At 37.0% G+C, this 72,089-nt stretch overlaps 2 long non-coding RNA genes and 1 other non-coding gene across 5 annotated transcripts; 2 read left to right on the forward strand and 1 right to left on the reverse strand.

Moving 5' to 3' along the window:
- Window positions 1–12,330: 12,330 nt before the first annotated feature.
- Window positions 12,331–53,103, forward strand: LOC138830040 (uncharacterized). Of its 3 annotated transcripts, none has more exons than XR_011372837.1 (3): window positions 12,331–12,610; window positions 49,985–50,136; window positions 52,831–53,103. It is a non-coding gene; the product is annotated as an uncharacterized lncRNA (long non-coding RNA). The 3 variants fall into 3 exon arrangements; XR_011372839.1 differs by having other exon boundaries at window positions 12,358–12,402; XR_011372838.1 differs by lacking the exon at window positions 12,331–12,610 and adding an exon at window positions 41,196–41,268.
- Window positions 29,869–29,970, reverse strand: LOC138830060 (U6 spliceosomal RNA). Its single transcript, XR_011372848.1, has one exon. It is a non-coding gene; the product is annotated as a U6 spliceosomal RNA (small nuclear RNA).
- Window positions 53,104–68,705: 15,602 nt separating the features above from the next.
- LOC138830041 (uncharacterized) lies at window positions 68,706–70,081 on the forward strand. Its single transcript, XR_011372840.1, has 3 exons — window positions 68,706–68,780; window positions 69,791–69,846; window positions 70,006–70,081. It is a non-coding gene; the product is annotated as an uncharacterized lncRNA (long non-coding RNA).
- The last annotated feature ends 2,008 nt before the right edge of the window (window positions 70,082–72,089 follow it).

Below are 72,089 nucleotides of genomic sequence, written 5' to 3' on the forward strand. Positions count from 1 at the left end.
CCTCTAACCTATGAGTGAAATCCCTGAGGCTGATGACTCTCCCCCACAAAACATCCCTCTAAACCATTAGATGTGAACTAGTGCCGTTTGTGATGTGTATCTGAAAGAATGGTGATAGCGATTCTAATGACAGTTTGTGGGATATAGCTATGTGATGAGTCCTTCCTGGGGTGCTGGGTGTTGAGTATTTCTGGGTTGTCCATGGGGTACTGAGTGCTGAGTCCTTCACAGGGTGCTATGTGCTAAGTCCTTCACGAGTTGTATTCTTTCATCTGGTCCTTATAAGAGCTACAAAAGTAAGATGAATGTGCAGATGAGAAAGTTGAGTCTCAGATATGTCCGCAAGGCAGGGCCAAATTTACATATGTACTAAACTCTAGTGATTTGTCTCCTGCAGACAATTGTTTTGATTTAGGTTACTCCATCATGAACCTTGAACTCAGAGCATAGATGCTGACATTCTTCTTGGGCTCATGGCTAATGTTCTACCATGCTGAGTTAAGGACCCACTTGCAGCAAAGTGTCATGGCTTAGATGTCTTTAGCTGAGGTCATCATTCTGCCTGCTCAGGAAGCTGAAGATCTCATTTCAAAACTATCCAAGATCACGGTGCAAAGTCAGCCTTGGCAGGAAATTCCTTGAGATGGTTATATCCAATAAACCACCAGAAAGCCTGAAGGGTCATTGTAGCTCAAGTGGTAGTGTGCTAGACTGAGATGAAGAGCTCAGAGACAGCATCCAGGCCCATACTTCAACTCCTCCAACTTACAGGAAAAGAAAGAAAGAAACCTGAATTGGAGTACTGGGAATGTTTCTTAGGGGTAGACTGCTTTGTGTGTGTGAAACCCTGGGTTTGAATCCTCAGTACCACATCCCTACAAAAAAATCCTGAAGTGGCTGTGTGGTAAGAGTACTGTCCTTATACAGGAGAAACTCAGGTACAGTGGTTAGGTCCATAGTTCAATCACCAGGATGGTGTATGCGCGCGCGCGCACACACACACACACACACACACACACACACACACACACACACAAACGGAGGCACCGTTGCCAATAATGAATCATTTCATTCTGTTCAGCTCCCTAATTGTCTATGAGAAGGACTGCTGAATTAATGGTAGCAGTTTGTTTCAACACTGAAACATAGTCTAACAAAGACAGGATGAGTGTAGGGAACTTGGTCTGCCATGGCAGGTGGCACAAATGAAAGCTTCCAGTCAAAACAGAGCACAGGGGAGAGAGATTGCTTGGGGTTCAAAGAGGCCTTTTTCTCCTAACCTTAACAGCATGGGCACACACATCCTCACTAATTGGCTTGGATGAATTGTTTGTTACCCAGATGCACAGGAGTGAGGCTTATTGTCTGCCTGTTCCAACAATGAGGCAGATTTCCTCCAGCAGCCTGGGGTATGGAGACCCCCTCAGGTTAACTGGGAACAGTGTGGGGAGCCCCAGAACATGCACTGTCTTGAATGCACACTCTGTGCTAAGTAATCATTCTATTCAAAGCAAATTTCCTAGCTAGGTGCCATTCTTCATAGCAACTCTGGATCTTCACCAATTCAAATACATGCATATATACACAGACACATGGAGTTACTGGCTCTTTTTTGTGGCAGGACCTGAGGCTGGAACTGTGAGTCTAGACATTTTCCCTGATCTCCTTTTGCTCAAGGAAGCATTTTATTGTGTCTTAAACCATGATTACCCTAGGTTGGGATGCAGCTTTTACACCCACCCAGGGATACTAGGACCCGAGTTCAATTCCCAGCACTGGCAAAAATACAGCAAACCAACGAAAATTGATGATGAAAAACCAGGTAATTTTACACAACAGGTTTGCTTTTGTTTACTTAGCACTGTGACACTCCTGGGGCTCAATGACTTGGCTTGAAAATTGTATGTGACCTTGCATGGATGAAGGCTGGGGGGCTGTCAGTGAAGCATCAGTCCAACCCAGATACCTAGGCCCTGAGATCAATCCTCGGCCTGCCACCTACACATGGCTGAAGATCTTAGGAAACTTGTTCCTATCTATAGGAACACTAATAAAATGTTTGAAATGTGCTAACTGAATTAATAATTAGATAGTCATTCCAGTATAAGATTGTATGCAATAAATATAGATCATTAATTAATTCTTTATTAAGTATCCTACCATGATTAATTAATGGAGGCATAATTTTAGACCAAATAATTGGTAGTAATAGAATATGTGAAAATAAGATATAGACATCACTCTTTATATAGGGTTATACAGTAGAATCTACATAAATGTCTGTCTCTCTCTGTATACCTTTGTAGATGCATATACATATGTTAGTACACACACACACATGCACACTCACACACACACAAACACACACACACACACACACACACACACACACACTGCAATCTAAACATCTATCTGTTTATATATTGGCCATTCCTTGTCTTGATCTCAGGTCCTCAAATGGGCCCACCAACTTCACTTGCATCAGACTGGTGTGCTAACATTTACCCTTTCATGAAGTGGGCCTGTCAGACCCTGAGTTCAAGGCACAGAACTGGCAAAAACTTAATCTTGTGGGAAAACCCAATTGTCCCACTGTTTTCCTTATCGATGAAAGTCCTAGGCCTCAGGAATGATGTAGAATACATAAGCAAATCTATGTCTTATGTAATAGGATGCAAAAAATGTTATATGTGTAAATGAAAAGACCCCAGACCCCAGAATACGTTCATCCATTGAGCTCTTTAAGAAAAACCACTGCCCCTTCCCCTACATAGCTAAGAGAGCAAAGCAGGACGCAGGCAAGTCATTAACCACTGAGTCACCGCCTGCAGACCTCAGCATGACTCTAACACATGCCCTAAAACCAGGCATTCCTGAAAAATAGCCGACCCTCCCGTCCCTTCCTGTAAAACTTAGCTATAATGGCAGGGTAGGTCAGGAGGTAATAAATCACTTGTCAAAATTAGGGAACGAACAGTTTCGGTGCGTGACGACCAGCACAGACCTGCCGGGGCAAGTACCGACACGTCAGCTTTCCCCCAACCCCACCTGCCCCATCTGGCCAGCTTAACCTGACCAATCCCCACCCTGAGCATAATTTGAAATTAACCAATCAATACTCTGTAACCAAGCATCTCGCTTCTGTAACCTTGCTTCTGCTGTCCATAAAAAGAGGGTGCTTTCAAGCACTCGGCACGCAAGTCTCCCGATAGACTTTGTCGCCCCGGGTACCCATGTAACCGGTTCCCAGACACTTGACCCGAACCTTGTGGATCTCGTGGTTAAGTGCACCTGGGAGCCGAGGCATGCCCGAATAAACCTCGTGCTGTTTGCATCCGTACAAGTGGTCTCGTTGTTCCTTGGGGAAGGGTCTCTTTAGATCGAAGGACACCCCACGCTGGGGGTCTTTCATCTTGGGGGCTCGTCCGGGATAGAGACCCTCACCCAGGGACCACCGACCCATTTTCGGGAGGTAAGCTGGCCAGCGTCTGTGTATTGTCTGTGTATTGTCTGTGTGCTGTTTAAAGTCAATCTGTGTGTCCAATTACTGCGCGCTTGCGATTCTGTGAGTTCGGCCGTACTCGTCTGTATCTGGCGGACCCGTGGAGGAGCTGACGAGCTCGTACTCCCGACCGCAGCCCCCAGGAGACGTCTTGGGGGTGTCCGGAGCCTGAAAAAGTGGCTCATCCGGGGTCTGAAAGTTCTGGGTGAGCGTGGCAGGCTCACTCAGCAGACTTAAAAGTGACCCGTCCGGAGCCTGAAACAGTGGCTCGTCCGGGGCCTGAAACAGTGGCCCGTCCGGAGCCTGAAACAGTGGCTCGTCCGGGGCCTGAAACAGTGGCCCACCTGTTTCTCTGAAACTCAATCCTTTTAGACGCGGGATTTCACTGGGAGACGAGAGGCTTGGACTCTCAAAACAGTCTCCGTCTGGTTCTTGCCTTCGGTTGGTTGCCGAAACAGCGCAGCGGAAAAGTAGTGTGACTGTGACTGATTTGTGATGTTGTTTGCTGTAGAGTTTTGGCTGCTTGCATTGCTTCTACCCTTATGGTTTGTTTCTCTGCTAGTTTGCTGCTCTTGCCTTCACTGTGGTGAATCTGGGAGAGTGTGTGACTGCTAATAGTATTGTGTCACTCCTTCAGTTAAACCTAAAGTAAGCCTCCGTCAGGTTTCACTTTCAGTTTGAACAACAGAGCGCGGCGAAGTTAAGTGTTGTCTGTTTTGTGGACTGTTTTGTGTCTGTGTTCGTTAAAAATTTTACCATGGGACAAACTGTCACGACCCCTCTCTCCCTCACTCTACACCATTGGAAAGAGGTGCGAATGTCAGCTCACAATCTCTCAGTAGAGGTAAAGAAAAGAAAATGGGTAACTTTTTGTTCATCAGAATGGCCCACTTTCAACTGTGGATGGCCACGGGAAGGAACCTTTAACCTAACCATTGCCTTACAGGTTAAAGCTAGGATAATGGACCCAGGACCTCACGGGCATCCAGACCAGGTTCCCTATATTGTCACCTGGGAAGTGCTTATCTCAGATCCACCCCCGTGGATAAGACCCTTCATACCAACCCCGGACCCCCCAATCCCTACCCCCTTAACCCTTCCATCTGCCCCTCAGCTCTCTCCCCCACTCCTTCCCTCTCCAATTTCCCAACCTCAGCTCTCTCTCCTTCCCGGGGAGTTTAGCCATGGTCGGCCACTCCCATCTGAAGTCGCTTTTTCTGTTTGGCGCCTGTCTGTTTTTGTGTTTCTGTTTAGTGTTAATTGTTTCTGTTGTCTGTTTTGTTGTCCTTAAAGGGATGGGGCAGCAACTAACAACCCCCTTAAGTCTGACTATAGATCACTGGAAGTCACAGCCTGAGCCGAGATTGTCAGGTTTTGGGAACTTGCTTGTTTGTCAATTATGAAATTGCCACTGACCATCTGCAGGTGGCCTCAGTTAGATCTCAGCCTCGGGCCTTGGCTCGGGGGTCTGAGCGTGGGGGAGAACCTGTCAGTCTGAGGGAACGGCCGCTAGGGACCTCCTTCCCTTGCCCCAAGATGACTGGGAATTCGCCTCTGCCTTGGAAGACCCCCGGGTCAACGTCTGCAGGACTCTAAGAGAAAAATCCTCCGGAGGTGAGTAGGGGGGTTGAGTCCCCTGGTAAGTGAATGGTGGTGAGATGTCGCCCTATTCACTGAGACTTGATTCTGTCTTTGTGGCCACATGTTTGTCTTGTTAACTTTAGTGTGTTTGTTTTATGGGGTAGGAAAGTTCTGGGTGAGTGTGGCAGACTCACCCAGCAGACTCTGGATTCAGCTTGCTGAGTGGGAACAGCACAGAGTTCCGGTAGGGATAAACTGGGGCCCATTAGTCCCCAACTCAGCCTTCAGTTCTTGTCTAGTTCTGTTTTTAGAATTGGTACCAGTTTTAAATGTGGATCCTTGGTTTTTGTGTTTATCTGTGTTTTTGTTATTTATTTATTTAAATATCTCTGAGGGAATAAAAGTTCCAGCTGGGCCTAGTCACAGAACTGCTATGCCCACCCTCCCCGCGAGGCATGAAGGGTTACTGGGCTAGTTTGGTTCCCTTCAAGCCTCAGGCTGCACCTTCTCCCAGTGGAGGCTGCTGGAGGACAGGTGAGGGCGTAGAAGGCTGTGTACCTGGATTGGACTTTTCAGCTAGTTCTGTCTAAAATTGGGTTAAAAAAAAAAAATCAGGCCAGTTTAGTCTTAGGTGACTCCCTCCCTCAGCCCTCCTCCAACTCAGAAGAGATTCATAAGCCTCGCTAACAAGCAAGCTCTGTGAAAATGAAGCACAACAAAGGTACCTAGTTCTAAAAGAAATACTGTCTTAAATTTTTTTGTTTAAAACCTTTAGAAAGTGTACGTACAACTGATTTTGATTTTTGCGCGCTTTAAGATCTGTGTGTTTTGTGTGTGTCTGTGAACGTGTTCAAAGAAAAAAAATTGTCAGCATGCTGTAACAATTGGGTGATTTAAATTTAAATTTCAAAAGGTTATGAGGTTTGGACATTACCAAAAATTTTTAAAAATCTTCACATTGTTTTAAATGGCTTTTTAAAAGGTTCTTTAACTTGCAAATTAGAAAATCTGGTATTTTAAAAACTAATATTTTAAAATGCATAAGTCTGTTTATACTGTAATCAAGTTATCTGGCTTAACAAAAATGCATTGGCTGTTTGGGGTCTAATTCCCTTGGCTAAAATTTGGGGATAAAAATTAGAAATTTAAATGTAAAGGTTAGTTTAACACTGTCAAAGATGTTACCTGTTCTATCTAAAACTGTATTTCATTTGAGAACCAAGAGAAGAGACGGGGAAAAACTTAGAAACCAACAGAAGACCTATCTTTAGGGGTGAAGGGTGAACAAGCAGAAGTGCAGTTCAGCTGGTCATGCAGTGGGACAGGCCCTGGGAGGAGTCCAAGCATGATGAGGCAAACTGGCACAAACGCAGTTCATCTAACCCTAAAGAGTCAGATTGGGTGTGTGCCTGCCTATTCCATAGGAGGGGCCAAGTGGCCCATCGTTGTTCTGTCTCTTTTCCCTGCAGATAGGCACTGAAAACATGATGGTTAAAATGAATGATGTGATGATCTGATTAGTATTGCTAAAACTTTCCCTTGGATGTGTTAACATTAAAATTAGGAAGGCCTTAAAAAGAGGGTAAAAAGTTATTTGTATAATGTGGCTTACTTTCAATTATGTTTTACAATTAGGATGTTTTTAAAAGTTATAAAGATGTTAAATCTAGCTTTGTGGTATAGTAAAGATGACTGTAATTCTTGCATTAAGGAAAATTGTCATTTGAGTTTAAAAATCTTAATGTGTGTCTGTTTTAAAACAAGCAGCCAAGAGGCAATGAGTAACACTTGGCCTCAAGATTTCAAGGGATCTTTTCAAAACGCAAATAATAACCAAAGTATAAAATATTAAAGGTGATTAATAAGAGGTTAAAAAAAATATAGGGAATGAATTTTTGGATATAAAATTTAAATGTAAAATTGTTCTTGACATTGGCCTCAATGTGCACAAAGGAAAAATTAGGATTACCAAAATAATTGCTATTCTAGTTTGCTCTTATAGGTTTTTCGAGTTTCCAGCAAGCCCAAAGCAAAGCACAGAGAATTCTTACAAGTTGTCAGATGTAACTTTGACTCTTAATGAGTTTCAGGTAAGAGCATGCTTAAAAGCTACTTCTATGTTGACCACCTTGTTGCTTTTAATTGGAGTAAAATGGCCTTTTGTAAGACTCATTGATCTGCAAACTGGTTCAAAGCCAGCCCGGGCACAAAAAGGTCCCTGTGAGACTGTCACCTCTACTCAGCCAGCAGAGTGCTGAAAAAGCAAGCAGAAATGCTTTGGGACTCACAGTGGCAGAGTACTAGCCCTGGACTGAAGAGTTAAGGGACAGCATTCAAGCCCCGAGTCTGGGACTCAAAGTGGCAGAGTGCTAGCCTTGAGCTGTAGAGCTGAGGGACAGTGCTCAGGCCCTGAGTTCAAGTCCAGCAACCAGCTAAGGAAAATGCCAATGAGGCATTTATCCCAATGTAGAGAAGACACTCCTGGGACAAAAGCAATGGTGGAGCATCCAGAGGCAGTAAGCCACTGCTTGGATGGCAGAAATGTCAGATCCTAGAGTCATTTGTGTGTGGCCCTTCAAAACTGGTCAGAGCCGGGAGGTCATAGGAAGATAGTTTGGAAGCATGCCTAATGTTCATGACTACCTTGTAAGGGACAGGAACTTGCCAGTCCTCTGTGATAGTAAAAAGCTAATGTTATAAAATGTGGGGGGTAGTTTAAATCTTAACCCCTTTATGTGCCAAAAGCTCTAATTGGCGGTAATATTGAGCTGACACCAGTTACATGAAATTCATCTTCTCAGGAAAAAGTTTGTAAACCTGAGAGTGTGTTTCTATTGATATCTGTCTAAAGGCCTGCTTGTCTTAGGCACTTCAGTGCATAGTAACTGGAAATCCACTCTATGTTCACAGCCTAGTTTGACTCTGATATGGTAATAACCTGAGTGTGTTATCAATAGAGGTAATACTCTTAGCCTTAAAATCTAGCAAGCTTCTGCATCACGGTGGTGCCTTAAGGCTGTTCTAAGATAAAGGTTCCGCAAGCCAAAGGAAAAATTGGGCAGTTTTAAACTACAGCCACAAAGATGGTCAAGAAATTGTAAAAAAAGAGGGTGGTAATGAAAGCCTTGGGAAAGAAATTGTAAAGAAAGAAGTAAAGAAAGCCTTGAAAAGGGAATTGGGGAAATTTAAAAAGTAAGGATTGTCTTTAAGACAAACCTCAGAAAGTTTAAGTATGTCGCAAATGGTATGAGTATGTCTTAAAATTGGAGCTTACAAGTACAGCTGGTATATCAGGCGACCAGCTGGTGACCATCCAAGAACGAAGCCTTGCAGCAAGACTGTATAACCTTTTGCTGATAAAAGTTTGTTTTCCTCTACATTAGTCTGTCTGGGCGCTGACAAACTCCGTAAAATCGCACTCAGCATTCCAAAATCGAAGGGGGTTAGACTTGCTTTTTCTAAAGGAAGGGGGCCTATGTGCAGCCTTAAAGAAAGAATGTTGTTTTTATGCTAACAAAACAGGAGTGGTAATCGGGACCCTAGACAAACTGGAAGAAAGATTAAACAATAGACAGCGAGAATTTGAGTCTCAACAAACTTGGTATGAAGGGTTGTGGACTCCATGGTTTACTACCCTAATATCATCCTTAATGGGACCCCTAATACTCCTCATGTTAATCCTTACTGTGGGCCCCTGCATCGTAAATCGCCTAATACAATTTGTAAGGACCGCCTATCGGTCGTGCAGGCCCTAGTATTAACCCAACAATATCATCAACTTAAATTAACGGAGGAATCTCCAGTTGAATGAAGGATTTCATTCAGGCAAAAAGAAAATGGGGGAATGAAAAGACCCCAGACCCCAGAATACGTTCATCCATTGAGCTCTTTAAGAAAAACCACTGCCCCTTCCCCTACATAGCTAAGAGAGCAAAGCAGGACGCAGGCAAGTCATTAACCACTGAGTCACCGCCTGCAGACCTCAGCATGACTCTAACACATGCCCTAAAACCAGGCATTCCTGAAAAATAGCCGACCCTCCCGTCCCTTCCTGTAAAACTTAGCTATAATGGCAGGGTAGGTCAGGAGGTAATAAATCACTTGTCAAAATTAGGGAACGAACAGTTTTGGTGCGTGACGACCAGCACAGACCTGCCGGGGCAAGTACCGACACGTCAGCTTTCCCCCAACCCCACCTGCCCCATCTGGCCAGCTTAACCTGACCAATCCCCACCCTGAGCATAATTTGAAATTAACCAATCAATACTCTGTAACCAAGCATCTCGCTTCTGTAACCTTGCTTCTGCTGTCCATAAAAAGAGGGTGCTTTCAAGCACTCGGCGCGCAAGTCTCCCGATAGACTTTGTCGCCCCGGGTACCCATGTAACCGGTTCCCAGACACTTGACCCGAACCTTGTGGATCTCGTGGTTAAGTGCACCTGGGAGCCGAGGCATGCCCGAATAAACCTTGTGCTGTTTGCATCCGTACAAGTGGTCTCGTTGTTCCTTGGGGAAGGGTCTCTTTAGATCGAAGGACACCCCACGCCGGGGGTCTTTCATAATCATACTTACTCAAATGCATAAGAAATAAATAAAACATAAAGCATACACTAATCACAACATACAATAAACATTTGCATGTAAATATAAATCATGTTTTTAAAATGTATACAAATATTATTTTTGAATTCAGGCCCTAGGAACAGGCCTTTATTGTCTTCCAGGATGGTGATCTTCCCATCCCCCAATGTGCTCCAGATTTCCCTCGACCCTGAGTTCCAATCCCAGGCCTGGCAGAAAAAAATGGCAAGAATTACAAGCCACGGATCCTCATAATATTTTAAATATTTTTAATGTATGTATGTATGTATGTATGTAAGTATGTATGTATATATGTATGCATGTATGCATGTTTGTATGGTTTTATTTATTTTGTCAAGCACAGGGCTTGAACTCAGGTAGTGGCAATTCTACCTCAGCTTTGATCACTCTAGGCTGGGATGTAGCCACTGGACCCACAGCTGCTAATGGGATCAGGCCTTTCAGGGAAAACAATGCACAGAAAAAATGTGGCCTTTTTACGTTTTCTTCCTTTGCACGGTAACCCTCCTAGGTCTGAATGACACTGTTGCAAAGGGTACTTCACCTTGCATTGCTGAAGGTTGGCGGACTATTAGGGAAGCCATAGGCCCACGTGGCAACATAGGACCTGACCAACCAATGGCAGAAACTGGTTCCCATCCATAGGAATAACAATGGAATTTTGTCAATTTCACAGTTGAAAGAGTTAATCATGATGCTCCTATAAAATTAAAGAGTGTTTTCAGGAGTCTGATTGATTTTATTTAATATTTATGAAGCATTAAAAGAATGTTATTATTTACAGGAACACAATAATTACAGGACACTGATTGATTTAATTAATAGTGTAACGATGAAAACAATAACATTAATTACATGGACACATAATACATACCCAAGAATTGGTAGGAATGTAGTCTTATAACAATAACATATAGACATCTCTGGCACTCTATAAAGATATATATTTATTAGTATACTGTCATCTGCATCTCAATCTGTTCATATTTTGTTAACTCCTGGGCTCGATCTCAGGTCCTGGGAACAGCCTGTCAGCTCAGTTTGCCCCAGGAAGGCGTGTTCACACTCAACCATTCATGAATTTGGCCCTGTAGGCCATGAGTTCAGATACCAGCACTCCCAATGAATCGTTGAGTAAGAAGCTGATGCTGACACGTTTTCCTTTTCTGTGAATGTCCTGGTGTCAGATATGAAGTGGAATACATATGCAGGCCTATATCCTATGTAATCAATGTAACCAATGTTCTATGTGTCATAATAATCAGTAAAATAAATGGTCAATACATAAATAAAACAAAAAAATACAATAACTACACTGAATGCAATATGGAGTCAACATATGTATATAAATATAAATATAAGTCATATATTTAAATTGTACATGAATAGGTGGGAATCGATTTCAGGCCTAAGGAACAGACTTGAATTTCTTGACTTCAAGGAGGCCAGATTCCCCTTCCTACACAGTACAACAGTGTTACCCAGACCACGAGTTCAAATCCCAGTCCTGGCAGAAAAATGGCACCTTTATAGTATGTGAGGCCCAATGTGTAACCAATGTTCTATGTGTCATAATAATCAGTAAAATAAATGGTCAATACATAAATAAAACAAAAAAATACAATAACTACACTGAATGCAATATGGAGTCAACGTATGTATATAAATATAAATCAAATATTTAAATTGTACATGAATAGTGGGGATCGATTTCAGGCCTAAGGAACAGACTTGAATTTCTTGACTTCAAGGAGGCCAGATTCCCCTTCCTACACAGTACAACAGTGTTAACCAGACCATGAATTCAAATCCCAGTCCTGGCAGAAAAATGGCACCTTTATAGTATGTGAGGCCCAATTCTTAGGTATTTCATTATTCCTCCATTTTATGAATGTGATTGTTTAAATGCTTAATAAAGTATTAAATAAAATCGATTAGTGTCCTATAATTATGTATAATTTTATCCTAGAATCATTCAAGAACTGCCCATTCAATCATGACATACATCCCATCCCATTTGTATTCATATGGATATGAATGAGTGTCTTAGGATCTCCTGCCATTTGGAGGTGGCAGCCCCAGGATTTGAACTTTGGGTTCTAGCTCCCCCCGCTTAAACCCGAGAACAGGGAACTCACTGTTCTGTCCAAGAACATCAGCAAGACCAATGATTAGGCAGGCACCAGTGGCTATCAACATTCCTCCTTGACGTTTACAAGGCTGTGATGGGAGGATCATGGTCAAGATCACCCTGAGGAGGAAAGTCCTTGAGACCCTGTCCAATTTCAGTGCCAACAAAGCCAGAAGCCCTGTACCTCCAGTGGTAGAGGGCCAGCCTTGAGCAAAAGCAGCTCAGAGACTGTGCCCAGATCCTGAGTTCAAGGTTCGGGACTGGCAACAAACAGACATAAATAACAATCTGTGTAGCCATCCAGCTAAAGTGGTCTCCCTCTTGTCCCCAACTGAATGGGACAGAGTTCCCTGGGAAAAGGGCTGGGAGAGCCCCTGTCAACTTGACTCTGCCCATGCTGATTGCATCACAGGATTCTAGCCACACCCCCATTATTTCATGTTTCTTTGTGACCAATGGGATACAAGAATGGTGTCAACGCCCACATTCCATGATGCCTGGTAGCACCTAGATTCCCTCTTTTAGTACACCACTACCAGCAGTTAAGGAAGGTAGAGGTGGCTGAGTGGTGAGCAAGATACTCAAGGTAACTTTAGAGAATAGTAGGAAATTGACATGTCCCACCCTCCTCCCCCACTTCCTGTGGTGCTGGATTTCAAATCTCAGCGGGCCTAAGGCCCTGACCTGGTCCCTGCCCCTGGTCCTCTGCTCTGGGTCCATGTGTCTGCCATGCCATCGCCATCCCTGCTTGCTCTACCTGGATCAGCTGCCAAAAGCGTCTCCCAGCAGCACAGGTGAGTGGCCGCCCCAACACCATTCCCAACTCGGGTCAGAAACCCCTCTGAGAGCACAATGACCCCCTGCTTGTTTCCTCTCCCTGGCTCTGAGGAGCCACCTTTCTGTCTTGTGCATTTCTGAGAAACAAACAATATATACTTAGGCTGGGCTAAGCTCAGGCGGTCCTCCTATCTGTGACATGTATGCTCCACCAGTCCTGGTCCTCTGTAGTTGGGATGGTAGACATGTAGAGCCATGCTTAGTCATCAGTTTGGATGGATATCACAAAATCTTAGGCCATGGCAGCCGATTCTTGACCACAGATAAAGCTCTGGGTAGGACCACAACCATTGGAACTCAGTCTCTTCACAGGATAGTTGTGAGGAAACAAGGGATTTATATATAGAGATCTCTGAAACATGGCTAGGCACAGAGGGAGTGGCCTTCAGGTAATGTTCTCGCCAATTCTGTGAGCATATGACAGGAAGATACCTGGAAAGGGTTCAGGTGGCCCCTGTTATGAATGGGGCAACCGGTGTGGGATTATGAAACAAAACATGGCTCTCTTTCATCATTACCCTATCCCCATGAGGAAGGGTATCCTTCACTGTGTTGAGTTTTGCAACTGGGGAAAACAAAGCATGGAGAAGCTGGGTGACCTACTTATGACCTCAAGTTCACAGGAAGCTAGGCCTGACTTCTCTACCACGCTCCCTAGTTAAATGGGTGCTGTTCAGTCCACTTTTTGTAGTGGGAAGTCCACTTCTTGCCAGTCATGGGGCTTGAACTCTAGGTCTGGGTGCTGTTCAGGAGCTCCTCAGCTCAAGACTATCACTCTACCACTTAAGCCCACAGCACCACTTTCAGATTTCTGGTGGATCTTTGGAGATTAGAGTCTCACAGACTTTCCTTCCTGGGCTGTCTATGAACCATGATCCTCATTTCTCAGACTCCTGTGTAGTTGGGATTAGAGTTCTGAGCCACCGGCACAGGGCTTAAGTGTACTTCTCACTTTCTTTCTCCCTCTCTCTCACATGAACTGGTTGAATGTATGCTGGAGGAGGTGGCCCATTGTCTCCATGTGGCTAGACCCCATGGTGGCCCTCTCATTCTGGAGATGGGCTGTGGGTCAGGAGCTGTCTCACTCAGCCTGTTGAAACAGCTCCATGAAATAAGCTCCTCTGTACCCTGGCTAGACCATGACGGTTATTCATTTCCATCCAGCTTTACTGGACTTCTCATATTGAATTGTTTTCTACATCATTTTCTAGCACCTGGCCAAAATTATGATACATAGTTACAGAATCAAAATGTCATGCTTTCTTAAGAAATTCATTTAAGATTCTGGGAATGTGGTTTCATGGTACGGTGATTGTCTAGCATGCATGAAACCCTGGGTTCAATTCCCTAGTACCACATAAACAGAAAAACACTGGAATTGGTGCTGTGCCTGAAGTGGTAGAGTGCTAGCCTTGAGAAAAAAAAACAAGCTCAGCAATAATTCCCTAGCCCTGAGTTTAAGCCCCTGGACTGGCAATAAAAAAAAGTATTCAAATATTTTTTCATTCATGTGACTGTTTCTAATATATTTATAAGATGATTTCTTTGTTGCTTTGTATGTCCCACACACACACGTTATAACCCCTGCTTTCACTGTATTTAATGTTGGTATAATTTGTGGAGGGGAATGGAAAAAAAACACAAATCGTTTAAATAGGGATACAGGTGGACCCATTGTAATAATGAGAAGTACAAGTCGTTATGTGGAAAAACGAACTTTACAATTTTGGAGGGGGGTGCAGTAGAGATGGGAGGGATGGTAAGGGATAGGAAGGGGAAACAAAGGAGGAGCCAACAATACTTGATAAGAAATGTACTCATTATCTTGCACACATGTAATTGTAACTCCTCTGTACAGTATTTTCACAATTAAAAAAAACCATTTAGTTAGCAAATGCAAAATAAAGAAACCATACTTTGAACATATAATTGCTCCTTCCATACTGACACCTGACAATAGTCCCTTATTCATGTACTTTACTTATAATAGCATACTCTGTTGATAAAAAAGTTTTGATCATTAGGTCAAAGCAACTGATGCCAGGATTTTGTGTGGTCACTGCTAATCACAGAGAGAAGGGTAGTCTAAGTGACATTTGGAAATCTTTTTGGTCAATCATGGTACCAAAAACGCAGAGGCTAATTAACAGTTGTGACAGAATAGAAGGAATAACTCGATGGAAGGAATAAATGATAGTAATTAAGGTGTACCAGAAAATGTTCTTGAGAACCATTTTTGGTTATTGAAGAACTAGTTATCAACTAAGCTTATTCCTCATTGCATTTAGCAGTCTAAATGACTTAGGCTAGTTCTTAATATCTGTGTGATAAATGTATCTCCTTCTGTGCTGTCCTTTCCTACTCAATCTCCTTTGCTTTCTAAAAATCTCAGTCTTTCTATTTTTCTCTATGAACATTTCCTGATACTAAATACACCTATACAGATGGCAGAGGATGTTAATGTAAGGGTCTCATGAGTCATTAATGTAACAACATGGAAAAGGAGGACATATTTATTGCTATCTCAATTTTTCTGAAAAGCTGCAATGTCATCATTTGGTTCAAATTTCCATACTTTGTCTACATAGTGTCATTAAGTGCACATAAATGAAAATATGAGCCAGGTGCTGATGGTTCACGCCTGTAATGCTAGCTACTCAGGAGATTGAGACTAGAGGATTGTGGTTGAAAACCAGCCTGGTCAGGAAAGTCAATGAGACCTTTTTCTTCAATTAACCACCAGAATCCCAGAAGTGGTGCTGGAGCTAAAGTGGTAGAGTGCTCAACTTGAGTTGAAGAGCTGAGGAATAATGCCCAGGATCAGAGTTCAATCCCCATGACCAACAAAAAAAGTGAAATGTGACTTTAAGTTTCCACAAAAGGAACGACAAGTTCAATAATCTTTCCAAGCAGAAAAAATAATTCCAAAATGATTCAGTGTACCTATTTTTGCTGAATTATTTAAGTTATGGCTTTTTTGCTGGACATAATCTCTTCTTTTAAAAATTGTCAAATATTAGCTTTACAATAAACTTCATCTAATATTTCTTATTTCAAAAGAGAAGTCTATACAGTTGATATCACATAGCTTTCTTACTAGCTTAGTTTAAAGTCAACCCAGGCAGGAGAGTCTGTCAAACTCTTATCTCTAATTAAACACCCGAAATCCAGAAGTGGAGTTTTGGCTCAACAGTAGAGTATTGGCTTTGGGGGCAGGTGGGCAGGAAAGGCAACTGTTCAAGAACAGGGTCCAGCCTCTGGGTTCAAGCCCCACAACCAGCACAAACTAAACAAACAAGCAAACAATAGCAACAGAGATATTTCTTTGGGACCCTCCTTAAAAGAATACTCTTTTAAGAGAAGGGGCTCCTTTTGTTGATCATTCTCACTGGATTCTGCGTTTTGGAATCCTTATTGCTAAGGAGAACTCAGGACCATACTAAGTAATTGATAACTGACTCCTGCAACAAAAGGATCATCACAGGAACGAAATATCCACGCATAAGACATTTTAAAATTTTCATGTCTTTGTTTCTTTGCAGGAGAACACTTTTAAAACAATGTTATTTCTTTTTGTTCTATGCTGGCCTTCAAATAACACATTATTTCTTTTTGTAATATTCAACTAAAAGTTTACAGAAAAGTTTAATATGAGTAAATAACACACTCGAAAAAGTCAGGGACAGAGTTTCCTTCAAGCCTTGGGATTGTTTTCTTGTACAGTAAAAAGGAAAGCACATATTAACTTGAACTTTGTCATTCCTCTATGTTCCATTCCTCTCCTGGGATCAGTTTCCACATCCAGTAACCGTTACTTCCAGTAACAACCAATGGTGCTGCTTGAGGTATAATGAACAGGATTCATCGTAGGGTACAATTGGATTCAACATACTTGTCAATAAATGTAACACACAACATCAGCAGAAGCAGGGACAAGAACCACATGATCTTTATATGGATTTTGAAATCTTTTAATAAGCTCCAATACTCCTTTATGATTAAAAGGTCTGAGAAGCTAGGAATGCATGCAACTTTCCTCAATATTATACAGATTATGCATATGACAAAGAATGTACCTAACAGTGGACACATGAAGACATTAAAATCTGGAATGAATTCTAGACTAAAACTCTTCTACACAGCTCTTTAAAAACCACTTGACCCACAACTATTTTTCTAATAACACAATTGCTAATACCAGAAAAGTCTTATTAATTTTTCTAGCATCTGTTTCTTGAAGATTTGTGATAAGCTGGGCTTCTCAATAAATTCTAAAGCAGAAATGTTTGTCTTGGAGTCTGTGGATGCTTTAAACCTGTGTTTTAATTCACAATGTTACATTAAATAATTTAAGGGTTTTGTATCATTTCAAACATTTGTGGTGTAATGAATGATCTTTGTTAAACATGTATTCTGTAAAGTGCCATAGTCTTTTTATGTGTAGTGTATTTAAATATATATTATATAAAATACATGCACAGATTTGTGTGAAAGATGTGCAATAACAAAGGTGTATATATATATATATATATATATATATATATATATATATATATATAATTTGGAAACTGGACAGGAGTCGAAATGGGGTGTTTCTGTTTTAGCAGTGGAGAATCACACATTTTTTTACCTGCATGGCCTCATCATTAGCGTTAAACAATTTTAATGCTACACAAATCTTATGTGAAGAAATGACTGCTATGAACTCATTTTCTCTTAGGTCTAAAATAAAAGAATCACTCTACGTGAGTGAAGCCAGACCCAGTTAATGCTCATCTTTCATGTGAAATGTGAAGCTCCCATGTTGCCTTTTTCTGTTGGTGTGACAACTAGTAATTAGTACATTCTCACTACGGAGCTATTTCTTAACATAGACCAGGTTAATGCTACACCACTGTTTAAAGGGCTAATCTCACACCTTCTTAGCCATGAGTCTGGCTTACAATGGAGTTCTCTGTGCAATAACTTTTGGCCACTGGAAATCCCTGGCCTCCAGTTGTGTTTGGATACCAATGATTCCATTGGCCCCAAGAGTTGAAGGGATGACTGGGATTTCGACTGAGACTGTGGTGAAACTCCGCCCAAGGCTGAGGGGGTCAAGAAGTGCTTTGGAAGGACTTGGCACCATTTGAAATTCAGTAGCCATTTGAGCCAAATATAAAATTGTATTTACAACTGACAGACTCAATTTGAGCCTTCAAATTTGTGGTTATTCTATTGTAAAGTAATATGTTGTTTATCTATCATTTATTAGATTTTTATGTATATGTATTTTCACAATGTGCTCCTCAGTTTGATTTAAACCAGATTTTGCAAACTCAAAAAATAATAAAATAAAATCTGGAATGAAACAAGGATGTCCACTCTCTCTACTACTCTTCCATATAGTAGTGGACATTCTAGCAAGAGCTATAGGCAAGAGAAAAACATAACGGGGATCCAAATAAGGAAGAAGTAAAATGATCCCTTTGTACAGATGAAATGATCCTGTATTTAGAGACCATATACCTACCTTCCTCAAGTTAGTAAAGGTGTTGCTAACCTTTAGCAATGTAGCAAGGGTATAAAACCCACAAGAATCAGTAGTCTTTCTTTGTTACCAACAATGGGAACATCCAGGTTGAAATCCAAAAAACAATCTCATATGTATTAGCCTCAAAATCAACTCAAATCTAAACAAAACAAAACAACAACAACAAAACTAGGAATTAATTTAACCAAAAATGTGAAGGACCTCTACTGTGAAAATTTAAAAACTTAAAAAGGGAAATTGAAGGACATTCAAGGAAATGAAAAATCTTTCAATGCTTTCACAAATAACATTGTGAAAACTGCACTACTGCCCCCAAACAATTGACAATGCACTACCCATCAAAATCCCAACAATATTCTTCAATGCAGTAGAGAAAGCAATCCAAATTTAATATGAAATTAGAGAATTACAGATGAAAAATTAGGCTTAAAAATGAACTCATGGGCCTACAGTCATCTTACAGACACACACACACACAGACACACACACACACACACACACACACACACACACACACACAATGGAATTCTATTCACCCATTAGAAAGGATGACTTTTCACCAGTTTTAAGGAAAATGAAAGGCTTGGGAAAATTATGGTAAGAGAAAGGAATGCAGATGCAGAAAAATAGAGGTTTCATTGATTCATTCATTTATAGTAGCTAGAAGGTGCCTACAAATCTACAAGTAAACAAGACAGATTCTACCCCTTCCCAGTTAGAATGGCCATTATCAAGAAAACTAATAATAGCAAATGCTGTCGTGGGTGTAACCAATTGGGAACCTCCCTGGGCTGGCTTTGAACCATGATCCTCAGATCTCAACCTCCTGAGTAGTAAGGATTACAAGCGTGAGCCACCAGCACCCGTCTCCAATTGGGAATTCTATTACACTGTTGGTGGGAAGTTAAACTTCTTCCACTCCTCTGGAATACAGTATGGAGTTTCCTCAAAAGACTAAACATAGTTCTCTCTTATGACTCCGTAATTCCCCTCATGGGCAGTAATCCAATAAATAAACAAGCTCACATTAACGCTACAAGCATAACCATGTTCAGGGCCCGGGCCCAGAGTTCAAGGACTGGAAAAAATGTTACCATTGCTGGTATTTGATCCCGAAAATATGAACTTTTTGACATAAGATAACAAACCATTCTATTTGCAGTAGCTAGGACAGGATTTAAATGTTGTGGGTGATAAAATGGCTTCTTTGTTGAATGTTAGGAAAAGATGTAGGCAGTCCAACAAAAGGGAGATTTTTTTTTGGTCTTGGTCGAGGGGCTTTAAGTCTGGGCTTGTGTACTGTCTCTGAGCTATTCAACTCAATTGGACATAAGAGTCTCAGGGATTTTCCTGCCAGGCTGGCTTTGAAAAGCAGTCCTCAGTTCTCAGCTTCCTAAGTAGCTAGGATTACAGCTGTGAGCCTCTGGCACCAGGCTAAAAATGGGGGATTTTTAAAAAAGAAAATCCCCCTCTTCATCTATGTCTAAAGCTCAGATATCACTATTAGAACACTTCACCCTCAACTCATTTCATCAGACATTTTTAAATTTTCTCTTTTCCTTCATGTGGGAATACTGCAGTAAATATCAACTCAGCTGTGGGAATGGATCAATTGTATGGTATTTGCTAGCACATAAATCAGAAACTGTTACATCAAAACAAATGAAACCCTCATTTGGAATATTTTTTCTCTTTTTATTACAAATCTGTGCTTGATTCCTTCCTAATGTGATATTGGACCTCGTAATTGAGTGATGATGTTTTCTTTCTCTTCAGCAATTGGCCTTCTCCTACATGTGGTCAAATGTTTAAGAATACAAAGATTTCCATTGATAATTCATTAAGCTGACCTCTAAGAGAATGCACATATCTGGAATTTGGTCTGCTGTCTTGTTCTTATATGCACAGGCTTTCTAAGATTTATTTACTGTACAAGGAATTGTATTTTCCAATCTTCATGTGACCAATATTAGTCTCTCTGATCAGTCTTTTGACCCTCTCTCTGAAGTCTTATTTCAGTCTGCCTCATTAAAATATATTAGTTATCAGATAAATGACTCTCAGCTTCCGTATTTTGTCTGACTTCATGTAGGCTGTGATAGTTGCCCTGAGTTGCTGTTCCTACTGGAGTTTTGTTTTGTTTTGTTTTTAGAGGCCTAGGATTACTATTCATGGTAGTAGCTTCTTTGGACCCCTTTGATCCCCAGACCTAGAGTCAATGGGATTTTTTCCTAAAGATACAAAGAATAGCTGAATAAATTCCTGTTTTAATTGTCTCAAAATGAGGCAATCCGGCATCCTTGCAAAGCCATGGATAATCCAATGTAACCACTTAAAAAATGGTCTATCAAGATGGCTTTTCAAGGTTGACTGTGAAAAATGTTCATTTTCAAGTCACCAACATAAAACAGATCACATTCCTTGGAGCAGACTTTTGGAAGGAAGGTACCCCATCCTTCCTTCTCTTATGATAGACCAAACCATAATATTCTACAGTTGTGGTCAGCCTTGAGCACATTTTCCTTATAATATTCTGTAGGGTAAAAGAAGACCAACTATCAAAATAAAGGTGAAAATACTTATCTACTACACACTGATTTATCTTTTTTATATCTGTTGTTATTTTCATTACTTCAAACATATGGATAATTTAAACTTGGGATTAAACAAGTGGCAAAATATTGATAGAATAAACATTCAGTTTACCTTCATATATCCAATATAATACACTTAACCCTTTATGGAAAATTAAATCCAACTATAGAAACAATGGCAGGGATATAAAATAATCCTCAACTCAGAAATTCAGTCTCTCTATAAATATTTATTTGGTAGAAAACAATAAAATTTAATTAATGAATGTGACTTTTAACTATCATCAGAAACACTCCTCATATACATAATTGTTTATAATTTTATAGATGTCACCTTGGCAAGAATTTAACATGCATGTAGAAATCAAATTTCCACAATTTAAGCTAGATGAGAGGAGCCAAACTCTGATGTACTGTGTGGTGTGAATATTAACACAGTGCTGAACCCTTCCACCTAATACGATGTCATGTGCAATAATTTATTATTTGATGTTAAGATGAGAGCGAAGTGTAGAAAACACTTTGAATTATTACATTAATTCACAGAAATGAAACAATAATGATGTTATTCGTTTAAATTCTAATGCTTCTCAATTTTACAATTCATGCTATATATTATTAAACATAGTTTCACTTTCTTTTCTATAGCTACTGAAATTAAAATTATATATTAAACATTCAATATTAAGAAATCAATTAGAAGTAACCTAATTTTAAAATGATATACTATTAAACTGTGATTTGAAGTATAGTTCCAACAAGTTATGAGGTTAAGAAAACATTACTAGAATTATTAGTAATATTTTATAACTTACCAGCTTGTTATTTGTTTACTAATTGTGTCATTTTTTATTCTTGGTCCAAGTCATTTCTTCACCTTAATTGTTTAGTTTTCTATTTTATCTCTATTGGTTTACTGATTGTACATTTTGTTTTCCCTTTTTAGTAACTGACATGAGGCTGAAAATCTGCATGCTAGTTTATTACTTCCTAAGTTAAAGTCAAATTACTGCTGTCCATAGCTGTTTTACTCTTCTTTGTATAGTACAGTATTTCCCCACTCACATCTCCTGTATTGCTGCTTGCTATCATGTATTTTATGTTTTATATTTAAATTTTATTGTCAAGTTAATGTACAGAGGGGTTATAGTTACATAAGTAAGTTAATGAATTCATTTCTTTTATAACTTGTTATCCGTTCCCCCATTTTTCTCCCTCTTCCATCCCAATGCCCCCCCCCAAGATTATTTCCAACGTATTGTCTTGTGAGTATCACTGTTGCATAAGTTCCCCCTTTTGTCATTTGTCTCACCATTTTGCTTTTTCCCTTTCCCTTAACTAGTTCGGATCAACATAGTTACAATATCCAGGGTATCAAAATCAAATACAGTTACTCCAGATGATAAACGATAGGTGTGGAAAACACAAAAGGATAAAAAGAAATCACATATTACATTTAGAACAACAAGAAATAAAATATCTTGGAGATCATTTCCCTTGGAATCACAATACACCCTCATATGTACATAGCTATTGAGCTATTCTTCTCATCTACTACGATTATCCTTGATGTACACAATAATGCTCCCCTATTACACAGTAATTCCGCTTCTTGGCATTTACCCAAGTGATCACAAACCAGATCACACTAAAGCTACCAGAACAATTATGTTTATCACAGTATTATTTATCATAGCTAGGATAAGGAATCAACCCAGATGCTCCTCAGTAGATCAATGGATCAAGAGAATGTCACACACACACACACACACACACACACACACACACACACACACACACACACACACACACACACACACACACATGGAATACTATGCTTCCATCAGAAAGAATGATACCACCTCATTTGTAGTGATATGGAAGATCTTGGGAAAAAATCATATTAAGTTCTGTAAGCCAGACTTAAAGAAACCTAGGTCCTATGGTTTCCCTTATTTGGAAATAATAGTTTACATCTAGGATAATCTCATGTATTTAAATTTGACATTTTGTTCTATGTTGAGCATACAACATTATTGCTACCTTGTTTGTTATTTCTGCAAACAGGCAGGTATATTTAAAGAATTACGTTCATGTCATCCATTACTGAAGGAAGAACATCTAAAAGAGCAGCCCCTACTAGGAAGAACAACTACTCATTTAGCTTCATTCCTATCTTAGGCCAGTGTTGTCCTCTGTATCCTCATGTTGTACATTAAAATTGTATACTTGGTCATCCTGTATATTTACTATCTTCTACATTGTGACCTAAATGCCCCAGCAATTCCAGTTTGCTTTACTTTAAATAAAAATTTCTCTCATAATTATTGAGGTTGGTGTGTGTGTGTGTGTGTGTGTGTGTAGTTTTATAAATATCAGAAGACAACATTTTTCTTTATTTAGAATACATCTTTCAGGTCATTGTAAGTTATGCCTAATTGGAGAAATCTCTTGCTATTTTAAAGATGAAACAGAAAAATATATTTGTGCATGCACCACAGTTGCCTTATTAGTCTGTTGTTGAACACTTAACTTCTATTTATATCTGGGTGGCTGTTGTGAACAATGTGAATAACAAATAACTACAGATATATTTTCGAGTTACCCAGAGAGAAATAATCAAATGATTGTTGTGTCAGATGGTATTTCAACTTTGCATTTCTTTAGAAAACTGCAAATTACTTTCTAAAATGAGAATACTAACCTGTATTTTGACCAAGAGTGTAGAAAATTTCCTTTTCTCACACTCTCACCAACATTATTACATTTTGAGTTTTTTAAGGGCAGGTTTTTACAATGTGCAGAACCCCAGACTGGCCTTAGACCCAAATCCTCTTACTCCAAACTGCTAAATGCTTGGAATTGCAAGCCTTTTCACTATACCTGGTTCCTTTGATTTTTTTGATAAGAGTTATTATAGTTATGAAGTAGTATCCTAGTAATTTTCAATTGCATTTCTATAATGACTTCTGTTCACAAAGCATTAACCTAGCATAGAAGTGGTATTAAACACAACTTTGTAAACAAACTGGTGCTTTTCAGGACTTTTTGGAAAATGTGTCTATTATGAACTTTTGTCCATTTTTAATCATTTCTTGTTAATCTCATCTTTAATCTCTCTATACAAAATCAATACTTAATTCAATATAGTAGAAAGAAAAAAATTAAGCAACTCCTAACATTTTTTAATTTTCAATAATATTATATTGTTTAAATCATTTTTTGTTTACACTTAAGACTATATAAATAAATTTAGTTAGACCTTTTACAAGGCTATATGTATTTTATTTATTTTTCGTTCCTGGCTCTTTCCATGCCTGCGTGTCTAATTTTTCTAGGTTTCTTTCAGTCTCATGTAGTTCAGATTTCAAACTGAAGTATAAATGGAAAGAAGCACAAAAACAATAGAGTTCCTCTCATCTGATGATGCCTCTACAAGAATGAGGAAAGAGTTCAATCTTCTAAGGACCTTTGATTGGCTATCAAATAGAGAATTCATTCCTCTCGGTCTTCCCTATTTTTGCAATTTAACTTAAATGATGTAAAACACAATATACTACTCAGAGACTTTTACGTTTTCATCAGTTTTGCACATTTTCATATGGACTTCACCTCAGTCTACAACATTCCGTCATTATTCTGTCCCTGATGTTTTTATACTGTCAAGACATAATAAAACCAGTTTGATTTACAGCATGAGAAGTTATCCACCTGGCTGACTTTGAAGCAGAGCATGGTCAATAGAGAACATGCCTTCTGGTTTCTCATTACATGTAATGGCTTTTGTAATACTGATTGCATACTATTTAGTATTTAAAAAAAAAACTGCTGGCTAGTTTGTGACCATTTGTTTAAATACCCCAAAGTGGTATTGTTGGATCATAGAGGAGCTCTACGTGGAGTCTTTGGAGGAAACTCCATACTACTTTCCAAAGCTGTTGAACAAGTTTACACTCCCAACAATAATGCATTAAGGTTCCATTCTGTCCAAATCCCCACCAACATCTGTTGTTTTTAGAGTTCATGATTATAGCCATTCTAACTTGGGTGATATGGTATCTCAATGTTGTTTTGATTTGCATTTCTTTTATGGCTAGAGAGGTTGAGCATTTCTTCATGTGTCTATTGGCCATACTTTTATCCTCTTCAGAAAATTTTCTCTTTAAGTCTTTAGCTCACTTATTTATTGGGCATTGTTTCTTTGAGGATTTGTCATTGGGGAATTTAATTTTTCTGGGTTCCAGGTATATTTTAGATATGAGACCCTTGTCCATTACCAGGACAACTATGTTTATTGAAGCATTATTTATCATGGCTAAAATATGAAACAAACCCAGATGTCCCTCACTAGATGAAAGGATTAAGAAAATGTGATGTATATATATACATATATATGATATATATGATATATATATATGTGATATATATATGATATATATGATATATATGTATGATATATATATGATATATATGTAGGATATATATGATATATATGTATGATATATATGATATATATATGATATATATGATATATATATGATATATATATATATATATATATATATATATATATATACACAATGGAATTCTATGCCTCCATCAGAAAGAATGACATTGCCCCATTTGTTAGGAAATGGAAAGACCTAGAAAAAATTATAATAAGTGAATTAAGTCAGGCCCAAAAAAACATAGGTAATAGGTCCCATGGTTCTCTTATTTGCAAAAACTAGTATATGTCTGAGACAAGCAGAAAATGTCAGATAAGTTGATGTTAGCTGAAATGAACCCCAAGATAAGGATTCAATTGTTTTTTTTTCTTTATTGCAATTGTTTCAAATATTTATAAGATGATTTCTTTGTTGATTTGTATGTCCATCCCCCATGGTATAACCCATGCTTTCACTGTATTTGTTGTTGGTATAACTTGTGGAGGGGAAGGGAAAAAACAAATCATTTAAATAGGGATGCAGGTGGACTCATTGTAATAATGAGATGTACAAGTCCTTACGTCGAAAAATGAACTTTACATCTTTGGTGGGGGGGAGAGATTGTGGGATGGGGAGTGTGGGGGGAGATGGGAAGCGATGGGAACAAGAAGCAAAGAAGGAGGCAACAATGATTGATAAGAAATATACTCATTATCTTGCCCCTGTAGTTGTAATTGTTATTCCTAGAAGTTTATGTTAAGTATTTCACAAGTTTTTTTCTCTTAATTCTTAAGAAAGCATTTGCTATAATTCTAATATTAGTACCATTTTAGTGTTAGAAAATATTGTAATTAAAGACACTAAATGCATGGCCCAAAGACACACAGTGGGGAAGGAAATGATTCAAAATTTCAAAAAGTAAGCTATAAAAAAGTAGATAAAATCCTCTACATTCCCTTACTCTCTCAACTCAATATTCATGCTGTCCAAGAAATAATAGCATAGCAATTATTGCCCACGGTAATTGTTTTCTGTCACATTTTGTCTTCAACACAGTGTTGGTGATATTGGGTTTTCATGCTCAGAGCTGAGCTCATAAATTGAGGTCTAAAGAGAGACAAATTTCTTCTGTTCCACAGTTCCAGTATATATTTTAAAAAAGTACTAAAGGGCTGGGAAGGTGGCTCAGTGGTAGAGCGCTTGCCTTGCATGTATGAGGCCCTGGGTTCGATTCCTCAGCACCACATAAGCAAGAAAGATAAAAAGGCGGAAGTGGCACTGTGACTCACGTGGTAGAGCACTAGCGTTGAGCTGAAGAGCTAAGGGACAGTGCCCAGGCCCAGAGTTCAGGCCCCACGACTGGACCCCCCAAAAAAATAAAAAAAAAAAAAAGGTACTAAAACTAGCCGGTAGCTGGTGGCTCCCACCTATAATCCTGGCTACAGAGGAAGCTGAGATCTGAGGAATGCGCTTCAAAGCAAGCCCAGGCTGGAAAGACTGTGAGACTCTTATCTCCAATAAACTACTAGGAAAACAGAAGTGGCACTGTTGCTCAAGGGGTAGAGCACTCACCTTCAGCTGAAAGATGCAGGGAGAGCGCCCAAGCCCAGAGTTCATGCCAAATGACCAATTAAAAAAAAAAAGATTAAAACGTTTAAATACCATCACTTACTGTCTTTTAAGAATCCAAAAATGAAATAAATTCACATATAATCACTCCAAAATGCTTTAAAAGCGGGAGATGATAAACAAGCCTCCATGAAGTAAATTTTCGTCTACTTTTTAAATTATTCTGAAAACCTTGTGCTGGTTGGTCACACCTGTAATCCTGTCTACTCGGGTATCTGCTCAGGAACCTGAGATCTGTGGATAACCGTTGGAAGCCAATCAGGACAAAAAAATATTCGTGAGATTATTTAAAAAAAATTACAATGGGATTCTATGCCTCCATCAGAAAGAATGACATTGCCCCATTTGTTAGGAAATGGAAAGGCTTGGAAAAAATTATATTAAGTGAAGTAAGCCAAGCCCAAAGAAACATAGGTCCCATGGTTTCCCTTATTTGCAATATCTAGTATATGTATGAGTCAAGCAGAAAAGGTCAGATAATGTGATGTTAGGAAAATGAACCCTTACATATGTATTTAAATGTTTTTTTCTTTCATGAAATTTTTTCTAACGCATTTATAAAATTATTTCTTTGTTGCTTTGTATATCCCTCCCCCACAGTATAACCCCTGCTTTCACTATATTTGATGTCGGTATAATTTGTGGAGGAGAAGGGGAACAACAAGTCGTTTAAGGATACAGGTGGACACGTTGCAACAATGAGAAGTACAAGTTGTCATGTCGAAAACGAACTTTACAACTTTGGCGTGGGGGGGAGGCTGGGGTAGGGGGTGTGGGGGGAGCCTGGGAAGGAATGTGAAGGGTAAACAAAGGAGGAGGCTACAATGCTTGATAAGAAATGTACTCATTATCTTGCCCATGTAATTGTAACCCCTCTGTACAGTATGTTCACAATAAAAAAAATAATAAAAATATTAAAAAAATTAATGAACTAGCAAAGAGCCAAGAATGGAGATGTAGCTTATATAGTAGCTCATCCATCTAGAGAGGAATGGCCTAGCGGGACCTTGATGCACTGAATTCAAACTCTGAGAACGAAAATGAGCAGGCACGCACACACACATACACAAACACATTTATTCAAAATATCTACATATCAGTGTTTTTCATTAATTTCTTTGTTAACGATATTATATGGGTAAAATAGGAAAAATATTCTCTTCCATCCCATAACATTTTTATATTTTTATTGTAAAAGTACTGTACAGAGTGGTTACAGTTACATGAAAAAGTAATAGTTCATTTCCTATCAAGCATTGTTACCTCCTCCTTTGTTTTCCCCCCGCCATCCCTTCCCACCCACCTCCACAAGTACAGTCCCGTCCCCCACCCTCCTAAATTGTAAAGTTCGTTTTTCAACATACTATCTTGTGCGTCACATTATTGCAATGGGTCATACTGTATCCTTATTTAACCATTTTGCTTTTTCCCTTTCCATCCCCAAATTAGAGAAGTGTATATACAAGATGGAGGTGCACCAACATCAGATACAGTGAAAACAGGGGTTTAACTGTGGGGGATGCACATATAAAAATCACATCGTACATTATAAATATATTAGAAACCACAGGAAGAATTAAAAAACCACTAGTGTCCTTATCATGGGGTTCATTTACCTTAACATCGTCTTATCTAGTCATATGCACATGCTTTTTCCTTTTTTTTTAATTGTAAAAATACCATACAGAGGAGTTACAATTACATGGAAAATGTAATGAGTACATTTCTTATCAAGCATTGTTGCCTACTCCTTTTTTTCACCTTACCATACCTTCTTTGCTTATCCCAGATATGCATTAGTTATTGCAAATAAGGGATACCACAGGACCTATGTTTCTTTTTTTTTATTGTGAAAATGCCATACAGAGGGGTTACAATTACATGCGTGAGTTATTGAGTACATTTTTTTTATTGTGAGAATACTGACAGAGGAGTTACAATTACATGGGCAAGATAACGAGTACATGTCTTATCAAGCATTGTTGCCTCCCCTTTGTTTCCCCTTCCCATCCCTTCCCACACTCCCCCACTTTCCCCACCCTGTCCTCCTCCCCCCAAAGTTGTAAAATTCATTTTTTGACATAATAACTTGTACATCTCATTGTTGCAATGGGTCCACTTGCTCCTCCTTTGTTTCCTCTTCCCATCCCTGCCCATCTCCCACCCCCCACACCCACCAACCCCTCCCCCATCCCCCCCCCACTGTCCACATCCCTCAGCACCCGGCCAAAATCATTTTTTGAAATAACGACTTGTTCATCTCATTGTTGCAATGGGTCCACCTGCATCCCTTTTTAAACGACTTGTGTTTCCCTTCCACTGCACAAAGTATACCAACATCAAATACAGTGAAAACAGGGGCTTTAGCTTGCAGGAGGAACATACAAAGCAACAAAGAATTCATCTTATAAATATCTTAGAAACAATTGCAAGAAATGAAAACCATTTGTATCCTTATCTTGGGGTTCATTTTGCCTAACATCAATTTATATGATGTTTTCAGCTTGTAGCAGACACATACTAGTTATTGCAATTAAGGCAACCATGGTACCTATCTTTGTTTGGGTCTGGCTTACTTCACTTCTTTGGGCCTGGCTTAATTCACTTAATAAAATTTTTTCCATGTCTTTCCATTTCCTAACAAACTGGGTGATGTCATTTTTTCTGATGGAGGCATAGAATTCCAGTACACACATACACACACACACACACACACACACACACACACACACACACACACACATTTTCTTGATCCATTCGTTTACTGTGGGGCCTTGGGTTTGGTTCTGTATCTTAGCTTTGGTAAATAATGCTGCAATGAACATAGTTTTGTTGGTAGTTTTAGTATGGTCTTGTTTGTGATCATTTGGGTGAATGCCCAAAATGGGATTGCTGGGACTTAGGGGCGCTCTATTGTAGTCTTTTGAGGAACCGCCATACTACTTTCCAAAGTCTTCGAACAAGTTTAAACTCCCAACAACAATGCATTAAGGTTCCCTTGTGTACACATCCCCTCCAGCATCTGTTCTTTTAAAAATCTAGAATGCTTCACGAAATTGAGTGTCATCCTCAGTCAGGGGCTATTCTTCTCTTTATTGTTCCAATGTTAGTGTATGTGCTACTGAATTGAGCACAACATTTTTTATACATAAAGTGTAATTGATTTTCTTAACCTAGACAATTCCACAAAAATTAAATTCAAAAGAATTGTTGTGAAATTTTAGAACCATGTATTTCTTACATAAGAGCACATTTAAGAATAAAGTCAAGTTTGACATGTCAAAAACAAAATAATACCAAATATTTGTTGTTCAACAGATGTGTAGGAGGAGGAATTCAATTATTCTGTACAAGGAACCTGCCATAATGAACACTATAGAAAGTGTTAAGGTTTGTTAAAAGTTTTAATGTTTTAAATATGTTTAATTTTGGGAATTTGCTCATATATACAAAAATTAAGACTATTTAGCAGGTTGTAAAACTTTTTCATAAAGCATTTAATATTCATGGTACATACTACTAAATATGTACATTTCAGAGTTTATAGAAGCTTTACTAATGAGAAGTTGCAAAGTGTTTGTGTAAAGAAGCAGATTTAAGACATTAACTGCACAGTTTCTGTTAAAATTTAAAGGCTTCTTTACTTTATATGTTAGTGAGGAACAAATGATGGTATAAACCATATACAAATGATGAGATGAACCATAAATAATAATCTTAATAATAATAATAATAATAATAATAATAATATTTAAAGGCTACTCATAGCCTACAAAATTCTTGTTGAACATCATAGACTTAGGCAGTTTTAAATGTACAGCAATATGAGAAAATAATAAATCAAATATGTAGTACATTACAAATACTGGAAACAGTGGTAATTGTTTTTTTTATTTTATTAATCATTAATATTTATGTATTGGTTTTCCTTATTTGTAGCATTGTTTTCCTTGTTGTAATATAAAACAACTTTTTGTAAGTCATCATTAGGAAGTACTTTGAGAATGTTATTGGGATGGCCACACTTTTTATAGGTATATGTGAATTTACAAAGAGCAAAATTAATAAGAACAAATTTTATCAATTAGAATCTGAATCAGGAGTGTTGATAAATGTCCACACCTAAAATCTTAGCCCTAGACTGAAGCACTAGTGTTACAATGTTAAGCACACAAAAGTGAGAGACTGTGTTTTGTTTTGTTTTTATTTTGTTTTTGTTGGTTTTGGGGCTTGAACTCTGGGTCCTGGGTGCTGTCTCTCAGCTCTTCAGCTCAAGGCTAGTGGTACTACTCGAGTCACAGAACCTCTTCCATCTTTTTCTGCTTATGTGGTGCTGAGGAATCAAACCCAGGACCTCATGCATGCAAGGCAAGCACTGTACACTGAACCACCTTCCCAGCACCTGAGAGACAACATTTACTTTCTGTTTTGTGTTATATAATGAAATAAAGAATATCTTTTTATATTTTTGAATGGTCATACTTCTAAATTTATATTAAATTCAGCCACTTTATACTTTTCAAAGTCATGTAATATCTCTGAGAGTTTGCTTCTGTAAAGATTGTTTTTGCATTGATAATTTATTCTGAGTCATTTTTATTTTTTATAAAAATCACTTTATATTTTATGGTTTTTTGTGTTTTTTTAAGTGTGAAAATACCAGACAGAGGGGTTACAATTAAATGGGCAAGGTAATGAGTACATTTCTTATCAAGCATTGTTGCATACTCCTTTGTTTCTACTAACTATCCCTTCCCATCTCACCCATTTCCCCCTCCCCTTTCCCCCAACCAAAGTTGTAAAATTTGTTTTTCGACATAATATCTTGTATATCTCATTGTTGCAATGGGTCCACCTGTATCCCTATTTAAAAAAAATTTCCCCTTTCCCTCCACAAATTATACCAACATCAAATACAGTGAAAACAGGGGTTATACCATGTGGGAGGGACATAAAAAGTAACAAAGAAGTCATCTTATAAATATGTTAGAAATAATTACAGAAAAGAAAAAAATTTGAATTCTTATCTTGGGGTTCACTTCACCTAACATCAACTTATCTAACAATTTCTGCATGTCTCAGACATACACTAGTAATTGCTAATAAGGGAAACCATGGGACCTATGTTTCTTTGGGCCTGGCTTACTTCACTTAATATAATTTTTTCCAAGTTTTCCATTTCCTAACAAATGGGGCAATATCATTCTTTCAGATAGAGACATAGAATTCCATTTTGTATATATACAACATTTTCTTGATCCATTCATCTACTGAGGGACATCTGCGTTGGTTCCATATCTTAGCTATGGTAATGCTGCAATAAATATATCTGTGTGGTAGCTTTAGTATGGTCTTGTTTATGTTCATTTGGGTAAATGCCCAAAAGTGGGATTGCTGGGTCATAGGGGAGCCCTATGTGGAGTCTTTGGAGGAACATATACTATTTTCCAAAGTGGTTGAAAAAGATTACACTCTCACTAACAATGAAGTAAGGTTCCCTTCTGTCCACATTCCCTCCAGCATCTGTTGTTATTAGAGTTCTTGATTATAGCCATTGTAACTTGGGTGAGGTGATATCTCAGTGTTGATTGATTTGCATTTCTTTTATGGCTAGGGAGGTTGAGCATTTCTGCATATCTTTATTGGTCACCCTCCTTTCCTCTTCAGAGAAGTTTCTATTTATGGCTTTAGCCCACTTATTTATTGGGCAGTATTTTCTTTGAGTATTTGTTGTTGGGGGATTTAATTTTTTGATTTCCAGGTCTGTTTTAGATATGAAACCCTTGTCAGTTGTATGGCTAGTGAAGATCCTCTCCGATTCCGTGGGCTTTCTATTGATCCTGCTAGCTATGTCCTTTGCCATGCAGAAGCTCTGCAATTACATACAATCCCATTCGTCTTCGTCCAACCTTTCTTTCAATTGTTGTGCTTTTGCATTTCTTTTCAGAAAATTTCAGCCTTTGTCAAGGAGACCTAGGGTTTCTCCTATTCCATCCTGTAATGTTTTCAAAATATCTGCTTTGACCCCGAGGTCTTTGATCCATTTGGACTTGATTCTGGTACAGGGTGATATATAAGGATCTGGCCTTAATTTTCTACAAGTGATTAACCAATTTTGCCAGTACCATTTACTGAACAGCCTTTCTTTGATTTTATCTTTTTAGATGCTTTATCGTATATTAGATGATTATGGTTCATTTCTGGGTTTTCAATTCTATTCCATTGTTCCTGAGATCTTTTCTTGTGCCAGTACAAAACTGTTTTAATTACTATGGCTTTGTAGTAGAGTTTGAAATTTGCTATTGATATTGCTCCAACACTGTTCTTTCTGTTAAGGATCGCTTTTTTCAATTGGGGGTCTTTTGTTGTCCCATATGAATTTTTGGATTGCCTCTTCTATTTGCTTGAAGAATGCGGTTGGAATATTGATAGGTATGACACTGAACTTGTAGATAGCCTTGGAAAATATTGCCATTTTCACAAGGTTCATCCTTCCTATCGAGGAACATGGGAGGTTTTTGCCACTTTCTAAGTTCTGTTTTGATTTCCTTTATCAGATTTTTAAATTTTTCATCATATAAGTCCTTCACTTCTTTGGTTAAGTTAAATCTTAGGAATTTTATTTTTTGTGGGGCTATTACAAATGGAAAAGCTTTCCTGATTTGAGCCACACTTTTCTCATTGTTGGCGTACAGAAAAGACATTAATTTTTCAGGGTTAATTTTATACCCTGCTATTTTTCCAGGTTTGAATCAGCTTGAGTAATTTGGGAGTAGTGTCCGTGGGATTCTTTAAGTACAAGATCATGTCATCTGCAAAGAGAGAGAATTTTACTTCTTCTTTCTCTATTTGGATCCCTTTTATGTTGGCATATTGTCTTATTTCTGTAGCTAGGCATTCTAATACTATATTGAAGAGAAGTTGAGAGAGTGGACATCCTTGTCTCATTCCCGAGTTAAGAGGAAATGGCTTTAGTTTTACACCATTAATTATAATGCTGGTTGTAGGTTTTCCATATACAGTTTTTATTGTATTGAGGAAAGTTCCATGGATTCCTAATTTTTCCAGAACCTTCATCATAAAGGGGTGTTGGATCTGGTCCAATGCTTTTTCTGCATCTGTTGAGATAACCATGTGGTTTTAATCCTTGCTCTTGTTGATGTGATAAATTATATTAATTGATTTGTGTATATTGAAACAGGTTTGCATCCCTGAAATAAATCCTGTATATTGGTGTATGATTTTTTGGATGAATTGTTGAAGTCGATTGGCCAAAATTTTGTTGAGAAGTTTTGCATCAATGTTCATCAAAGAAATGGGTCTATACTTCTCTTTCTTTGATGAGTCCGTGCCTGGTTTCGGGATGATGGTTATGATGGCTTCATAGAATGTGTTCGGTAGTGAACTTTCTCTTTCAATTTCATTGAAGAGTTGGAGTAGTATTGGTGTGAGCTCTATTTTGAAGCTCTTGTACAATTCCACTGTAAATCCATCAGGTTCTGGGATTTTCTTACATGGGAGGTCTCTTTTTGCTGTGTCTATTTCAATGCTTGATGTGGGCCCCTTAATATGCTTTAACTCATCTTGGTTTAGTATTTTCATGTTGATAATTGCTAGCAAAAGGTCCATTTCTGCCAAGTTTTCAAACTTATTAGCATAAAGATTTGAAAATATTCCCTTATAATGTTCAGAATCTTGGTTGTTTCTGTGGTGATGTTTCCATTCTCACATCTGAGTTTATTTATTTGGGTGTGTTCCTTCTTTTTATGATAAGATTTGCTAAGGGTTTGTCAATTTTTTTAATTTTTTCGAAGAACCAACTCTTTTTTTGTTGATTCATTCTGTTTTTTTTTTTTATTTCTTATTCGTTTAACTCGGATTTAATGTTAATTATTTCTTTCCATCTATTGAATTGGGGTTTATCTTGGTGCTCTTTGTCAAGGTGGTTCAGATGTCTCATTAAGTGGTTGGTTTCAGATCTCTCTAATTTCTTGGTGTAGGAACTCAGAGCTATAAACTTGCCACTGAGTCCTGCCTTTGCAGTGTCCCCAAGGAGATGGTAATTTGTGTGTTCATTTTTGTGGAATATCATGGACATTTGAATTTCTTTTCTAATCTCTTCTATGACCCCCTGCTTATTAAACAGTGTGTCGTCCAGCCTCCATGTGTTAGAAGACTTTTTTGGTGTTGAGTTCTAATTTTATTCCCTTGTGTTCTGAGAGGATGCAAGGTGTAACTTCAATGTTTCTGAATTTGGACATGTTTGTTTTGTGACCTAAAATGTGATCTCTTTTGGAAAATGATCCATGAACTGCAGAGTAAAACGAGTTTTCGGTTGCTACTGGGTGAAATATTCAGTAGATGTCTGTTAAATCTCTTTGCTCTATGCAGTTGTTTAAATCTGTGGTTGCCCTGTTGATTTTTTTTGCTGATTTGATCTATATAGTGGGGATAGTGGTGTGTTAAGATCCTCAACAATTAATGTTGTTGGATCTATGTGAGATCTAAGGGAAAATAGTGTCTCTTGGATAAATTTTGGTGCTCTATTGTTTGGCAATTCCATATTTAGAATTGTAATATCCTCCTGAAGTAGAGAACCCATAAGTCATATGTAGCGACCTTCTTTATCTCTTTAATTTTAATTCGAGGCATATTTTATCTGATATTATTATTGCAACTCCTTCCTGTTTATGGCAGCCGTTTGCTTCGTAGATTTTATTCCATCCTTTCATTAACAAAATGTGTTTGCTTTTATAGGTAAAGTGTGCCTCCTGAAAGCAGGAGATAGAATTATCTTGCTTTTTAATCCAACTAGACAGTCTATTTCTCTAAATTGGAGCTTTAAGTCTGTTAATGTTGAGAGGTAGGACTGAGAGGTGTTTGGTAGCTCCTGCCATGCTATCCACCTCCTTGGGGGCTGTGGAAACTTGGTTTTTCGTATGGTTCTTGGATTCTCATTTTGGGTGTGGTTTCTTAGCCATTATTGTGGTGTTGTTGGTTTTCTGTGTGTAGGTCATCTTTAAGTATTTTTTATAGGGCTGGTTTTGTGGAGCTATATTTTTCAGTTTTTCTTTGCTATGGAAGGTTTTTATTTTACCTTCAGTTATGAAGGAGAGTTTAGTTGGGTACATTATTCTTGGTTGAAAATTGTTTGTCTTCAGGGCATGGCATACAGCCTGCCAGGCTCTTCTTGCTTTACTTATCTATGCTGAAAAATATGAGGTGATTCTAATTGGTTTTCCTTTATAGATGATTGATCTTTTCTCCTTGACATTTTTAAGAACTTATTCTTGATCTGAATTGGTCCTGTGTGGATTATAATGTGACAATGTGAAGTGCTGTTCTGGTCTGGTCTATTTGGGGTTCTACAAGCATCTTGTATCTGAATAGGCCTATCTTTTTGTGTGTTTGGGAAGTTCTCTGCTAGGATCCTGTTAAAAAAATTTACTCGACAATTAACTTCTGTCTCTACGGGCTCCTCTACACCATTTGTCCTCAGAGTAGGCCTTCTCATTGTGTATTCCAAATGTTGAATAGATCTATCATATTTCTTGGATTTGTCTTGGATAGTTGTATGTTCTTTCTTTATAATACCTAGGCTGTCTTCAATCTCCAAGATTCGATCTTCTGCATGCTCTAACCTACTGTTGTCTTTTTACTTGGTTTATTTATTTTCCTTCTAATTGGTCGGCCTTGATGGCTTCAAATTCTTTGTGTAGCCTTGTTTTAGATCTTCTATGAACTTCTTTACTTCCTTAATTTGGTGTTCTCAAATCATTTAGTTGATTGGTTATGGATTACTTGGACTCCCATTCATGCTGTCGGGGCTCCATTCAGCATTCCCTGTGTGGTCGCCCTGAATTCTTTCAGTTGTCTGTTTATGGATTCCATGAATGCCTCTATTGATCTTTGTCTATTCTCATCCCGATGTCACAATTCCTGTGTTATGCTTTGATTATCTTCCTCACGTTCATGCAATTCCTGTAGTTCACTTTGACTGTTCTCAGTCTGCTCACGCAATTCCTGTGTCTCTCTTCATCTGTTCTCTGCCTGCTCACACAATTCCTTTCTTTCTCTTTGACTGTTCTCAGCCTGCTCACGCAATTCCTTTATTTCTCTTTGACAGTTCTCAACCTGTTCACACAATTACTGTATCAGTCTTTGAATAGTTTCCTCACAGTCACGAAATTCCTGTACTAATGTTTGGTTTGCCTCCTCTGTCTCTCCCTATCACGTTCAAACTGAGTTCTTTGAAAGCTTTCATTCTTTTCATTCACCACGTTTACCAGTAGTGTTTGTAGTGCTTTGCAGGAACTCTCCTCCGGATTATTCATTAACTGTTCTGTCACTGGATTATCATGAATGGGAGTTGAGATACCCAGACTTGCCATTTTTCTTGTGTTTTCCGGCTTGTTCTGCACACTTGATATGAAAGTGACACCAATTTTTTTGCTAAAACACTATTTTAAGGCAAGCATCAACCAAAGTCCTGTAGTTGCAAAGTCAAAATGGCTGCAGATAGAACCTAGTGTAACAGATACAATCTATTCAACATCAAAAAAACTATGCATTAATGGGCTAAGAACAGCAAAGATGAATTTTTCAAATCAGAAATTATTATGTTCAGGGAGAAATGTGTGGAAAAATAGGATTAGAAAAATGTGGAGAAGTTAAAGTAAATTTAACCAAGTCCTAATCTCAGAAAGGGAAAGGGATTGGACAGAATGATTGGAGAGAAATTAAAAAGAAGATAATCAAAAATCGAAAAACAAAAATTTAAATTTAAAAAGTGAAACATTTAAAAATTATGTAACTTTAAAGAAGTGATATTGAGAGAAGAAAAGGATAGGATGACAGGAGGGGATGATAGAAAGGAGACATGAAAAACTAAAAAATAAAAATTCTTAAAATATTTACTTGAAAATTATATGGTATAAAGATATAATACTGCTATTAAACAGTTAAGCCTAAAAGTTTGTGAATTAAGTAATACATTTCTGGATTAATTATGTACACAATGGGGGATAAGTTCTAATAAACGATAAAGGGTATTTATCTGGGGATGAGGCAAAACAGCAATTAAGTCACTCAAAAAAAAAAAAAAAGAAAGACAAAAAAATGAAAAGAATCAAAAAAAGTTAAAACAATTTAAAAAGGACCAAAATGTCAATAGCAATTTTTTTTAATAAGCACACACACACACACACACAAACACACACACACACACACACACACACACACACACACACACACACACACACACCCCTAAAATAAAAATTAGGAGAAGAAGAAAAAAACGATTAATAGAAAACAATTTAAAATTTAAAAAAATGGTACCAAAAAGAGTTGTTTAATTTTCGGGGGTGTGTGAGGAATGGGAAGATCCTGTATCTCCCCTGTGTCTGTAACCAGTCTCTTCGTGGAGTCTCTGGTCTGCTTATGGTGTTTGGTTTTCTTGTGGCCTGATTGATTTCTTACATCAGTTTGTTTGAGCAGTCAATAAAATGCTCCGCTTTATCCAGGATTTTGTGATCCTCCTTCAGTCTGGTTCAGTGGGAGGGAGATCTGCTTTGAGTATCACGAAAGAGAAAGATGGCTGTTTCCTCCAGTTTGGAGATGCTGTGATGAGGCTATGTTCGGGGTAGGGTTGAGGTGTTTCAGCAAACAGTAGCTTTTCCCTGAGGGGCTAGCTCCTGAGACACTCCCAGACCCCAGCCTGGAGCCATTCTCAAGGTTTATGTTTATTGAATTTCAATTGATTGTCTAGGCTGCTGTAGGTAGGGGCAGCCTCTGGTTCTGTTAACCCAGTGAAGATAGTCACTCCTCTGGGGGGCAGAACTCTCTCTGCTTGGGCTAGGTGACTTTCTCCTGGGTGGATCTGAGCCTGGAAGGTCAGGTCAGATACCTGTGACCTGCTAAATGACTCTTTTGTTTTCTTCCAAGGCCTGACTTGGAGCTAGTTGCTCAGCCTGGCCTTTCTCAGTATCAAAGATGATGTCTGGTGGGAGGGGGAGGGGCAGCCTTCCCTCCTCTGCTCCATGAGAAGGAGTGAGAATGTCAGGATTCTACTCAGGCAGGAGTCTTTGTTCCTGGTTATCTCTGGTCTGTGATCTGCAGGATGAATTTATCTGCTCCTTTTCAGTTCTTGTTGGTGTTGAGTAGAATCCGCTCACCCACTGCATATGGCGCCTTTGTCCTGGACACTCTGTTGTAGATATGGTGGCTATGGGTGCCACAGATGCTGCCACAACCGTGGCTACTGGCAAGTGCTCAGATCTTTCTTCTTGCCTGGATCTTCCCTCTCTAGTCAAACTCTGTGTACAGTGTTGGCACACTTGGTGTGATTGTCTAGGCTAGTACTGTTCACTGGAACACTAAAACTGCTTTGTATGTGAGAGCTTGTTTAGCCTCCAGGTTCTCCTCTACCATCTTCCTCCGACCTCCATGAAACGCTTTATATTTTATGTTGATTGGTTATTATGCAACAAATACCTTCAAATGTACATGTAATGTCAAAAGATAGGCATATGAATATTCTCATACAGCTCTTATTTATCTGTTATGCACTTTCACTATTATGATATTTTTCTCTCTCTTATACTCTTTATCATTTCCTCACTTTCTCTTTCATGCTTCATGTCTGCTGCTTAGAATTTCTGGTGGTCTACTATTATCCTTCAGGATCCACTGGTTTGTGGGAACATGATATGGACAATCAGTTACTTTGCCTTATTGAAGAGTTACAACTGTGATGTGATATTATTATTTGCCATTCTAAATGGTAAAACAACAGATCTAGGAATTCCTTTTCAATTTTATTACTATTATAAATTTTATGTCATAGGAATAATTGGGATAGATAAGATACTTTCAACCTGTGATCTAAAAGTACGCTTCCTTTTACAAACAACCTTTTCCTTTGAGTATCAGTGAGTAACTACATGTAATGAAAACAAAACTATTCTATGGAAAGTAGACTGAAAAACATGATAGTGGGGAAGTGAGTACAAAGGATACCCGTCATAGAGCACAGATCCTCAGAACAGTTTATCATGTACACTTTGTGAGAATGACAATGTGTTAGGAACTATACATTAAATCACTGAACGCTTGATATATATATGCAAATATATTTATATATTTACATTTGTTTATATATGCATATATGTATGTGCCCTTATATGTGTACACATGTATGTTACTATGCTCACAAATACACACATACATATACCCATGTATACATGCACACATGAAGAAAGACACATAGTTACAGTCAACATAAGTTTCACTAGTTGTTGAATATGCCTTAGACGGAATTCTTGGAACCAAATATGTTGAAGATGTATTTGTCTCTAAGAGTTCTTTTACCACTCCTCTTATCTCTTAAAACTGGTACATTTTAAGACATGAGATTCTACTTGCAAAATGCAGTAATAGTGATAGGAAGTCATTTGGAAATCTCAGTAAGTAAAGGCCGTATGGTGTCACCCTGCTCCCCATGGAATGCTTGCTCTTGTAGACTCTCAACAACCAAACGAGCAGGAGAATATCCTATCAGAGTATATACTGTCAGAGGGGGGTTGGAGGGAGGATTTGGGTGATGTGAAGGGAAGGTATGGTAGGGGAAAAACAAAGGATTGGGTAATAATGCTCAATAAGAAATGTACTCACTTCCTTCCTTATGTAACTGTAACCCCTGTGTACAGTGTCTTTACAATAATAATATATATTAAAAAGATACAAGGAAAACTTCTGTACTTATGAGAAGTTGTATTTATCAGTCAATATCAGTAAGGTATTGGTTTTAGGACCACAGGCATATTAAAATGTTGGATCCTCAAACTTTTTACTTGAACACAGTATATTATTTACATTAGAATGTGTCCATAACCTATTCCAGAGTAATTGCTATGAAACATTTTACTACATTTTATGTTTGTAATGGAAAATAAAAGTATATGCACTATCAACAGATACAATTTTTTTCAATTTTTTTTGTCTTTTTGTCTGCATTTTGTGGATGGAATTGGGAGAGCAATTTTGAAAAGCTCAAATTTGATCACCAAGGGCTGTCTGCTCAAAGGATCTAATACAGCATCTTGAATAGTATGGAACTCCAAGGAGAAGTACTTGAATTGAGACATCAGAAAGTCTAACCACGCAAGGACTTTTTAGAAGCACAGCTGCTAGATTTCTAATGGAGAGCTTTCATAACCCTTTGTGAAACACAAGTCAGAACCTCATTGAAGTGTAGATTGTTTTCTCTCACCTTTCTGTCAAGCTCAGTCATTATCAATCAACATTTAGCTAATCTTGAATAATCCTCTAATAACCAAATGTTGATGTAATGTTCATATGCAGAAAACCTGGGAAGGCAAACTTTTTCCAATTAAGACAATCTATATTCTATGCTCCAGAAGAGAGAAAACTAGGTAAGCATCTATTTACAACCTTCTGAATAGTTCTAATTCTGCCCACATCAGTTATCTGTCCATACCTGTGATGGAGTGAAATGATTTTAAAAGAATTTAGTGATCTAAAAGTTAAATTTAAATGTGGAATGAAATTAGTTCCAATACATTACATTAAGATATTTAGAAACAAGTGAAAAACCCAAAGGTCTATAAGATTTTTTTATTGGAAGTGTAGGGATATTGGAAATTGGTTCTCTATATTTTAAGCAACTGGCAAGAAGAATTGGCAAAACACAATTTACATTCGGAGTAGACTTGTCACACTAATTTTTGTATATTGAAAGGAGCACAAGCCTCAACAATATGTGAATGCTATCCTCTTATTTATCTCTAAAGTTTTATGCATCTGGTCCATTAACATTAAAATTTCAAAAAAAATTAATTTTTAGATAATTGTCCAAAGGGGTTTTGCTTCATCATGTCAGTGTTGAATAGAGAATATGTGCATTTCAATGTACAATGCATCTGGATAATTGTCAACCTTTCCATTTTTCTTTTTTCCTTTACCCGAACCCCACATATCCCTTCCAGTCTCCTACTTATATTCTCACTTATTTATATTGAGTTATATGACTGTATTAGTCCACCATTTCTATCTCCATTCTTATGCCCTACTTCCTTTATGCCAAAATCTCCCTTTTAAGACTGATTTCAACTTCATGGGACTTTGTTAAGTATCTCTGCCATTGGTATGTGGCTTTGGGCTTGCCCTATCCTCTCTTCCATGTTTGACCAACATAAATGAGGATATTTCTACATTTTTCTAATCTCTGAATGTCTCAGTAAGGTCATTAATCTGGGTATCCTTTTCATTTTTTAAATTTCAAATATAATATAAGCTTTGTTTGAATAGTCATTTTCTAAAAATGATTGATATTCCTGAACACAAATATTTTGGTACCAAATTGAGACTGTAGTAACCTTGATGATAATAACAACCAATCTATTTTAAGTAGATTGAGATGCAACTAAAGTATTTTCATTATATTTATTTCTTAGTGATCATTTTTTAATGAATAAATGAGACATTTCCATCCAGTTTAGGTTAAGAGCGTTAAGTAATGGACTAGATGGTAAGTAAATCCGAAAATGTTTTAGGCTACAGGGGTTCAGGAAAATGTAGGATCAATGGATACTACAGTATTTTTCCTGATAATAGAATTTGAGGGCAAGTTATTTTATAATGGTTCATGTTAGGGAACAAGATAACTTCAGAGGAAGAGTCAGAAAATTTGTGGGAATCAAGGCAATCTGAAACTCATTTCCAGGGTGCAAACTGATTAAAACTAAACTATTTTTCTTAAACATTAGAATTGGACTATCATTAGGGTGAAAGTTAGGTTTCAGTTGCAGCTGTGGTTAGTGTTAGCATTAGGGCAATGATAAGTTTAGTGTAAAACTGAAACTATCTTTGAATAACAAGTCATGTTAGAATTAGGATGAATGTGAAATATGAACCTGCTAATTATATTAAGATTAGGATATGGTTAGTGTGAGGGTTAGCCTCAATATTCCAGTTAAGGTTAGGGTTACAAAAATGGCAAGATAATGAGTAAAACTACAAACTATTTTTAGAGAGATTAGTTGAATCAAAGTTAGGATGAATAAATCTAATGTATTTGTATGGCTTTTAGAATCCAAAGGCTATTAGTACTATGGTTAGGGTTACTGTTCTAGTTCAGGTTAGACTTAGGGTTAGGGAAGGGTAAGCTTTAAGGTAAAACAGAGTTTTCTGCTAACATTTTCAAGTAAAATAAGTGTGAAATTTAACAAAAACTACAGAGTTTTCCTAATTTTCCTGTTCAGGGTTCAATAGGGTTAAATTTAGAGTTAGGTTTCTAGTAAGGTTTAGATATATAGTTAGGGTTAGGAAGTAGAGTATCATTTAAGTAAACCTGCAACTTCTTTTTAGAGATATAGGAGTTCAGTAAAAGTTAAGATCAGTGGAAACTATGATAGTTTTCATGAGTTGAAGATTTGAGGTTAATATTCATAATAGGGAACGATTTCAGAGTCCAGTTTAGGGAATCTGTAGGATTTGGTGCAAAGTGCAAATAAAGCATTTCAAAGACCATGAATATCTCTTAGGATATATTTTCCATTAATTTTAGGATTGGGTTACTATTATCATCAAGGTTACTCTCGGGGTTCTGACCAGGATTAGAGTTAGGATTATGGAAATGGAAGGTTGAGAACTTGAGTGACTTACTTCCTTTGTGTATGTTTATGCACTTTTCTAAGGCTAGAAGTCAAGGCTTGGGTTCTATCCCTGAGCATTATGCTGTAGGCTAGCATTCTACCACTTGAGCCATGATTCCACTTCCATCTTTCTTTGGAAGTGAATTGGAGATGAGAGTCTCACAGATTTTCCTATCCAAGCTGACATTGAACTGAGATTCCCAAATCTCTGCCTTATTATTAAAGGTAGGATTAAACTAATGAGCTACAAGTGCCATGGAAAGTGCCTGACTTTTATTAATTGTTTTTACTTTTGTTCAAGATCAACATTGAATTCAATATCTGAAAGCATTGCTCACTAGGTAACAAGTTGCCACTTGAGCTATATCTCCAAAAATGATTATCTTAAATAGCTGGAAATCATTAAATTTTCTTTAGATGATATGTATCATTAGTGTTGTTCTAAAAATTATACTAACCAAAACAGATTTATAGACCCTAGAGGTAATCTGAGCAGATTCTTATGATTGGCTTCTAATTGCATAATATTTTAGGGACATGATTTTTTAATTATTATTTTAAGTAGCAAAGGTATTATTAAACAAGGCAGTTTCTGCGTACAATATACGTTGATCAATGCCAACCCTTTCAACATTCACATCCTTCCTCTATGCACCTCTACCTTCACTCTTAATTTTGTAGGATATTTACTCGATTACTCTGTGCACTTCCCCCATTTTCTCCTGGTCATTCTTGTACCTTTTCCCCCTTCACCTCTGTTTTGACTAGCCACTTACATATGATCCAGCAACTCTACTCCTAGGCATTTACTTGAAAGATTACAAACCAGGATATAGTAAATATTTCAGCACAACCATGCTTACTGAATCAGCCCAGATACCCCTCAAGAGAGAAATGATTCAAGAAAATGTAATACACACACACACACACACACACACACACACACACACACACACACACACACACACACACACACAGAGGAAATCCTACTTACCCATCAGAAAGAGTATTGTACTATTTGTATCTCTCATTTCTCCTTTCTTCTGTCTGGTATCCCATTGTTGTCATACTGTCCCTGTACTGCAGTAAGTGACACATGCAAACTGACGTAAAAGATTGTCAGTGCTATCGGCTAGCCATAGATTCCTAAATATGAGTTCTATGCTCATTCTCTTTGTTTATTCATGCCTTTGAGCAGTGATTGCACAGTTTCATTTGTACCATTTGCTACACAGAAAAGAGATGAACCACGTGTATGTATATATACATATATGCACATTCATGTATATACATACATACATGGATATTTGTACACATATGGGTATATATTAAATACTTGAATATATTTTATATTTTTGAGAATTATGGAGCTAACAAAAATCACATGCATTTTAATTCTTAGTCAATTATTTCAAAGCCTAAATAACTTTGTCTCCTTTGAATACATAATTTTAAAGAGAATATCACCATCTCTAATCTTTCAGTGGCCTTGAAATTAGATGTTCAAATGAGAAAAAGTTATTTAGGCTTTTTGGTGGAAGAGAGGAGTATTACTAGGGTTCTATTCAGATATTCTCTGCTTGCTAGATAGGACTTTATTTTTATAGCAACAAGCAGCTCAATTACTTTTGGCATACTTCTAGTTCATTTTATTGACTTGAAGTTTTGAACTTTTTACCAGGGTCTGATCTTAGATTGACTGAATGATCTTAGATTGCTTCTTATGTCTCCCACACAATTAGCTAGGATTGCAGATGTGAACCACTATGGCCAGCTCATTTGTTGAGATGGATGACTTGGCAGTTTTTTCTCTGGCCTGGCCTCATTTCTGCTCCCTGATCAGCTGGGTTTACAGATGTAGGCAACTATACTAGGTGTACATGACACCTTTTTTTCAAAGAGGTTTTTATTTAAAAATAAAATATAGAGGGGTTATAGTTACATGAGCAAGGTAATGAGTAATTTTCTATTAAGCCTTGCTACCTCCTCCTTTGTTTTCCCCTACCCTTCCTTCCTTCCCACCTGCACAATTACTCCTCCACTCCCACCTTCCCCTCTTCCCTGCCTAAATTGCAAAGTTCCTTTTTCAACATAGTGCATTGTGTATCTCATTGCTACAATGGGTCAGCCTGTATCCCTATTTAAACAATTTGTTTTTTCCCTTCCCCTCCCAAAGCTAGAGAATTGTGTATACAAGATACAGGGCACTGACACCGAATACAGAGAAAACAGGGGTTATACCATGGTGGAGGAACATACAATGAAACAAAAAAATCAGATGTTATATTATAAATCCCTATCTTGTAGTTCAATTTGCTTAAGAATATCTTATCTGGTCATATGTACATACTTTTTGAACTTTTATTCTTGTCGCAGATATATACTACTTATTGCAAATAAGGGAAACCATAGGACCTATGATTTTTTGGGTCTGACTTATTTCAGTTAATATAATTTTTTCCAAGACTCCACTTAGAGCTCACCCAGCAATCTCACTTTTGGGCATTTACCAAATGATCAAAAATTAGAACATACTAAGCTACCAGCACAACTATGTATATTGCAGAATTATTTACAATAGCTAAGATATCAAATGGACTCAGACGCACCTCAGTGGATGAATGGATATATACATATATACATATGTATGGAATATATACATATATACCTATGTGTGTATATATACATATATATGTGCCACACTTTCTTGTATATATATGCATATACATATATACGTACACATATATATGTGTATGTATATATCTGTATGTATATACATACATATGTATGTATACATATATATATATATATATATATATATATATATATGATACTATTCCTGCATCAGAAAGAATGACATCATCCCATTTGTTAGGAATTGGAAAGATGTGAAAAAAATATAGTAAGTGAAATAAGCCAGGCCAAAATATCCATAGGTCCCATGGTTTCCCTTACTTGAAGTAACTAATACAGGGTACCATATAATCATATAAGATGCTGTTAAGTGAAATGAACCCCAAGATAGGGACATAAATGATTTTTATTCCACAAGCTTCTTATCTGTATATAATCCCCCACATAAATTTGGAAGGGAGTTGTGGTTCAAGTATAGAGCACCACCAGTTAGGGAAAAAGCTTAAGTGAGAAGGTAAGGTTTAACCACAATATCAGAGTTTAAACCACAATATCTGCACTCAAATAAGTTTATTTCTTTCTTTGAGGTTTTTATTAAATTGCTCAGAAAATAGCAACGTTATATTTATGTTTAACAGTACTATTAAAATCATGTTATATTTATTGATGTTATTCTTTATTTTCCTAAATTTTACTTACTCATTAATAATATCCAGTAATGAAAAGAGATGAATACTGTTTCTCAAGTTTTTATGACAGTTGAGTATATGAATGAAAGATGCATACAAGGAGTTTGTACTGAAAATAGGTATTTGAAAGCTCTTCACATAAATAAATGATAGTTGAAGAAGCTGTGGGCATGTATGAAATAAACTAAAGAAATCGCAAGGAAAGATAAGGTATGATTCGGAAACCACACAATTTTGGAAGAAAAAAAAAGGAAAATATGTAGCTTCTGGTAAGAACTTTGTAACCCACCTATACATTTGATTCCTTATTTCTAGTGGAAGGCATTTCAGTTAACTTTATTTTACAAAGTTAAACATGATTGACATTTAATATTAACTGGCCTCTGTCTCAGGTAAGCTATTATTCTAACCAGGCGCCAGGAACTCATGCCTATATTCCTAGCTACACAGAGGGCAGAGATCTCTAGATCCTAGTTCAAAGCCAATTTGGAGAGGGAAGCTGGTGAGTCGTTTCTGTTCAATTAACCACAAGAAAACTGGAAGTGGCACTGTGGCTCAAAGTGGCAGCACTAGCCTTGAGTAATAAACCTCAGAGACAGACCCCAGGCCCTTAGTTCAAGCTCTCTGAAATTATTCTTACCAGGATTTCTCTAACTTGTTTAGAAGAATGTTTTAAACTTAGGGATTTTTTATTTCATGTTGTCAGCATTGATTTTTAAGATGTGTAGAGAAAAATTATTTATAGTCAGAACTGATTTGTATTGTTTTGTATTACACATTGCCTCTACACCCAGAGATCAGCAGGAAAGTAGATGGCCAAATCCTGACTGTTGGTAATGTATATGGATATGTATTTATTTTAGCAAAGGAAAAAATTATGAATTGGTAGCCCTTATACATAACACCTTAATAGTAATTACATAATTACTATTATTACTAGTATTTTTTTTGTCGGTTGTGGGACTTGAACACTAGGCCTGGGCATTGTCCCTCAGTTCTTCAGCTCAAGACTTGCAAAAGTGCCAGTTCACATTTTCTCACCCTTAAGTTGGAGATAAGGGTCTCACAGACTTTCCCACCAGTGCTAGCTTTGAAAAGAGACCTTCAAGCTCAGCCTCCTTAGTAGCTAGGATTACAGGTGTGAGCCACTAGCACCTGGCAGTACAATTATTTTGAAAAAGAAAAAAAACCCACGATTGTATTCTTAAAAATTCACAATATGGCAAGTGTATCTGTAACATAAATTGTATCAAGGAACCATCGGCAGCAATCATTTTCAGATCTCACTATGTCCTGTCCAATTCCAGATAATATTTCATTAATTTATTTTACTTTTTCCTAACAAAGTTTATTATGAATGTACAACAGCACAATTTTCTATTGAGTATAAAGAATTCATTAGCCCTGGTGCTTGAAATCAGGGCCTAGGCACTCTCTCTGAGCATTTTTTGCTCAAGGCTAGCACATTACCAATTGACCCACAACACCACTTCCAGTTTTTCTGTTTATGTCATACTGAGGAATCAAATCAAGTGCTTCATGCATGCTACCCTAGCACTCTACTACATTCCCAGTCATTGAGTCTTTTGTTGTTGTTGTTTTAAGATAGCATTTTACTATGTGTCCTTCTGTTGGCCTAAAATTTAGACTGGTCCCAAGCCTACTCCTAAATCAGCCTCCCAAATTCAGAGATTACAGACATTGACCATCATATTCAGTCCACGATTCTTTGTGATACTCTTTTCAGATATAGAAAGTTATTCTGTCTTCCTTGGATTGGATGGTTTTTGCTGTTAATCACTGTTAATCACATTTCTTGTCCTGGTATGTTGCCGCTTCTAGATCATTAGAAATATTTCAGGTTCTGATCTTGAAAATGAACCTTGTCATCCAACAACATCACATTTTTGTGAAAAGCACTAGCAGGCATAATGAGCATAGCAGCCAGCTGGAGCTCAGCTATCTGATGGCCTTAGGGTCCAACAATGCAATCATTAATGTGCACCGGATGAAAACTATCAGAGGTAATTTTGATTTATTCCATACAATTCTCAACTACTTGCCATTCTCAGTTATGTATGCTTTAAATTCTGTTAAACATTAATTACTATTTCATCATTCTCACAAGTAACATATATGTCTTACTTTAAAATGTATTCAAACATGCAAAAAGTTATCATAGTGCTGTCCACCAGTGGCTCATGTTTTAAAACCTAGCTACTTTAGAGGTCAAAAACTGAGGATCCTGGATTAAAACAGCCCATGCAGAAAATTGTGAGATATTTCTCCCATTAAGAAACCAAAATCCAGGGCTGGGAAGGTGGCTCAGTGGTAGAGTGCTTGCCTTGCAAGCATGAGGCCCTGGGTTCGATTCCTCAGCACCACATAAACAGAAAAAGCCGGAAGTGGTGTTGTGGGCTCAAGCGGTCGAGTGCTCTCCTTGAGCTGAAGAGCTGAGGGACAGCGCCTAGGCCCAGAGTTCAGGTCCACAACCGGCAAAAAAAAAAAAAAAAAATCCAGAAGTGGAGATGTGGCTCAAGTAATAGAGTGTCAGTTTTGAGCAAAAAGACTAAGCAAGAATAATATGTCTACTTCTGACTCTATTATTTACTTATGGAAAACTCACACACATTCACACACACACACACACACACAAACACACACACAATTTACAAAATATACACATTCTTCTAGACTCTCCTTCTTGAGAAATACTCAATGCCATTAACTTAATGCATGTTTTCTCCAAATTATTTTGGTAGGGATTAAACTACACTTGTATTTTGATACTGCACTTTTTGTACTTTTTGTTTTGCAATTTTTTTGGTACTTATGTAAGAAAACAGTGTTTTGTGAAGACTAATCAGAAATAAGCATGTCAGTAAATAGGTAGGTGGCAGGTAGACTGAAACTTGCATATAATACCACTTGAAATTTTATTTCTCCAAGTTTAAATATATATACATATGTATGTGTTTAAAACTTCTGCCAAAATTTTATTTCCATTAACAATGATCTATTTGTTCCATTATATAAATTTAATGTATTGTATGTTTCATAGTAGATTAATATTTATAGAATTTCTTTTCTTTGGAGACAAGATTCTGCAGTTTAGACCAGGCTTTCTTCAACTCCTAATTCTCATGTTTCAGGTTCCTGACTATTGACTGTAACAGTACTTGTGATGGAATCTACAGTCAAACTGTTAGACCTGGAAAGGATAGATTGGGAAGCCATCTCAAACAGCAATCAAAAAGCTGAGAACGGTGCTCTGGGAAGGTCAAACAGTCAAGGGAAGACAAGGGTATGAGTTATTACCTCAAGAGTATTTAAGTTAGAGCTGTTGGACACTAAAAGATTAAGACTTTGGAGACAAGATGGATGTCTGTGCTATGGTTGTAATGACTATTGCTCCCTTCGGCTCTCTAACAAAAAGGGATTTATCATTATGTATACAAACAATACCTCAAGTTAATAGTTGTAACCACAAGCTAGATTGATGCCTTAGTTTGTGGACATACCTGTACGCACTGACCACCTCCCACCCCTGTAGTAGACTGAATATAAAGCATGTTAAGCAGGATTTTGGGATCCAGAAGCTGGCAATGAGGCTGTGGGTCCTCTGGTGTCTTCTTTCCTATCACTTCCTGTGATTTCTGAGATTTTTGGCCAGGTATCCCATCATCTTTGCTGTTCCATGGTTATTGTTAGTTACAGTATTGATATTCTGATCACCTCAAAACAAACTATGGAAAAACACCTCCTTGAACAAGATTCAGAAGTGTATAGGAGCACCTCGAAAGATAGCAAACATCAGCAGTCATCCTGTGATTTTCTAGCAAGAAAGTACAATTCAGAAGTATCTTTATTTTTTAATAATATAAAGAGATGGATAATTGTCTTTTTGTATATTTTGTACTTGATATTGCATAAATTTTCAGAAAAATATATACATTGTGAAATAATGTTAATTTTTTCATAGGTTACAAAACCACGTCACTGGAGTAATGACCCTAATGTCTTATCTCAGTTGACTGAATCAGATTTAGATGAGTGTGAATTCCCTAATTATGAACATTTCTCCATGAAACTCAACAACATAGAACGAAGTGTGAGGGTCAGGCCATTCCATACCTCTAAGGATTTTACATATGTTAGTGTAATATACACCCACACTGCTCAGCACTAATGGCACATTGTTGTGTCATAATTGTCTTTATATCAGAATTATGCTAGAGCTTAAAGTAGAATGATGGGCTGAACATTTTCAAAGCAAGAGTGATGATCACCCCCTGCTATTATTCTCAGTGGAGAATCCTTCCTATACATTTTACTGACTTAGCTTCTACTCTATGCTTTACCATTATCAGGGAGGGTCACACTGTATCGAGCTACAATACTGCGGCAACCTTAGCTGCCTTTGAATTTTACCTCCAATCTTGATCCCAAGGTCAACCCTGCAACGCTAATCACATAGTTAGTGGTCAACCGAACTTTTCAAGCCTGGTTAAAATTTCAGCTATCATTGCTCATTGCCTGGGTTAAAGATCTCACTACTTTAGATTTGTTGTTTATCTTCTTGTATTTCCAACACTGCCTTTGAAGTTGGTTTTTGAAGTAGAGCTTTTAGTTTGCATTTGATTTATGGAGGTGTTAGTGATGCCAGTTGAACCGCATATATTATAATGTAAGTAATTTGATGTTTTGATATATGAATTTAATTTTGGCAGTTGAGGAAGTGAATACACATCATTCACAAAAGTTTATTTATGTATATTGGTATTGCTTTATTGTGAGCTTCCTAAAAGCCAGTCATGAGAGAACATGTCCCTAATCCCATCATTTCTGTCACTGAGACAAGGCTTGAAATGTCCAGACCACTTGACACTTCATAGTGAGAACCTTTCTACAAAGAAGGGGAGAGAATAGTAAACAGGATGCTATTAAGGACTTGAATTAAAGAAAAAAACAGAGTTGGAGAGAAAAAACAGAAATAATTACATGTATTCAGTGATAACAACCATGAGAATGAACATTACAGAACTAAGCCCTGGGATAGCCAAATATGTAAAACATGACAAATGAAGAAAAACAGTAATAAATATGTAATGCAGACTTATATGGATAGGTATTTTTAATGTTTAAGGGCTACGAAGTGAGTATGTGATGACCTAAAATTTAAGAAATTTGTAAGGTCAATTATCCCTGGGCCAAACATAGCTAATAGTTTAAGTAAAACACGGCCACAATATTGTGTCTTGATTTACCAAAGTAAAAACCGGTCAATATTTGGAAAGTTATTTTTTGGACATGTGGTTGGTGTGACAATTACTGACATTTGTTCAAGTGTCAGTAGGAGGGTACAGTTTTAGCACAATGATAGAAATCTTTCAGGGATCTGGTAAATTTTCCCTCTGTCTTCAATTTCCTTTTTTTCAGAGAACTAAAATATCATTACTGGAAGCCAGTCCCAAATTGTGCCTTTTCCAAGTTATCAGATATTCAGTCCATCACATGTCCAAATAATAGAGAATGGGAACAGGTCTACATTGGGCACTCACAGTAGATAGGTCTCTGGACTTTCTCAGGAAGAGCTTTCTGCCATTGTGGGATGGATAGGGGTGGATAATATACAAAACAGACATCATAGCTTCAAAGTATTGTGCTAAGTTGACACCTGAGATATAGGATTTTTTAACTGCATAGTATTGGTTTTCATGAATCAGTTAATCAGATTCTTTACACAATATGATGTTACTAGACTGCGGAAAGCATGTTTATAGCATTTACTTTGTATAACATATTTTGAAATTTGGTATAAATCGTTCATCTTTTTTTTTTATATGGATTACTCCTAGTTATCAATAGTGAGGAAATGCCCTGGAACTTTGTAACTTGAAGTCTTATGTTGCCATGTATCATATCCTATTTTCCTTTTACAGAGTTGGTAAAAAAATATATGTAATTTATTTTTTATTTTATTTCTTATCTATTACAGAATTTGAACTCAGAGCCTGGGCACTGCTTCTGATGACTTTTGCTCAAGGTTAGCTCTCTACAACTTCGAGGCACAGAATCAATTTTAGTTTTCAATGATTAATTTGTGATAAGTGTCCCGCGGGGACTTTTCTCAACCTGGCTTTGAACTGTGATCCTCATATTCCAGCCTCCAGATTAGCAAATGTTACAGGCATGAGCTACCTCCACCCGGTTATACTTAATTTAAACTATAGTTTCAGAAGTGTTTCATCCTACATTGAATATTTTTTCTTACGAGCTTTCTAATAAATATATAATCTATTCAATTTTGAAAAGTACTGTGTACCTCCCACTTATTTGTGGCATTTCTGAAATCCAAGTTTCTCTGTGTGTCAGGGTGGATACTTAAGCCTGTAATAAGTATGTTGAACACATATCATCTGGCTACTTACAGAACAAAGGATGTGAAGCTAGAGTAGCCAGATAAAGAACTTCCAGGACAATTCAATGGCAACTCATGTACTCTCTCTGTAGGTGAATAGCAGCATAGAAAAGAAATTCTTATATTTGAAAGTGATTGAGTGTGTGTGCACATAGGTGTTCACTTATTTATCTGTTATTATAGTTTCAGATATATTCACTAGTATAAAACAATATTTCATATATACATATACATACACACACACACACACACACACACACACACACACACACACACATATATATATATATATATATATATATATATATATATATATATATATATATATATATATGCAATAACAGTTTCCAAAATCCAGGGAACCACCTCCATGGGCATTGCTTCCCTAGGTTGCTCTTTGGGTAATAAGAATGAAACTTGGAATTGTCCTGTGGTAGAGAAATTACTCAGAGATTCAAGCATTTTTCTTTTAATATGTTGCTTATTCCTAACTCTAAAATTAGGAAGTCTGTTAATATATATGTTATATTATAGTATATTTAATATATTATATATAATGTATAATATATTGTTTATTATGAAATATGTTTCATATAATACCTGAGGATATTATATATTTATGAAGAAAAATACAACAAATGTATCAGTCCATACTTTCCTAGCCATGATTAGCTTCAGTACAGTTAGGCACATTACATCTCAACAGGAAAATTCTACTGAAGTTCTGATCACCTTGAGCCAGATAAGAATTCCTGTAAAAGAAGCCTCTCCTCAATTATGAGAAAAGATATGTTTGGAAGTTTAGTTTAGTTTTTTTGTTTTGTTTTGTTTTGTTTTTATGGCCATTCATGGGGCCTGAACTCTGGGCCTGGGCGCTGTCCCTCACCTCTTAAGCTCAAGGTTAGTGTTCTACCACTTGAGCCATAGCCCCACCTCTGGCTTTTTCAGCTTATGTGGTGCTGAGAAATAGAACCCAAGGTCTCATGCATGCCAGGCAAGCATTCTACCACTGAGCCACCAACCCGGCCGACATTTGCAAGTTTTTGAGAAGAGGAATTTGGCATTTGCTTTGCATCCTTGATTAGTCATGAATAGATATCATTTTGCTCCAAATTTTGTCTCCTTGTAGGTTCCATAAAAAGTTACACATCAGCCTCATTCCATCACACATCTTTAAGTCCTTTTTTATTTATTTTTATCATTATTGTTTTGTTATTGTTGCATTTCTGATCCTGAAGCTTGAACTCATGGCCTATGTAGTGTCCTAGAGCTCAATGCTAGTGCTCTACCACTTGAGCCATGTACCACTTCTGGCTTTTTCTGTCTGGACATGCTTTGAATCATAATACTCAGATCTCAGCCTCCAGGGTAGCTAGGATCACAAGTGTGAGCCACCAGTGCCAAGCAAGTTCCTCTGTTTTAGATATTATTCTAAAAGCCTCCTATCCAATTTCACTCCTAAGATAGTAAATTGACCTATGCCAATAATTCCTTCACACTCTCATCTCTTGTTATGGCTATGGTGTATCTTTTGCAAATTATATTGAATCTACTTCACTGTTCTCTTCCTAATCCATGATTCTAGATTTGTTAGTAATAATTACTTAAATTTATTGGCTATAAACCCTAAATCTCTCAATTATTAATTTCTTTAATTCTTTGAATATGATTATATTTCAATACAAATATGAGCTTATACACACCTTCTTGAATTTACCCCTTGGCATGAGCAGTGCCTGGGCCTATTCTACCTCAAATGAAAGAGGTTGGCAAAAGAATAGCCTACGGTATTCCTGCCTAAGAGTCAGGACAAGTAGTTGAGTGCCTAAAAGAAGCAATTTCCTGGCATAGGAAGGGGTGGGAGAGACAACAGCCTAGAGAGCAACCTGACAGTCACAACATTTAACAACTTCTCCTTTGGGGAAACTGATCTCTTGCAAAGTGACAGTGAGATAACTCACCTAGTGAATTTTCATATATGAAGGAAGTTGTCATGTCTCACTACACAACTCACTTGTAGTCAAAGAGAGGGTCATTCTTTTGTGTCCTCCTTAGGCCCAGTCTCATTTTTATCTCCATCTTAGACTTTGCCCAGACTCTATTCCTACCAGACGGTCCCTGGTGAGGAGGAATGTATGATCTCTTGGCTTTTGATTAGCCCTATGGGAACTGAGGCCACTTTTAATTTTGATCCTGTTCATTTTGAAAAGGCTGTGGTGGGTGGTGAGAAAGCTCATTCTCTGAATTTTCCCTATTACCAAATCTCTTCAGAGAAAGTCAAGGAATGACAGATTCTGCCTGAGGGAGTGAGTTTCTCCATTTCCAAAGAAGTCAATTAATATCTGATTATGAGGCCCACATGGTGATCCTTCCCCAGATCCTCCGAACAGGAGTGGATGTTACCTCAGACACCAGGCCATCCTCATATTTCTTCAGCTCTTTCTCATGCAACTAAAGGCCACAGGAGTTGAGTTGACAATGAAGAAAAAATGAGAGTAGCAGAATCATTGGCATGGGGAGGAATTAGAAACTCTGGGTGAAAAAAGGGCTCAGAAAATCTAGGATCACACATCATTTAGGAATCACATCACAAGATTAGGTAATAAAAGTAATAAATTGCTACCTAAATTAGTAACTCCACTGCTCTCAATACATTACAAGTGTTTTCTCAAAAGGTAGCTGTCCTATTTTAATGAGGAAAAAGAAGAACATTCTTTCCTCACAAAGTTCTACTCAGTGTCTTCTTCCATAAACCAGGTTGTTCTTACCCTATACTTGTCGGTTACTTTCCTTTGCTGGATTCAATCAATGACACTTGAAAGTGTGTCATCTTCAGACATGTAATTACATTTTGTTTTAATCCATTTGTTATAAAATAAAACAAATTTTTGGGAAAATATGTCTATGCTATATTTTCTTCCATGCCATAGTTATTTGATGTTATTAAGTATTATTTTAATAGTTTCATTTTTAAAAATTATGAAAATGTTTTGTTACTGTTAGCACTAATTAGTTGCACCTTTTTTGGTATTTTTCCATATCTGTATATTTGTTATTAAGCTTCTAACATTGTATTTTCCCCCTACTGTTACCTTCTTAAAATTGCCTCAAATTATAAACTCTATATGATGATCTGTATGTGTTCATTGACATATTTAAATTTTTATCTAATATGCACATTTTATATGATATTTTCATCCTATTGTAACTGCTCTGAAATCCATAAGGAAGTCCTTCATTAAAGAAAAAACACAATACCACAAAACTCAGTGAAATTAGGATTAGGTATCTATCCAAAAATATTTAGCAATGATATAGTAGAAACATCCACTTCTCTTATATACCAAAACATGTTTATAGCTATGAAAGGTGCATTTTCTTTATTCTCTCTTAATGGAACATCCAGGTTGATTACACAGTTTGGTTGCTATGAATATTGCTGCCATGAACATGTTTGTTCATATTGATTTATATTCTTTCAGTATGGATCCAATTTGCAATAATGGTCTTCAAGATACGTGTCTTTTTTGTATCAAGTAAACTTCCATCAGGATCTCCATATGGGTTGCACTAGTTTACAATGCCACACCACCAAACACAGTTCCTGATATATTTCAACCTCTCCAGGAGTTTGTTTATTTGCGTGGTGATAGCTATTCTGGTGTGTAAGATGGGATCGTAGTGACTTTCCTTTTTATTTTCCTATGTATTTCCTATGTGGATAAGAATCTCAAACATTTCATTTATTTACTAAACACATTGGTAGTTCATTATTGATCAATGTCTTTCTTTTTCTTTTGGTATTTGATCAATTTTTAAGTTTTATAATATTTGATTTTTCCCATTCCAAATACTCACTTTAGTAAAAAGATTTTTTTCATTACAGTGGTGTATTGCTTGGATATTTTGATTTTGTGAAGGCTAAGAGAATTTGATATTGTCCTCTCAGTCAAATTATAAGTATGTAAAAATGAAGTGAACCTGATTAAATGAAGTTCTTTCTGCACATTTTCTCCGGTACAGATTTCTCTGATTTAAGAAATGTATATTTTATGTCATACTGGATGCCTAACTAAGTCTGTGTGTGTGGATGATTCAGTAAGAATTGCAGAATTCGCCACATAGATTTTGGATCAAAGGGTTACAGCTGGTAACAGGGCAATGATTCAGAACACAGCTGAGGCTGAAGCTGTGATCCCTTCTACCTGTGTTCAGCCCCCAATCTCTTGTAATACACCGCTCACATCCCATGCAGCGGTTTCTTTTTCAATCCGAAATGTTTCTGGACCTTCATGTTATTCTTGCCTCCTAGTATGCCAACATGAGGGGAGTGAAAGCAAGCAAGGCAGATGTGGCAGAGGAATTTATTTTTTAAAATTGTGTAAATACCATACAGAGGGGTTACAATTATATGGGCAAGGTAATGAGTACATATCTTATCAAGCATTGTGGCAGCCTCCTTTGATTCCCCTTCCCATCCCTTCCCAACTTCCCGCCCCCACCCAGCGGTCCCTCCTCAGACCCCCATCCCGCCAAAGTTGTAAAGTTCGTTTTTCAACATAACGTCTTGCACATCTCATTGCTGCAATGGATCCACCTGTATCCCAATTTAAATAATTTGTTTTTTTCACTTCTCCTGCACAAAGTATGCCAACATCAAGTGCAGTTAACACAGTGGGCATACCGTGGCGGAGGGACATACAAAGCAACAAAGAAATCATCTTATAAATATGACAGAAACAATCACAAGAAAGAAAAAAATTTTGAGTTCTTATCTTGGGGTTCATTTCGCCTAACATCAACTTATCTGACAGTTTCTGCTTGTCTCAGACATGTACTAATTATTGAAAATAAGAGAAACCATGGGACCTATGCTTCTTTGGGCCTGGCTTACTTCGTTTAAAAATTTTTTTGGTCAGTTTTGGGGTTTGAACTCTGGGCCTGGGCACTGCCCCTCAACTCTTCAGCTCAAGGCTAGCACTATCCCACTTGAGCCACAATGTCACTTCCAGCTTTTACAGTGTCGCCTCCAGCTTATATGAGGCTGAGGAATTGAACCTAGGGCCTCATGCATGCAAAGCAAGCACTCTAACACTGTACCACCTTCTCAGACCTGGCAGAGGGTTTTTATCTGAAGATCCATCACACTTGGGACCTTTTGGCTGAAAACTCCAGAAAGACAAAAGTGAAGAAACACTTAAGAGAAAATGTAAAACAGAAAGCCACAATGTTTAAACCTAAAACCAGTTTCTAGGATAAGGAGACTCAAGAACTGGTGTCACCTGGGAGAAAGAGGAAATATTCAGGAAAAATGAGAAGGAAATATTCAGGAAGAATGGGAGGGAATAGAGAGAAAGTGACCTAGACTACCTAGAGCTGGGACCTCAATGTGAGCTTAATTTTAATATGGGAAACCAGACCCAAGGATGCAATACCTTACAATTTTGATTACTCTCTCTCATGCTACAAAGCCTATTCCAGATCTACTTCCACTCAGCATGGTGTCCATTCTGGGATCCAGACTGATTGCTGGAGGTTCCCAGGGGATGGAAAGAGTGAAAACCAAAGGGCTAAAGCTCAGAAAAGACACATGCCATCACTTCTCACATGTCATTTGTCAAAGTAAGTTCTACAACCAAGCCTGGTATCAATGGGGATGGGAGTAGATATTGAGAGCATTATAATAATATCTACTATTATATCATATAATAATCTAACATCTATCATTTCATCAAAGGGAGAGAGATAGCATTTCTCCCTTTTTAGGAGTATGGGACAGGGCATTTTATAGAATGTTCTTCAATTGGGGGCTCTCTGCTGTGGACCGGCTCTGTCGGGATGATGGAAGATACCAAGGGGAGGAACCTGGAATAGGGGGGGGGGGAGATGGCAAACAGACAAACACACATTAGGAGTGGATGCTGAGTGTGATTTAATGCAGAGGATAACAAACTTTTATAGCAAAAGTCTCCTTAAGAAAGGGCAAATGGTTACACAATCTTGCTGCAGGGTTTAATTTTTGGGTGGTCACCAGCTGGTCGCCTGAAAAGGCAAAAGGTTACACAATTTTGCTGCAGGACTTCATTCTTGGTTGGTCACCAGCTGGTCACCTGAAAGACACTTGTTTCTGGCTTATCTCTAAGAAATATAATGGGTTTCGATGTTTGTCACCATCTAACCATTACCTTATTTCTATAGAGGCCTTAATTGTCCCATAAGATCTTTCCTGTTCCTTCTTTAATAGTGAGGTTACTGAGGCCTAGATCTAGCAAGTCTCTTAGTAAATGAAAGAGAGTAACAGGAAGTTCTTTCTCCTAAGTAGTTATCTCAGCAATTGCCATACATTCTTTCCATTCTAGCCGCGCCTACACCTTCTTGTAAATCTCTTACAGACAATTCCTCCTGCTGAAGTGACTTCATGAAACCCCCAATACTTTTATATTTACTTATGACTTGTCTACTCGCCTCCTTAAGAGGGGTTTCAGGGTAGCACTTAACTCTGGTGACTTAGTCATATTTTTAAGACACTCATCAGATGTTGGAGTCTTCAACACTCTTAAGAAAGAGCTTTGAATAAAGGAACGTTGAGCATGAGTAAGTACAATGAGCAGCAGAACAGTAAAAGATTAATAGGCACTCTTATACAGTGAAGAAAAGAAAAGAAAAGCAGAAACACATCTTTCCCAGGGGTTTGCCAGCTTTTCCAGGAGTAGGCCTCTTTGAAGCCCTATTCTCTGAGGTAGACTTCGGTGAAGTCCCAATACTCAGAGATAGGTCACTGTAAAGCCCCATTCTCTGAGGTAAACTTCAGTGAAGTCCCAATACGCAGAGATGGGTCTCTGAAGCCCCATTCTCAGGTCTGAAAGCTGGTTTTCCATGCTAAGCAGACTCCACTGGAGTAGGCGTGGCAGCTCTCTGAATCTTTTCTCCCATGATTGTGGCTATGAAGTTTCGGAAAGGAGAATTAAAATGGAAAAGTGAGTTCTCAAGCTGGGTACTGATGGCTGACACCTATATTCCGAGCCTGAGATGTGAGGATTATGATTTGAAGTCAGTCTGGGCTGGAAAATCCATGAGACTCATCTCCAATTAAACAAAAAGAGCCAGAATTGGATTTGTGGCTCAAATGCTAGAGCATTAGCTATGAGCGTGGGGGTGGGGGGACAGAATCTTGGTCCTGAATTTAAACCCAGGATTGGGGGAAGAGAGGAAATGTGTTCTCAGTGCATGAAATCAAGGGTGTATGGTCAACATCACTATTGATGTTAACTTTGGGGTAGAGTTGATCAGTTTTATTCTGGAAATGATTTGTTCCACTCTTCTCTGTCCTGTATTCTTTAAAAGAAATAGCTTTGAACAATCTATACCTAAGATGTGTGGATTGCACTGAAGCACTGGTTTCATTTTTTTCTACTTATAAAATGATACACAAGTAGTGTACTAAGGAGTTTTAATTTAATATGTCGGTTTGTGAGTACATCTTGATCGATGTCATCAATTTGATCATTCTTCTCTTCACTTTTTTGATCTTGTCTTCTCTATCGCACCTCCTCCATTTACATGGTCACATTTTCACACATGTACATTGAATATTATGACTGGATTCTCCCACTGAACCAGTTTGGCAAAGAAATTTCTTCATTGTACAGGTAAAGAAGATGAAGAGGACTACAAGCCCAAGCCAGCATAGCTATTACTTTGCATCGAGATTATTTGACATACAAAATCTTCACCAAAAGAAGCATTATAAAAAAGAACATGGCCAGGAACTAGAAGCATCTTTCTTTGTGTGTGTGCTGGTTTTGGGGCCTGAGTGCTGTCCCTGAGCTGCTTTGCTAAAGGTTAGTACTCTCCCACTTGAGCCACACTACCACTTCTAGCTTTATGGTAGTCAATTGGAGGTAGGAATCTCATGGACTTTCTATCTTGGGCTCATTTTAAACGACAATCTTCAGACCTCAGTCTCCTGAGTAGCTATGATTGCTGGTGTGAGCCACTGGCAGCTAGCAAAACATCTATTAGTTGTCCCAATTAAACATGTGGAGCAATGGGTCATTTGATACTGGTGAAACTCAGATAATGATTCCTCTACTTGTTCCTTTCTGGTGTTATTACTAGTGTGATAATGCTTGCTCAGCTTTATATCACTGTGCAATCATTGCTCCATTTTGTTCAGTAAACAGCTTTTCAGGACAGGAGAACTGAGAGAGGAGAATATGGGATGAAAATTTTATCTGTACTTCTTGTGGCCTGGCAAAAGCTTCTCAGAAAGTTTGCAAGCAGAAATAAGAGTCCACTTGGTTCCTGGGTCGTCTCTGGTCTGTGAAATGCATGATGAAGATGTCTGCTACTTGTCGGTTCTTGCTGGTGTTGAGTAGAATCCGCTCGCCTGCTGCTTCTGGCTCCTTCGTCCTGGACTCTCTGTGTTTCAGGTATGGTGCCTGCAATTGCTGGTGCCACCGCTGCCGCTGCTGCAGCGGCAGCTGGCAAGAGCTCAGATGTGTCTCCTTGCCTGGATTTTCCCTCTCTGGCCTGACTGTCTGTCCTGTGATGGCATACTTGGTGTGATCTCTGGCTTAGGACTGTTCACTGGAACTCTAAAACTTCTTTATATGCGAGAGTTTGTTTAGACTCCAGCTTCTCCTCTGCCATCTTCCCGGAACCCCTATGTGTTTGAATAAAAATGGATGACATCCTTGCCTGATTTCAGAGCAACTGGGAATACTTTCATTCTAATGCAGTACTCTTTATCAGATCAAGAAAGTTCCCATATAATAATTTTGACAAATTTTTACCATTCTGCTAGTTTGAAAAGATAAGATTTATTTTAGAGTTACAGCAGGGAATTCCCCTGTGACCAGTCTCCTCTACAGGCATGGAACCCCTCATGCAAACTGCTGATCATAATGGAAGAAAATTTTTGTTTGTTAGGAATATCAAATTTTTGACCTATGTACTCAGGATGTTTTCCCAGGAAACAAATCCACACATAGAAATTAGATCATCACAGCTGTTTGAATTGGCATTAGCAATATATATTTGTATTATTGATGTGCCATATCGCTATATAAAACAGTTTGTCACATAATAGTTTGTGAAAGAACAAACAAATGAATAACCTAGAATCTGGTATGGCAGTAACCTCTAGATGATTTTCTCATATTTTCAGACTTTTCATAAACGTAAATAATAGAAGCCAAATCCGAGCTACTCTGAAAATAGAAACGTGGATAGTCAAAGTTCAAGGTCAAACTGGAAAACATACAAGCGACCTCCATCTCAATCAATAAAATCTGGATGTGCCAATGTGTGGATGTCATCCTACCTATTACTGGACATACAACTAGGAAGTTCAGTATCTAGGTAGCCTAGGAATAAAAAAATGCAAGATTCTATATCAAAAACAATCAAAGCAAAAATTACTGGATGTGGCATGATTCAAGTGGTAAGGTGCCTGCCTGGCAAATGCAAGGCTCTGAATTTGAACCCAAGTACTTACCAAAAAATATTAAAAGTAAACATGAATTAATTCTCTAAATAATGTATCTGTAAATATTGTATATTCATATAGGCTTGATAAAATTATATTGTGGTTAATATGTCACAAAATAAAGTAACTGAAGTCTCCATAAGGTACTTGTGAAATATTAATGTCGTATTTGTGATGTATAATAGAAATACTTAAATAAATTGGAAAAAGATTTGAAGGGAATTATGTGTGTTCTTACAACATCATAAAGATCCATGCTAACCTCAATATAATTTAATGATATCTAGAAAACAGAAGTCAATATTGAATGTTTACATTAAAACCAAGTTTGCTCCCAAACTTTAGATGAAATATACCTTGCTAATTAGGAGGCAGAGATTTAGAAGACTGATATAATGGACAGTTTTGACAAAAAAATTAGTAAAAAAAAACTACAAAAACAAAGAAAGCTAGATATAATGTAATTTTCCTGTTATCTCACGATGTGGAAGCCATAGGTAAGAGATCATTGCTCAACGGAGGCTTTGCCTGAAAAATAATCTAAAGTTGTTAGAGCCTTAGCAATTTCAAACACCAGTAGTGCCAAAGGAAAAAGAAAAAAAGAAAACAGAAAATGAAAGGAATGGATAAAAAGAAAATATTTTCTCTTCATTCTTGGTTTCATTGCAATGGATACACAAATTGACAGTACTTTGTTTACAGTTTCAGGATTCAGGCCTCTCTAATATAAAAGCATTTATTTCAAGTAAATATTTTATTATTACTATTTATTAACTTATTATTGGACCTATAGGTTTGGAGATTGAAATCATGGCTTTGTATATATTAGTCTCGTTCTACAACTTAGCTGTACCCAAGCTCTCTTGTATAGTTTTGAAAATTGTTTATGAATTCTTCAATAGTTAAATATTATACTTTTCATCTTATATTTTCTCTCCCATCTTTTCCCCTATGTATTTTATTTTATGTGTTGAAAACTCAATTTTATCTTCTAAGCTTAGAAATTTGCTTTTGAGTTTACAGAGAAGTCAGTTATTTGTGACATCTTTTAAAATTATATATAGATATAAGTATTTCATATATATGATTGATTCTTAGAGTTCATTGCAATAAGCAACATTTATCTGTTCATATGCAAATAGTTATTGAGCCATTGTGATCCTCTCCTAAGAATAGCTTCCATTGTTCTTGCCATGTGAATGCTTAGAGTGCTGTTAATCATATCCAAGTTTAATTATTTGTCTTTTACTATCTATTGGATTAACTTGTAGATTTATGGGCATATCTAGTTATTAGAAATGAGGAAAACCATGGAGCATATATTTAATTGGATCTGGTTTATTTCCCTTAATAGCATTCCCCCCCCCCAGTCTTTCCATTTCTTCGGAATGGGGTAATACCATTCTTTCCCATGGAAGCACAAAATTCCATCAATGCAACAGAATTCAAGATCCAGAAATGAATCCATTCCTATAGGCTCATAATCTTTAATAAGGAAGCCAGAAACACAGGATGGAAGAAAAACAGCCTCTTCAAAAAATTGGTTTAACTGGCTCTACACAGAAAAGTGAAATTAGATCATTTTATATCCTCCTGCACCAGAATCAATTCCAAATGGATTGAAGAGCTCAATGTAAGTCCAGATGCCTTAAGAATCTTACAGGAAGAGTTAGGGGAAACATGAGGGCTCCTTGGAATAGGTCAAAATTTCCAAAGAAAGTCTGGATAAATGGGATTACATCAAACCAAATCAATCATTTGTCAGACTCAAAAGCAATGAAAAAAAGAGATAGTGTAGCACAGATTTATTAGGGAGCAAACCTACAGATAAGAGCCTCAGCCAATGGTAAACCCTTTCTCCCTTTTCTAACTAGGTTATTTATAGTGCGTTTACATGAATATAAGTGTTTTCTGATGGGGATTAATCAGAAAACAACTAATGCTAAGACAGAGATAGTATGTGAAATGAGTTGTAGCTGGAGAAAGGGAGGCATTAAGGCAGGAGTGTCTAGTTCAAAGACTTGGCTTGGTGCCAGCTAAGTAAGGCATAGCTGCACAAGGGAAGAGGGGTAAAACAGGAGTGGTTGTAAACAAAAGCAATTGTCTGAAGCCTCAAAACAAGGACCTCAGTCTGTGTGGACCAAACAGTCTCTAACAATAAGTTTTATTTAAATTAACAAGCATGATTTTAAATTTTGCAGAGTGGGATGGTACATAGTCACAGGCAATTTCTCCTATGTCAGGTAATCCAGTCTACTCTTTCACATGTTACCCAGTAGCCAGGTTTCAACGCAAATGACTACAATGAGATTGTAGAAATGAGGCTGTGACTTTTCCCTCTCATGAATCAAAATTCTGTCAAATGATTTCTGTCTTCCAGATGTTTACACATTTCTCAGGATCTTTTTTTACTATTTTGTCTTCATTATTGATAATCGTAGTATATTTTGTTGTTGTTGTGTGTATATGTCATTTTTAGGGCTTGACTAGATGTTTAATGGTCTCCCTTGTATGTTTTGCTCATGGCTGATGACACTCTATCCTTGAGTCACATGCTCACCTTATGTTTCTTGCTGGATAATTGGAGATAAGTTTTCACATTTTATCTGTTTGGAATGACATTGAACTAAAATATTCAGGTCTCAGCCTCCTGAGTTCTAGGATTATACACATGAATGGCTAACACCAATCTTTGCTTTACTGTTATTTTAATTATGTGGTAGTGGAAAGTGGAAGTATACTTGTGTTAAGTGTGCAATTTTCAAATACAAGTTTGAATCAACTTGATATAATATAACTGTTATTAATTTTAAAGTTAAATCAATGAGTGTCACACATTCCCACAGAAATATAATTGAAAATAAAAGGCATAATTGTTTTCTTAAACAATCAATGAAACCATAAATTACTTTCACTTTACAAATCATGTTTTATTTAACTTAAATTAGCAGACTTCCTTGAGTAAAAGTAAATATATTAATTGTATACAACAAGAAACAAAGTTATTATAGTTAAGAATAAATATTTCATCACACCCAGAAGATACGTTTTATTATATTCTCACTAAAAAGAAACGTTACATGCAGAAATTAATGGATATGATGGAGCTTATCATTACACAATATATAAATAAATGGGATTACCACTCAATACTTTAGAAATATGTAAAAAGTAATTATGTATCTAGGAGCCAGTAGCTCATGCTTGTAACCCTAGCTACTAAGGAGGCTGAAAGCTTAGAATCATGGTTCAAAGCCAGCCTAGGCAGGAAAGTCGATGACCTTCTTATCTCGAATGAGCCACCAAAAAACTGACAGTGGCTCAAGAGGTAGAGCACTAGTCTTGAGCTAAAGAGCTGAGGAACAGTTCCAGGCCCAGATTTCAAGTCCCACAACTGAATAAAAATAAACAATTAAAATAAATATTTTGACATAAATGTTAAAATATCTATTCTAAAAATTTTAAATCCTAATAGACATACTAGTTTATATAAATATAGAGAAGTTTTTTTCTGGATTTAGTTGTCATTGAATTTTGTAAATCACATATTTGTCACTCAATTCATATTTGTATGTTTATATACTTATATACCGTAAGTATAATTAAATGATATGTGATAAGCAATACTGTTTTAGAAATTTCACTTGGCTTTTTAACATTAACGCTTCTACCCTAAAATCGATATACCCTCCAACCTTATCAGAAATTTCATGTCATTGGAGCAAAAAAGCATAAGGTATAATCATTGTTTGGAACAACTGTAACATTTTACATGAATTTCACTTAGTTTAAGATCGAAAACATTCATGTCATCTTAACCATGCCAATAATAGCAAAATGTCTTCTGAGCTTTGCAGTCTCTTAAGAGATGAAAATCTTTAATTATACATCTAGTTTTTTTCTGCCTAACATCTTATATCTTAGGAAGATCTTTTTGGGTAACCCTCTGTTCCTGACTAGAAGACCACAACAAAGGCAATATGGAAAATACTTGAAAACAATTAAAAAAGCAATCACAAATACTCCTCTAATCACCAGTTTCAATGAGAATATACATTAAAGTAACACGTTTTTGTTGCATTTAAAGAGCAATAATGAAACTTTAATTAGCAATGAAGAAGATAACAGAAAACAGTGTTTGAAAACATCTTGACTTTGAACAATTCAATATAAGCATAATGGATTTATCTTGTTTTTCTATGGAGTTGCCAAAATAATAGAGAGCAACACCCAAAGGCAGGAAAACACCTAAGCCAAAGCAGTAAACATTTGTTTATAAAATAATCGTGAGGGTGTGACTCTTCCAAAGTCAGGCTTGCAAAGAGGAAAGTGTATTTGCTTTGGAGTGAACAATAAAAAATATAAAAATCTTTTATTAAGGTTTTACATATCTTGACTAGAACTTCTCATGTTGGAGAAGAGGAAAGGTATGAAAAATTTCAAGATTGTTTGACTATTCCCGAAGATCATTCTTATTTATTAGCTATAGCCTGGGTTACACTTAGTATCATGCTTGTTTAAATTTAGAAGCATTATTTGTTTCTGGGTTATAAGCCGCAAAGCCTTGAGTATTAATAAAGGTCATTTCCTAAGAGGTGAAAGTTGCTGTGTAAACAAACCTAAAATATCAAAGACAGCATAGTGGAAACTATTTTCTAGCTATATGACAATCTGTGGTGTAGATTTTGTTTCGCATTGTTCCAGGGAACTCATTTTTGTTATCTTCTTTTTCACCATCTAGTGTTCCTATAATATTCTATACCATCCTCTGATGACTATAACTTTACTGGATTCTCTAATTTCTCTGTTTCTGTTTTACCTTTTTTTAATTACTTTAGAAACTCTAACTCAACATGACATAAATTATCTTTATAATATTAGCAAACAGATTTCATTTCCATATTCTTACCCTAGCCTTCAACATAATTTTGGTACTTAGTGATCCCCAAATGTGAAAATAAAGACAGGGAGCTTCTTATTTAGATATTATTTAGAATTTCAAGGCTTCATTAATTCCAGGCCCTTAGTAGTATGTACATCATACATGTGTACTAAGCTGGCGGCAACTTTTTCTTATTCTCAGAAACTAGGAAACATGGTGTCCCTGTAGTTTCATTAGGAAAAGGCTATAGTTGAATTAATTTACTAAACCAAATCTGCTGTAAAGTATTTCTGCAAGTTATTTGGCTTAAATAATCCGTATTTACCATTTTACAGTTCTAAAGGACAGAAATCTAAAAGAAGTCTCACTAGATTAAAATAGAGACACCCACAGAGCTAAAATATTTTTCAAATGATTATAGTGGAAAAGACATTTATCTCCTGTTCTGCCTCCCAGAAATTCAGAATCTGGGTTGTTATTTTTTCCTTTATCTTCTAATGTAGCATCTTTATATCTTTTTGATGGTTCTAACCTAATCATGTCCCTTTTGAACTACACCTGGGAATTTTAACTACCTTTGAGTATACTTCCCCCATATGATAATTATTCAAATTTGTTCACCTTGGGTAATGAGAGGTTATTATTTTACAAACATATATATAATGCAAATCTACAATTGAAGGATTAGGTATGTGGGAAAGACAGATATTCTGTGAAGGTATTTTGCTATGTACAATGAGTGTGTAGCATTCTTTCTATTATAACCTGTTATCCTTTCATTAACTTGAACAAGATATTTCTTCAATGAAATATAACTAGAAAATATTTATTCCCTGAAAGCAATTAATCCTGATTAAAACATTGTCATGTACTAGAAATCATAAATGCTTGAAGCAGTTCTGGCACTATCACATTTTATATATTCTGCATACATTCTTCTCTTTTCAAGAGCATTTGATTGTTATTATTTTGGAATTATGGTTAATATTTATTTGACTGCTATTTTTAAAGAATGCATCACCCAATACTGGTTCTCTTATTCTAACTTTTTTGGGTCTAATCTATTTTTGAAAGAAAGGCAGCCATTTGAGTTACATGAACTGCTTATTGAAGTTGAATCAGCATGGAGAGGAAAGGAAGAAAATTGATGACTTTGTGAGTATATTACATTAAAAATATATCTACAAGCTATTTATCTTAAAAACTACTATTTTTCATTATATAAGATTCTGATATAATTTAGTCTCTCAACTCACACATTGTTAATGCAGTCTTATTTCATGCTTGCCAAAAACAAACACAAAATTACTATTTATTTTTAAATTATCATTTATTTTATAAAATATATTTTTAAAAATTAGTCGAGGGAGATGGTTTATTAGATATTTAGAGTCATGTTCAGACTCTAAGGTGAAAGCCAGAGAAGGGAAAAAAATCCTGATGTTATTCTCCCTTGAGCCAATCTGATTTACTTCATTTGTTTCTGAAAGAATGAAATTCTTGATTTGAAGCCTTTTGCTTGATATCCACAATGTGTCATTCTTCCATTATTAATAGAATTTGTAGAAAGGAAGAGAATTCACACTAGAAATAGGAGAAGAGGGAAAGAGAAGAAGAAATCTAGATATTTTATTCTTCCTCATCAAAATCACAAGGTCCGGATAATGATAATGGATATTAGACACAGTGCTCTAGAGTGATTAAACCCATCTATAGAAAAGATAACCCTACAAGTGATCACATGGAAAATGCTTATTTATAAAATATTGTAATAATTTCCTACAGAAAATGTTATCTATTTGTTAAGTTCTTGGTTAGGATTTGTTTAATTCTGGTGTGCTATAGTCAACTATCATAATGGTGTACAAGGATGGTAAGAAACTAACATCTTAATATCACTTTCTAATATTAGCTTAATTCTGCCTGTCTTATATGTATGAGGCTGTATTTGAGTTTTGCTTCAATTTCACATGCTATATTCTTCCAGTATATAAACTGAAGGAAGACTCCCTCTGAAATATGCTATTTTTATGGCTAAGGGAAAACAAGTCAGCTTTTAGACACAGACAATGAGATAGAAATCTTCCCCTAGAAATAATCTTTCTCCACTTCTGGTTCACTTTTGTAAGCTGAAATAACTCATATAACCCATTTTGACATTGCAGGTAGAAGTAAATCTCACCTACAGAAGCTGATGCAACAAATAGAGTAATATACCAAGGTATGCAACACTTGAGATAAAGAGAAAAAAAAAGAGAACTATAATATAATCAATCATACTTGTGCTCACATGTCTCTGCAGGAAGGAAGGTATTATATACCTTTGTTTCTAAAACTACTGAGATTTTCAAATCACGTCTTTTATGCTTGGATGTTACAGGAATTAGAGAACATTTTGATACTGAGACAGCATAAAATCTCGAAGAAAGCTGGATTAATCATTTCAATACTACCTTTTGTTCTCCAAGAAAATAAACCATTTTAAAAACAATACTTTATAATTTCTTATCTAGTATCTTTTATTTTCCAGAAATGGATTTTGTTAATATATGTGACTATCCAACAGAATAAATGTCTTCATTTATATGCATCTTGTGCAGACAGCAAGTCAATTAGCTGTAAGTGTGAGTTCATCAGTAGCACTTTTTCAAACTGCAAAACTTCGTTTAAATAGAGATACAGGTGGACCCATTGCAACAATGAGATGTACAAGACGTTATGTCGAAAAATGAACTTTACAACTTTGGTGGGGGAGGGTAGCGGGGAGGATTGAGTGGGGGGACATGGGAAGGGATGGGAAGGGGAATCAAAAGAGGAGGCTACTACGCTTGCTAAGAAATGTACTCATTATTTTGCCCATGTAATTGTAACCCCTCTGTACAGTATTTTCACAATAAAAATAATATAAAGAAGAAAAATAAATAAATAAAACTGCAAAAAATTTGGACAAGGAGATAATACATATATTTTTTTCCATCATCAACTACCAAACCCTCCTTCTTCCTTCCTAAGAAACACACAAAATTAATAAAAAGTCATAGATATTTGGCTATTGATCTTGAAAATGAAAGCAAAATGTTATGGATGTCTGAGATGATAGTTAATAGTGTTTTACATAGTAATGTCACATGCAACCACCCTATGAATCTTGCAGGTCTTAATACTCTTTCCTTAGTGATGTAATAGGAATGTCAGCTTTACTGGATGTAGTATTGTTTTCCACTTCCTTTCCTACCACCTGACCTAAATTATAATACATATTATGGGTGTGTTCTCTTTTTTTCTGATAAGATTTGCTAAGTGTCTGTCAATCACTTTGATTTTTCAAAGAATCAACTCTTTGTTGTGTTGATTCTTTCTGTTTTTTTTTTAATTCTAATTCATTTAATTCTGATTTAATTTTAATCATTTGCTTTAGTCTACTGCATTGGGGTTTATTTTACTGCTCTTTTGCAAGGAGGCCCAGATGTCTCATTAAATTTTTGGTTTCAGATCTCTCCAATTTGTTGATGTAAGAACTGAGAGCTATAAACTTGCCTCTGAGTACTGCCATTGCTGTTTCACAGAGGAGCTGGTAGTTTGTATGCTCATTTTTGTTGAATAACATGAACACTTGAATTTCCTTTCTAATCTCTTCCATGAACCAATCGTGATTCAGCAGTGTGTTGTTCCAGGTCCTTGCGTTGTTACAGGATCCTCTTTGGTGGTTTTCAGTGTTGAGTTCTAATTTTATTCCCTTGTGTTCTGAGAGAAAGCAAGGTATAAATTCAATGTATCTGAATTTGGACAAGTTTGCTTTGTGGACTAAAATGTGGTCTATTTTGGAAAATGTTCCATGTGCTGCTGAGAAAACCATGTATTCTGATGCTGCTGGTTGAAATATTCGGTAGGTGTCTGTTAAATCTAATTTACCTATGCAGTTGTTTAGATCCGCAATTTCTCTTTTCAGTTTTTGCCGAGTTGATCTATCTAGTGGGGAAAGTGGTGTGCTAACGTCCCCAACAATTAATGTCCTTGGATCTATTTGGGATTTGAGGGAAAGTAGTGTTGCTTGGATAAATTTGGGTGCTCCGTTGTTTGGCGAAAAGATATTTAGAATTGTAATATCCTCCAGAAGTAGATATCCTTTAATTAGTGTGTAGTGACCTTCTTTATCTCTTCTCACTAGTTTTAGTTTGAAGTGTATTTTATCTGATATTAGTATTGCAACTCCCACTTGATAATGGGGGCTGTTTGCTTGGTAGATTTTGTTCCAGACTTTCATATTGAAAATATTTTTGTTTTTATGAGCAAGACGTGAATCCTGAAGGCAGAAGATGGAAGGATCTTGCTTTTTAATTGAACTAGACAGTCTATGTAGCTTAATTGGAGAGTTAAGTTCATCAATGTTGAGAGAGAGGACTGAGAGGTATTAGGGAGTTCCTGCCATTTTATCCACCTTCTTGGGGGCTGAGGCAACTGAGT

Source organism: Dipodomys merriami, unplaced genomic scaffold (genome assembly GCF_024711535.1).
Source record: "Dipodomys merriami isolate MVZ:Mamm:240054 unplaced genomic scaffold, mDipMer1.0.p SCAF_181, whole genome shotgun sequence".
NCBI classification, from domain to species: Eukaryota; Metazoa; Chordata; class Mammalia; order Rodentia; family Heteromyidae; genus Dipodomys; species Dipodomys merriami.